At 41.4% G+C, this 72,089-nt stretch overlaps 1 protein-coding gene across 1 annotated transcript; it reads left to right on the top strand.

Annotated features, from left to right (window-relative positions):
• The first annotated feature begins 32,777 nt into the window (after positions 1 to 32,777).
• LOC126235440 (mucin-5AC-like) lies at positions 32,778 to 60,227 on the top strand. Its single transcript, XM_049944166.1, has 3 exons — positions 32,778 to 33,855; positions 46,473 to 46,604; positions 60,066 to 60,227. Exons 1-3 carry the CDS (start codon positions 32,892 to 32,894, stop codon positions 60,113 to 60,115), a joined length of 1,146 nt encoding a protein of 381 aa, XP_049800123.1. The 5' UTR covers positions 32,778 to 32,891; the 3' UTR covers positions 60,116 to 60,227.
• The last annotated feature ends 11,862 nt before the right edge of the window (positions 60,228 to 72,089 follow it).

Below are 72,089 nucleotides of genomic sequence, written 5' to 3'. Positions count from 1 at the left end.
TGCTACGGTCGCAGGTTTGAATCCTGCCTCAGGCATTGATGTGTGTGATGTCCTTAGGTTAGTTAGGTTTAAGTAGTTGTAAGTTCTAGGGGACTGATGACCACAGATGTTAAGTCCCATAGTTCTCAGAGCCATTTCAGCCAATCCAAAACAAAAAGGACGTGAAATTAAAGTCACCTGTTACGATAGCGTGACTCTTAGCTTGCTTGACTCATCTGAAGCGTAGAGCAGGCAGAATCGCAAATGACGACTAGTGAAAGCAACAAATTATCTATTAGGTCATACTCCACAGCAAGTTGGCTAAACGCTGCACAGTGTGCTCAAGAACATTGTAATGACGCGTCTCAGCATGTCGAAAAATTCTTTTCTTACGCATTCCTAACGAACCTGTGTGGCTGTTATGAGAAAACCTCAGTTCTGGACGTGTCAATGATGAAAAACATCTCAACTGGTAGCGTTTATTTACAGACAACTGTCACAATAAGGATAAGCAAAAGAACGTGATTAAAATGGCGTCTGACGTAGGTGTAGCCCGTACAAAATAGATACATGTGATTTTTGATCCGTTTGGAGAAAAATTCTGTAATTCTGTGGAATTTGTTATCCAATGATCTTCCGGTAGCAGCCAAAGGCGAAAACCGGCATCACTTTCTCTTCTTTAAGACAATATGACGGATATTCGATAATGTTTACACTGAGTCAAAGGATGGCTGGAGTTTCTATGGACCTCAATTACGCTTGAACAGACATAAATATGAGTGTTCTGGGGCAATGTCCCCGTGAAAGATGCCGCCCATGTTAGGCAGCACCTTGTAATGTAGCAGAATGGGACAACGTAGTCAATATTTACCGATATCGTGCCAGCTATAAAGTACGATTCCCCCATTGATCATTGTGTATCGATGACCTGTGGTCAAAACTATGACTTTAGACTATAATTAGCTGATTCACACTGTAATTTCATTGTGAAGTAGAAATTAAAGTTCTTAACTGGAACTGGTGTGTAAACAAGCGCAAACATTCACACTTCTAGAATTTTCAGGAAGAAAAGCAATAGTATTTTAGAAGCCTTTAACGTAATATTACCGAAAATATGTTGTAATATTTGAATCAAGTCAATTTAAAAGTGATTAACATTTTTGTGTAACGCATTCTTTAATCAGTGCGAACTGAATGTTTGCGAGATATTATCTTCGTAAATCGACAAAACTATTACTCTGTGTAGAAATTAGAATCAGAAGAAACCTTTATTGATAAACAAACTTCAGTTTTTTAAAACGTTAATTGTAATTCATAAAAATAAGCATCAACAATTTTACGTACTTAATTTCCAGAATTGTCAATTGATATAATGCTCATGGTTGAAGCCACAGATAGTCCAGTCTTGTAATAAGTAATTAAAATCTAACAATGGTGGATCGTCTATGTTACTTGTAATTAGTTTGCCGTACAAATGTCCTGATACTACAAAACTGAACAAAGGCATATTTTATTGGAAACGCTATCGACATGCCAAATTGCACCACCCACACGTTCAACTACAGATTTTATGGATGAAGTGTGTTCAAGACTGGCTCATTTCAACCTATTTGTAACATGATAACCGTTTAAAACGATTACAAAAACTATCGGTAATACATTATACTAAAGACAGGAACAGAATAATGTTACGATACTGTGGCCCAATATATATATATATATATATATATATATATATATATATATATATATATATGTGTGTGTGTGTGTGTGTGTGTACTTTTCGGGATATTTTTGTATTTTCACAAATTTCATGTCTGGTTTGGCATGAAAAAAACCCATTCTAATAGACATTCAGAAATACTTTGTATTATTTCGCATGTTATAAGGGAACGTAAAAATGTTTACTGTAAATCAAATTGCTTAAACGTATCTATAGCATTTGGGCTGAATTGATCTGCCGACAACTTTGGAGTCGTGTGTTGGGCTAAGAAACTTTCATAGGCACTCAGTTTCAACAGTTGCAAGGTACTGTCACTGATCTTTTGTGAAGATCTTACAGCTATGTGGAACGTTTCGAATCAATACACATTTATTTATCCTTGAAGGAGTTTTTGTTAATTCAACACAAAATTTCCTATAAGGTAAATTTTGGCTTAATTTCTCTTCAAGCTATACATAGTTATTTTTCTGCACAGTAGCTTAGATGCTAGCAAGAGAACAGCAGATTTCAAGTAATTAGTTTCCTGGCTATTTTCTGGTTACCTCCATAGGTGTTCCACTGGCCCTCGTTGAGTGTGCGATTTGTGCTTTTACCAGTGGGAGGGATGACTTAGGGGGTTAGTATAATTATATATGTTACTAGCTTGGACCGTGGCGTTACCCATGGTTAAACAGTTATTTATAAATAGATGTTAATGCCGAAGCTCACTATTCAAGCGTATGCACTATCAGAAAAACCACTTTGTGAGACGTTTTAGTAAACCTTCAAATTTAGATCTCTCCTGAGTTGATCAGGAACCATCATGTCTCAGTTTTTCAAAAAGATGGACAAGAGAACTGTGACTTTCAAGAAAAGCTCGAACAGCGTTAAATGAGGAAGCAACCCAACGTACGCGAAAAATACGGCCTAGTTTTAATAGCTGCGAGGATAATTCTTGCGAAACACTTTGTAGTAGTCTCTGATTTTTGGGACTTCGAGAAAACACAGAACATAAGGAATTTAAAAAAACCTGTAAATGGTATACATCTGCTACATCATTCATAACATCGTGGACAGCTAATTCCATTTTGTGGTTCATACAATGAACGACAGTTAAATCCTTATGTAAATGACTATGCAGTGGAACGGCTACGCCTTTGTAAGATGCAAGCATTGTTGAGCCACCATCTGTTGCGATTACTACAAGGTGGTTTTTTAGTTCACCATTTGTAATGCCATACTTTTCAAGAGCTGTTAACAGTGTGCCGAGAATCCATTCTCCTGTTCCACTTTCTAATTCAACAATGTCAAAAAAATAATCGCAAGCAACTCCCTAAAAGGACAAATGTATATATATTATTAAACAAGTTTTATTGGAAACCATTGTACTTTCGTCCATCATGATACTAAAGTTTGTACCCGATTCTACAAGGAAGTGAGCAATATTATTTTTCATTTCTTCTCCTACAAACATAATGATTCGGCATGCATGGTCAGAACGAAGCATATTACTGACTGATAAACCATTAAGCTTTTGTAGTTCGATTACTGCAGGATACGATTTGAATGATAATTTCTGTTTAGCTATTACGTATGCAGATCTGAACAACGAAGCAGTTGCAATTACTTTTTCTTAATGCCGCTTTCCCCACAACTTTGCACTTCAATGACGCATTTTTCTAAACTTTTCTTTTCTTTTATACTCATGATTTCTATGCACTTCATGTGTGATTTGCACTTTGCATGATCCCCAATTTTATCATTTAGTTTTTTGGCGTTATTAGCAGAAACACCAGCTAAAAACGCGTTATCGATACGCGCACGTTCATTGCTTTCCACCTTAAGTTCACGAACTTGTGAACACACTGTGCATATTACTAAGTTTTTGTCATTTACGGACAGCCCAGCTTAGTCTTTTGACAGTTTTGAAAACGTGATAAGGCAACACAATTTCCAACTATAATCGCAAGAGTACTGTTACTCCCATTCCTATCTTGAGACGTGTCACAGTTTTCAGTCACCGGAGATTTAGTCTCTTCCCCTGTATTAGCACCATTATTACCGTTTTCTATTTCACATTCACTGTCTATTTTAACTCTTTTAGCACCACTGTTAGTATACTGAGTGTCAGAGTTTGTACACGTATCAGGTAATGCACTGCTCTTAAGAAAATCAGAAATTTTGCTTTGTTTGAATGACATCCTGAAATTCCATAGTTCTTACAGGCCCGGACGCACTCAACTCACTAACGAAGCTACTGAAGCTGCTGAAGCGGGAACGCGTGAAGATCGCCGTGTGTTTGGCGGACACGAGGCAACGAACGAACAGCACCAATTAATTTACAGTATGCGATGCTGGGGAGCCTGTGTTAAGCTCCACCCACGTGGTTCGCGGCTAGTGAAGTCAGACTGTCCGATCCCGTCTGACCAGTACCGTTGCTCACTTCGCGCTACTTTGTGCTTTCGTCCCAGGAGCGTTAGTCCACGCCATACCGTTGCCAAAAGGTGGCCTAACGGTAAATGTTCGCACGGGTACCGGGCCAGTCACCACCCTGTATCAGAGTCCGGAGTGGGAATTTCAGCCCCCAGCTCACCCAACTCTGCAGTATGGCTGCTGCGGTATGACTGCCACACTACTTCCCTCGCAAGCTCGCATGTAAACAGATGACGAACCTTAGACGAAAGCAACAATGACAACATGATAATGATGATTTAGTTCTAAATGTTTTGAAATGCTTAACTACTACATAACACTTTTTCAAAATTAATAAGCAAACATATTAATTTTATTAATAGTAAGACTGTATTAAAAACTTGCAGTGTTCGGCTCCACAAATTTAAATTATACGTAAAGTTTTACTCCAGTGCATGGGAAATAAACATCCCAGGTTGGGATGCATAAATTAAAACCAGAGGAGGGGATGGTCTGATGCAGAGAGGGGGAAATCACCCCCATCCCCCCCTGCAAATCGCACACTGGTAACAAGAAAGATCGTTTACTACCATAAACGAGAACTGCTACATCTACATCTACATGGATACTCTGCAAATCACATTCAAGTGCCTGGCAGAGGGTTCATCGAATCACCTTCACAGTTCTCTATTATACCAATACAAAACGTGCTGCCTTTCTTTCGATGTACTCCGTCAGTCCTATCTGGTAAGGATCCCACGCCGCGCAGCAGTATTCTAAAAGAGGACGGACAACCGTAGTGTAGGCAGTCTCCTTAGTAGACTTGTTACATTTTCTAAGTGTCCTGCCAATAAAACGCAGCCTTTGGTTAGCCTTCCCCACAACATTTTCTATGTGTTCCTTCCAATTTAAGTTTTTCGTGATTGTAATACCTAGGTATTTAGGTGAATTTACGGCTTTTAGATTAGACTGATTTATCGTGTAACCGAAATTTAACGAGTTCCTTTTAGCACTCATGTGGATGACCTCACACTTCTCGTTATTAAGGGTCAACTGCCACTTTTCGCACCATTCAGATATCTTTTCTAAATCGTTTTTCAGTTTGTTTTGGTCTTCTGATGACATTATTAGTCGATAAACGACAGCGTCATCTGCAAACAACCGAAGACGGCTGCTCAGATTGTCTCCAAAATCGTTAATATAGATAAGGAACAGCAAAGGGCCTTGGGAAACGCCAGAAAACACTTCTGTTTTACTCGATGACTTTCCGTCAATTACTACGAACTGTGACCTCTCTGACAGGAAATCACAAATCCAGTCACATAACTGAGACGATATTCCATAAGCACGCGATTTCACTACAAGCCGCTTGTGTGTTACAGTGTCAAAAGCCTTCCGGAAATCCAGAAATACGGAATCAAAATGGTTCAAATGGCGCTGAGCACTATGGGACTTAACATCTATCTGAAATCCCTTGTCAACAGCACACAACACTTCATGTGAATAAGGAGATAGTTGTGTTTCACAGGAACGATGTTTTCTAAACCCATGTTGACTGTGTGTCAATAGACCATTTTCTTCGAGGTAATTCATAATGTTCGAACACAATATACGTTCCAACATCCTGCTGCATATCGACGTTAACGGTATGGGCCTGTAATTTAGTCTATTACTCCTACTACCTATCTTGAATATTGGTGTGACCTATGCAACTTTTCAGTCTTTGGGTACGGATCTTTCGTCGAGCGAACGGTTGTATATGATTGTTAAGTATGGAGCTAATGCTACAGCATACTCCTAAATGAAGCTAATTGGTATACAGTCTGCACCAGAAGACTTGCTTTATTAAGTGATTTAAGTTGCTTCACTATTATGAGGAGATTTACTTCTACGTTACTCATGTTGGCAGCTATTCTCGATTCGAATTCTGGAATATTTACTTCGTCTCCTTTTATGAAGGCATTTCGGAAGGCTGTGTTTAGTAACTCTCCTTTGGCAGCACTGTCTTCGATAGTATCTCCATTGCTATCGTGCAGAGAAGGCATTGATTGTTTCTTGCCGCTAACACACTTCACATACAAACAGAATCTCTTTGGAATTTCTGTCAGGTTTTTATGCAAAGTTTCGTTGTAGGCATCTCGCATTAAGTCCGCGCTAAATTTCGAACTTATGTGAAAGATCGCCAGTCTTGGGGATTTTGCGTCTGTTTAAATTTGGCATGTTTGTTTCGTTGTTTCTGCAACAGTGTTCTAACCCGTTTTATGTACCAAGGAGGATCTGTTCCGTCGTTTGTTAATTTATTTGGTATAAATCTCTCAATGCTGCCGATACTATTTCTTTGAATGTAAGCCACATGTCGTCTACATTTATATTATTAATTTGGAATGAGTGGAGATTGTTTCTCAGGAAGCCGTCAATTGAATTTTATCTGCTTTTTTGAATAGGTATATTTTTCGCTTATTTTTCGAGGATTTGGGGATTACAGTATTCAATCTACGACAACCCTGTGTTCACTAATCATCATTAGATGAACGAACAAAGAAGACCGGTGCTTGTTGACCCCCATATCCAAGTTCCGAAACGAAATATATTGCGAGGGACATTCATTAAGTAATGCAACGCAAAGAATTTTTTTCTTGGACAGGTTCAGTTCGAAAACTGTGGAACTTGTTGTGGGACTTCGGAGAATTTTCCCGCTTCAGTACGTGTAGTTTCATGAATTTCCCGTAGGTGGCAGCGCTACACATAGCCTTCAAAACGGGATCGGTAAAGGAGGTGCATTCTAAGCAAAGAGCTGTAACTGAGCTTCTTTTGGCGAAAAAACGGAGCATTGTACGTATTCACAGATGCTTGCAGTACATCTACGTAGACCTGTCAGTGAACAAAAGCACGGTGAGTCGTTGGGCGATGCGTCCATCATCATCGCAACGAGGTTCCACAAATGTGTGCGATCTGTCGCGTACCGGCCGGCCGTTCAACAGTGGTGACTCCTCCAGTCTTGGAATGTGAGTACACTCTCACTCGAGGTCATCGACGGATCACAATCAAACACCTCATTACACAACTGGACCTCTGTTGGCGGCGCTGAAACACTCATCGACCAGTTGGGGTACTGTAATGTGTGTCCATTGCGTTCAACGCCGCCGCCTTACAGAGAACCATAAAGAGCAACGAAGGGCCATATGTGCTGGTTAGTTACGATGCTGACGGTGACAATTTTTTTGTCGAACTTCGTCACAGACTATGAAACATGGGTTCATCATTTCGAACGGGAAGAAAAGGGCAATCCATGGAGTGGCACCACACCATCTCTCCTCCTCCGAAGAAAGAGACCGGTTACGTCATGGTGACAGACTTCTGGGATTCTAAATGGGTTATTCTGTTTGATGTCCTCCGTCACGACGCAACTACAGTATCAGTGTAAGTGTATTGCGCTAATCTCAGAAAATTGAAGAAACAACTTCAGCGTGTTTGTCGCCACAAAAGTGCAGAAGAATTTGACATGACAAATCAAGGCCTCACAGGATTCTGTGCACCTGAGAGGAACTCAGAAAACTTCACTGAACTGTTCTTCTTCATCCACCCTACAGCCCGGTTCTCGTAACGTCTGACTTCCATTCGTTTCGCCGAATGATGGATGCACTCTGTGGGATGCAGTATATGTATGATGGGGAGGTTACTGATGCAGCTACACAATGATTCCGACGTCGACCAGTTGAGTGGTGCCATGCGGACATACAAGTTTTCCCGGTAAGGTGGCGTAAAGCCATCGCACTGAACAGAATTATGTTGAATAACAGTATTTTGAAGCTAAAAGAGTGGGGAATAACATAGTTTATTGGAATCCTGAATAAAAGCAACGTGCTTTCAGAAAAAAAATGTGTTGCATTAGGTATTGAGCAGCCGTCGTATTTCCTGCAGTGTAAATTGCGAAATTCTGGCCCATGCTCAGCTGTAGCAACGATGTTTTTCCCATCGCATCATCCGCTACCGAATATAATAACAAGAAGGGAAAATGACACTGCTACGCCGAGTGTACCCTCCGCCACACCCCTTTCCACATGCCCGTGTAGTGCAGGTGAAGAAACTTAACGACATTTCAAACTACTCCAGACAACACGACTTTCTGGGCAATTTTTGCTAAGCAAAAAGAACTGATATACAGGGTGATCAAAAAGTCAGTATAAATTTGAAAAGTGAATAAATCACGGAATAATGTAGATAGAGAGGTGCAAATTGACACACATGCTTGGAATGACATGGGGTTTTATTAGAACCAAAAAAATACAAAAGTTCAAAAAATGTCCGACAGATGGAGCTTCATCTGATCAGAATAGCAATGATTAACATAACAAAGTAAGACAAAGTAAAGATGATGTTCTTTACAGGAAATCCTCAATATGTCCACCATCATTCCTCAACAATAGCTGTAGTCGAGGAATAATGTTGTGAACAGCACTGTAAAGCATGTCCGGAGTTATGGTGAGGCATTGGCGTCGGATGTTGTCTTTCAGCATCCCTCACTTGCGACTTCAGGTAACCTGGGAGGCCAAGCATGACGAAAGTGGCGGCTGAGCACACGATCATCACCAAACGACGCGCGCAAGAGATCTTCCACGCGTCTAGCAATATAGGGTGGAGCGCCATCCTGCATAAACATCGTACGTTCCAGCTGGTGTTTATTAGTCAGGCTGTGCATGATGCGATTCTGTAACATATCGGCGTACCTCTCACCCGTCACGGTAGCAGTTTTGCTGTCCAGCGCCCTCTGTCGGACATTTTGTGAACTTCGTTTTTTTTTTTTTTTTTTTTTTGTTTCTAATAAAATCCCATGTCATTCCAAGCATGTGTGTCAATTTTTACCTCTCTATCTACATTATTCCGTGGTTCATTAAGTTTTCAAATTTATACTGACTTTTTGATCACCCGGTATTACTGGCTAATTCTACATTAAACACAATAGTATTTCCCCCCTGCTTCGTTCCCTGTTCGAGCTTGGAGGGTGATGAATTTTGTGTATGCTTTCAACAGTAAAAGATGGAATACAGATAAACGTAGAACCTATTTTTAGTTACGCGACGACTGTCCTCGACAAGATGTAAACTATGTGGTCTCGTGTGTTGCTGCTACTTCACTCCTGCTGCGTCACAGAAGCTAGCAACGTGTGACGTAGGAGTAGCTCGTGCATACCTGGGGCCGTCCCCCGGCTAACGGTATGGGGCGGCTATCGAAAGTGTTGTCAAAGTCCGCGATCTACCGACTGTTCGCCAGTAGCCGCTGCAGCCTTGCGCCATGAAGCCGTCTATAGTCCTGGCCTTGACCTGCGGTGAGTCTAGTCTACTGCTGACATTGAATTGTTCTTATATTTTTATAAGGTTTAACGAGAAAGCAACATACTGTGTGTGTGTGTGTGTGCGACTCAGTGACTTGGTCCAAACTTTTCTGTTGGACGTCACTTCGGCGACTTGCGTGTCGCTAATCTATCCCAGTTATCCAACCTGGGAAAGGGGACCTGCAGTTTCACGTGGAGTCCAAATCACGTGTTGTTTCTGGCAACTCCTCCATCGGTGAGAGGTGAGGGCTAGTGGTAAAACGAAGACAGACATCAGTGGACCGACCGAGATTAGATACTCCGACCTGTCAGTTTCCAGGCAAGTACTTTACCGCTAAACTATCAGGATCAATATGTATATAGAGAGTTCATCTACAGGTTTTGATCAGTGTGTTTTTGAGTATCACAATATGACTATACGGCCGTATGTTTTGATTGCAATGACTTAGAAAGCTTAATGATTTTTACACCGTCAAGGGACCGTAAACCTTAGGATGCGACACAAATTGCGGCTTGGTACCTCTATCCGTTCTTGAGAAGGAGTGGTCTTAACAGTCGGGCAGGTAGACATACAGACTGACTGACAACGAAGTGATGCTATAAGGCTACCGTTTTTACCGATTGTTGTGAGAAACCTTAAAAAGTAATTAAACTGTTCATTATTTCAAAGGTAATCGCTATAATTTTTCATACATTTATACCACAGTGAGACAAGATGATCAGCGTCTTCATTGAAAAATGATTGCAGTCGCCTACGGAACCATGACTGTGCCGAGGCGTACACCTCTTCGTCCGAAACAAATTGACAATCACGGATATCTTTCTTCAAGGCTCCACGACCCGCCCACATGTTCCCAAGGTTATATCGAGTACGCTGCAGAAGTTTCGCTGGGAACCCCTTACACATCACCCATACATTGGTAACCTCTCCACTATAGGTTTATCTCTGAAATTTAGCCCAACTTTACCTCCCACTCTATACAACTTCTACGTATTACCAAATCTATGTACTTGCAACTGTTATCCAACTTAAAGTCGAAAGCTAACCTTTGAACTGAACTGTAACTGGTCTGAATACAATTTCTCTTTATATTAAATGCATAACTGAAGCAAAAACAATTATCTGGTCCTAATCAAAATTTCCACTTACCTCATCTCTTGATAACAATGTTGCAGAGTGCTCAAAGCACAACAGCGAACAGCAAGCAGACAGCGGCTAAGGTAATTTTCTATTTCTAAGTAAATATTCAAACTGTTGCATACCACAAGGTGTAAATGTGGTAATGCGTAATGATAAACCTTTAAACAGTGGAATGGGCAGAGTAATTATTCCTATCAAATGATGTTCCAAAACAACGATTTTAGAATGAAGTATGTATTCAAAAAGACAGAGTAAAGCTTCCAGTTATCTTCACATATAACGTTGATCTGAACAGTACTATGCTTAACAAAGTGAACAATGATCTGAAAAGGGCACAACGTCAACAGAGAATTTCTATTAAAAACCAAACAGCTTAATTAGCTGATATCTTAGTAAATGACTCAAGGTAGTGGGGTGGTCTTTCTCTCAGCTCTAAGAGAGTAAACTAGTTGACAATACTTGTTCTCACAAATTAGCTGCTCAGTGCCGCAGTCTTACCTGAAACATCTTCTCTTCAGAAATAACAACCATTATTCAAAATTGATATTCTTTTCGCCTTCCAATGTATACATCATGTTCATTCTCGCTGTCCGTTACAATAAATCTGTCTTCATCTAACAGATACAATCGTAAGGCAACACGGCAATGCTGAATATGTTCATCACCTCCCACACTTCAACCAAGAATGTATCAGACTGCTCAGAGACAAAGACTGTGCCACAGCAAGACCAAAGATTGTTTAACATTAACATAACGCTCTCTCTCTCTCTCTCTCTCTCTCTCTCACTTGCACACTGATAATTTAAAAAAATCAAAATGACATGCCCACCTAACATAGTCTCTATATGTCCCTACGAGATTTCTGTAATTCTGGAACCCCGAAGAAACATATTCGTGGCCGTTGATTTGCTTCGGGCGAAGAGGTGCACGCCTGGGCACAATCATGGTTCCGAAGGCAACAGCAAACATTTTTCCATGCAAGACTGACTACATTGTCTCACAGTGGGATAAATGTAAAAAACGGAACCCTTATAGAATCGCTTGTTGTCCATCTGTTATGACGCCTTTTCCCCAAGCATGGGTACACGCAAGTTTAATTTTATGTCACGTACTAAGCTCTATAGTCCCTAGGCTAATAAACATTAGCTTTTAAGTCATTTCAATCAAAAGGTGCGGCCATTTATGTCACATATTTTGATACTCGCAAATTCACTCATCTAAATCTGTAGGGGACTTCACATTGACCTGGAATCATGGAATTAGGTAACAAGCAAGATTTCACAGTAGAAGTAAAGGCAGAAATCCGGAAAATTGTTAATTTGTAATTATATCACACAGAAATACACTGACGAGCCAAAGAAACTGGTACACCTGCCTAATGTCGTGTAGGGGCCCCCGAGCACGCAGGGGTGCCGCAACACGATGTAGCATGGAGTCTACTGATGTCTGAAGTAGTGCTGAAGAAAACTGACACCATGAATCCTACAGGGATGCCCATAAATCCGTAAGAGTACGAGAGGTGGAAATCTCTTCTGAACAGCTCGTTGCAAGGCATCTCAGATATGCTCAATAATGTTCATGTCTGGGGAGTTTGATGGCCGGCGGAAGTGTTTAAACTCAGAAGAGTGTTCCTGGAGCCACTCTGTAGCAATTCTGGACGTGTGGGGTGTCGCATTGTCCTGCTGGAATTGCCCAAGTCCGTCGGAATGTAAATGAATGGATGCAGGTGGTCAGACAGGATTCTTACGTACATGTCACCTGTCAGAGTCGTATCTAGACGTGTCAGGGGTCCCATATCACTCCAACTGCACACACCCCACACCATTACAGAGCCTCCACCAGCTTGAACAGTCCTCTGCTGACACACAGGATCCATGGATTCATGACGTTGTCTCCATACCCGTACAGTCCATCTGCTCGATACAATTTGAAATGAGAGCGTCCGAGCAGGCAACATGTTTCCAGTCATCAACAGTCCAATGTCGGTGTTGACCGTCCCATGCGAGACGTAAAGCTTTGTATCGTGCATCCATAAAGGATACACGAATGGGCCTTCGGCTCCCAGAAGCCCATACCGAGGATGTTTCGTTGAATGGTTCGCAAACTGACACTTGTTGATGCCTCAGAAACGGAAACTGCAGCAATTTGCGGAAGTGTTGCACTTCTGTCACGCTGAACGAGTCTCTTCAGTCGTCATTGGTCCCGTTCTTGCAGGATCTTAATCCGTCGTAGTGATGTTGGAGAACTGATGTTTTACCAGATTCCTGATATTCATAGTACACTCGTGAAATGGTCGTACCCGAAAATCCCCACTTCATCGCTACCTCGGAGGTACTGTCCTGTCGCTCTTGCGCGGAATGTAACACCACGTCCCAATTCACTTAAGTCTTGGTAACCTGCCATTGTACCAGCAGTAACCGATCTAACGACTGCAGCAGGCCGCGCCGGTTATCCGCACAGTCTCGGGCTCCTTGTCGCGGATCGCGCAGCTCCTCTAGTGCCCTTAGTGTAAGTTAGATTAAGTAGTGTGTATGCCTAGGGACCGATGACCTCAGCAGTTTGGTACCATAGGAACTTACCACAGCCGGCCGGAGTGGCCGTACGGTTCTAGCCGCTACAGTGTCGAACCGTGTGACCGCTACGGTCGCAGGTTCGAATCCTGCCTCGGGCATGGATGTGTGTGATGTCCTTAGGTTAGTTAGGTTTAAGTAGTTCTAAGTTCTAGGGGACTGATGACCTCAGAATTTAAGTCCCATAGTGCTCAGAGCCATTTGAACCATTTTTGAACTTAGCACAAATTTCCAAAAACTTCGCTGGACACTTGTCTTATATAGGCGTTGCCGACAGCAGCGCCGTATTCTGCCTGTTTACATATCTCTGTATTTGAATACATATGCTTATACTAGTTTCTTTGGCGCTTGAGTGTATATCTCTTATCATCTGTTGTCCGACGTCAAACCTGAAATTAAAATAAACAGTAGTTATGCTTTCCGGCTAACTAGGTCGCAAAGCTGAAAGTCAAACATCAGCAAGGAATGACTTTATTGCTCATATGACGCGTTTCGAAATTTATCCAACATCTGATATCCAGCAGCGATTACTGCACGTAGATATGGTGCTTCAAGCTGTACATGGAACAAACATTCGCGCTCTAGTCTACGCCCAGCAATCGATCCTCAATATCTTATGAAGGATAAATTCCGAAACACTTCATATGAGCAATAACGTCATTTTGCCTGATGTTTGACTTTTACCACTGCGACCCAGTCATCTTGAATGATTATTATAATAATGCTCGCCTGCGTCCTGCATGACATTATGTCACATTTACATTATTGAAATTAAAGCATTCTCGAAAAGCTTGGATTGCCTGGGTCCGATATCATGCCAGTATCAATGTCGATAACAGGCAAAAATGGTCGAAGTCCTCGATTCCCGGAATGGATGAACTGTCTGTGTACATAATTAAGTTTCAATGGAACCGTTAGTGCACGAGTCATACTCGCACCTGGCCAGTTTTTATTTTCCATCTACTTCCTTTTCATTTCACTACCCGTTGTACATAGTCTTTCGCGACCGGAGTCAGTTCCCGCGAAATTCTAGTGAGCTGATGGCAGCGTCATACAGTAAAATGATGTACCTTTATTCTAAACGGTCTTCACCGGAATATGTAATACATTGTCACATACACTAAAGAAAGCCACCTGAACAGTGGCCGAAAAGTTCATTCATCATATTACTCCGTGGAGCGATCTTCAGCCCAGAAAAATTTACTAGTAATGTCAAATACTGTTGCTATCCCAATGAAGGATATGTCTTTTCCCGTCTAATTAGTCTCTACACAATTCAAGTCGCAGAAGTACATAAATCTGAGTGTATTTTCTAAAATCTTACTAAAAAATACGTTCTGCATTTTTATGTGCGTCCTTTCCTGTTACTCGGTATTACACCGTCATTAACGCTGGGTAGGTCAAGATTCGAGGGCACTTCGAAAAGTAAGATACGCGGTACTATGGCAGACCAAGTAACTTTTACTAAATGCTGCGCTGCACTTCGATTGGACACAGATATATGAAATAGTCACCAAGTCTCTGTAAACAACGGTAAGAACAGAATGAGATTTTCATTCTGCAGCGGAGTGTGTTCTGATATGAAACTTCCTGGCAGATTAAAACTGTGTGCCGAGGTAGGAGACGAGGTACTGGCAGAATTAAAGCTGTGAGGGTGGATGGCTAGTCGTGCTTGGGTAGTCCAGTTGGTAGAGCACTTGCCGGCAAATGCGAAGATCCCGACTTCGAGTCTCGGTCCGGCACACAGTTTTAATCTGCCAGGAAGTTACCATAGCTCTAGCTCCATATTTAGCAATTACACGCAACCGCTCGCTCACAGGAAGATCCGTACCTAATGACTGGAAAATTGTTCAAGTCACGCCAATAACCATATAAGGGAAATACGAGTAATTCGCTGAATTACAGGCCCATATCATCAACGTCCATTTGCAGTAGGGTTTTGGAACATATACTGTATTGAAACATTACGAAGTGCTTCGAAGAAAAGGATTTATTGACACATATTCAGCACGGATTCAGAAAACATCATTCTACTTTATACTCAGGAAGTAATGAATGCTAGCAACAGGGGATGTCAAATTGATTCCATATTTTTAGATTTCCAGAAGGCTTTCGACACAGTTCTTCACAAGCGTCTACTAATCAGACTGCGTGCCTATGCCATATCGCCTCAGACGTGCGACTGGATTCGTGATTTCCTGTCAGAAAGGTCACAGTTCGTAGTAATAAAAGAAAAGTCATCGAGTAAAACAGAAGCAATACCGGCGTTCCCCAAGGAAGTGTTATAGGCCCTCTGTTGTTCCTGATCTATATTAACGACATAGGAGACAATCTGAGTAGCCCTATTAGATTGTTTGCAGATGATGCTGTCATTTACCGTCAAGTAAAGTCATCATATGACCAAAACGAATTCCAAAATGATTTAGATAAGATACTTGTAAAGTGCGAAAAGTGGTAACTGATGCTGAATAAAGAAAAGTGTGAAGTTATTCACATGAGTACTAAAAGAAATACGCTAAATTTCAATTTTTTTAACTCATTGATAGGTGTATTTTCGGCAGTCTGCGCCAGTGACAGAATTAAGCGCCGCAATAATATCTTACGAATACATAATAACAATGAATTCACATGGCTAGAGTATACAGATTTACCAATTGCCCTTTGTGAACAATTCTTGGTGAGCGTATGTTATGCCTTGACCATAAACGAAGCACAAGGTCAAACGCTGCCTGTTACGGTGAAACGTCCCCTTTTAATAATTTTACAGGACTGTGCTTATACTGACACACAATATTTTGTTAGCGCAACGCAATCTGACTTTCAAAATTCCCTACAAAAGAATGGCCCTGACTAACATTAAACTATACCTTTCACAAATCACTTACCTCACAAAAATCTTCGCTGCTCAAGCTACTGCAATACAGCGAGCGCCACTACTGCCAGCTAAATAAAAGATTCAAACTATGGAAGGCACTAACTACTGATAGGGATAGTTAGCAAATGAAAGATATTAATAGAGAACAAAGAATGTATTTACCTTGATACCATCATATATATAGCAGTTCATGACAAATTACAAAACTCCGCCATCTCTCTCCCCACATCCACCACTGCTGGCGGCTCACCTCCAACTGCCCAACGCTATGCGCTGTTCACAGCCAGCTGCCTAACATTACAATGGCGAGTATTACAACAATGCAAAGCAGCCACAGACTGCACACCGCACAGCCAGTGATTTTCTATACAGAGGTGGCGTTACCAATAAAAAAAAACCTAAACAGCCTACTTACATAACCCCCATGCTCCCCACAAAAAATTTTACAAATTGGTTTGGGCAGTGCCCAATACAGATTTGAAAAAATTTTTCATAATTACAATAACAAAGAAATCAAATGCACACACTTATTGATACAATGTTGGTCAAAAGCTAAAATTTTCTCACAGTCCATAAAGACAGTCCTAATCGTTCATCACAGTAAAATACCAGTCTTTTTCTCAAAGTCTGAGCAGTAAAAGAAAATGCACACGGAAGTAGTGGATTTCCATGCAGTATTGAAGAAGTATTGTTGTCCTTCCAACGAAAAGACAGTGCTGACTCTATATGCAGACAGGTAATGGGCCACAACAGAGTAAACCCACAGCGGAGTCAGTCGAAATTTTGAAGAGTATTGGTGGGTAGGTCATCACAGAGCAGACCCACTGTAGTCCTGGTAGAGATTACGGTATTGGTGGGCCACCAGAGGCGCAGACCCACTGCAGTCCTTGTAGAAATAATGGTACTGGTGAGTCAGCAAAGACGCAGACCCACTGTAGTCCTTGTAGAGATTACGGTACTGGTGGGCCACCAGAGGTGCAGACCCACTGCAGTCCTTGTAGAGATGGCCAGCAGCCATCTGTTGTGACTGTGCAGGTGCACAATCACCATTGAAGAGTCTTGCGGATAATATAGCAAGTCCATAACCACCACTTGTGCACTCACAAAGTTTTTGGAATTGTCCTTAGAACCAGCAATGCTGTTATCCAGTCCCTTGCTGAATTATTAACACACGTGCAAACACTATCAGTCCCTACTTCTCACATATTGTCCATATACTATGACCAACAAAAACGTGTGCAGTGAAATGTAACTTACAAGTTGCTTAATTTGATGAACTGGTGTCAATTACAATTTTATAACATAAGAACACAATAACAAAGGTACAAAACACATCAGTAAAGAACATAACAATACAGATAACATTTGTGGTAATAGGGGCTTTACAAAAGAATAGAAATAGACATATACGTCAGTGTTACAGGAATTATGACATGAGTACATACATAAAAGATCAGAATAACTTTCGAAACATCAACTTCACACATGAGCATTAAAACAAACAGAATAAATAATATCTAAGCATATTTACAAGTTAAATAACATATTATTAATACCAATTGTATTTGTGGATAACAGTATTCCTCATCATAGTGAATGTAACTTAGTATTAGAAGAGAAAAAAGTTCTATGAAACAGTACACAGAGACAGGAAGAAAACAAATACACAAGGGTGCACAAACACATAGGGGGATAACACAATGGAAAGGACAGGGTTCGTTTTCATTGTAACTTTTGGTACTGCAGTATTTTGCGAACAAAACCTTTTTTGTTCTTGGAGATCTTCCTTCGTTCATCATTATTCCCAAATGGTCCTATCTGTACCTCTTTTCTGTATTCTAACCATATTTCTTTCAAAATAATTATTTCTCATTGTACAATACTCATTTTGACCCTATCTGTTTCTTGTGGCTTCTCAATGCATTTCTTCCAATTCATCATAGTTAGTTTCTTATATAGTCTACCCCCTCTTAAGCTAACTTAAATCTACTGAGCTCAGATATATATACCAAGGGACGAGGCAATGCAGCATCACATAAAACAATTAATATAAACAGCAATGAAAAAAAACGCAGATTTGCGAAGCAAGCAGCATTAAGAAATTAGCAAAGCAATTGTAATATTACAACTAATCTAAGGCAATGTGCAGCAGACAATAAAAATAAATCATTAGTAAAACTGGCTTAACAGAATAATACAAAGTCAAATTCAATAACACTATGCCTGGCAAACAGCAGCAACTTATACCTAAACATGACATAGCTCAAGCAGAAAAAATATTACAGTAAAAATGGCCATGTTTAAAACTTACGTCACATCTTAACACTAGAGTGATGCATCACAAAAAACTTACTCTACGAAAAAAAATTACCAAGTAGTTGAAAAGAAAATTATGTATGCAGTTCCTGTTATTAGTCCCTTCTTATTGTTCTTTCCATTCCAAGAGCTCCTTTTTCGAAGAATGTGGGTCATAAAGTAATTATTTAATAGATCTGTTGACAGAAAGTGTTCACATTAGCAAATGCATTTAATTTTATTTTATGAAACCAATGCTGCAAGACAGCTGGAAACCAGATATCAAATGAAATAAGCAATTACGCAAACCAAAGCATAAAAATATCATTCAATAGTCATGTGACATTTCATAAGTTAGTAGACATTCTCTCAACTCTCGTAGAAAGACACTTGTCCTAATCAGGTGTGCAGTTGTAAGAATGTTTCCAAGTTATTATTAGCGTGTCGTATTTACGATGCTTTCTACAAAGGAATGTCAATAGCGAGGATAATGGCCTCCCTTTTTTTTTACCACCTAATGGCTTTTTCTCAAGGCGGCTGGCACACCTGGCCTTCACAACGAATTACGTCACAGTCACTTACCTTTCATACCGAAATATTTACGACAGCAGTTTTCGCTACAGTGACAGTCTCATATAAAAATATTTCACAGGTCAAGAATTAGCGTTGCAAATCTGTAGAAACAAAATCCTATAAATATAAGTGTCCAAAAAAATTTTTTGCCGGCATTATGATAAATTCACGCATTTACACACATTTCATAACTCTTAAAGTACGATTCTTGGTTTCCAACATCCTTTTTATTCCTCATATACGGTAGCATCATCTTATTGATCATAAACATATCTCAACAGCATAGTACACATCGTCGTCGTAATAATATCATAACATCTCAGTCAATTCTCAAAATCGTCGTAGCTTCCTCCAATAATTTCAAAACCTAAAAAAAATTCTCAGCTCATTTCAATAGTGTCATCTACCTCAAACGTACTTTAAAAATCATGCTCCCTTACCAAATACATCATTCAAAGCTCTCATAGTATCACAATGGTTCCGAAAAAATATGAACAGTTCACAAAGTACAGACAAAATACAATTTCGTAAGTGTGAAGTTATCCAACTGTGTAATTGCGTAAACATGTGTCACTGATGTATATAAAAAAATGATTATCTCTTAGTTAAATGATCAGATAGCTGTGTAATTTATGTGTTAGAGAAATATGGTACCGATGTGTAAAGTTGCATAAGCAAATACCATATTAGCTAGGGTTCCTTGTGGTTGCCACACACATGGTACACAAAGAAAGCGTGTACCCCCCTGAGGATTAATGTAATTATACCCTCAGGTGTTACAGATTACAGCAATGGAATGAAATGTATCATGGAAAACTTTTGTATCATTGTACTCCAAATATCTTTAAAAATAAATATTTTAAGTACAAAATTAATCACTCAAATACGTGTCCTGTAGCGCTAAATGTGCGTCTTGTTGCAACATAATCTCTGTGGAACTGTCGTAGTTATCGTCCTCCGAAAGCTAAGTTCTGCAGAAGTCAGTGTACTTACCTCAGGATACACAAAAGTGAAATGCTTTGCGTATAGATATCTTAGTTATTACGCTTATTGCCATGATGAGGAAAGTACTGTGCTGTAAAGTATTGTTGTGCTGCGGAAAAGGCAGTCTCATTGTAGCTACACCACAAAAGTTACTACTAACGTGTTTTACTTTCCAGAATAAAACTGAAAACTGTGCAGATATAAAACAGAAACACTGCAAAAGCAACATTGTAAACTGTCACTCATTAGTAGCGTCGTGATAAAAATCGTGTAGCTGTCACATAAACTAACCACTGTGTCCTCTGGTATCTCACAGAAAGTACTTTAAACCCAGAATGTATTTTCAAGTAAACCAAAATGTTGCATTAGAATCTCATTAGCAGTACCAGTATGTGTCCTAAGTATGTAAGCCTGATAGTCGTTACGTAATCGTGTAACTAACAAGCAAGAATGTACAAATACAACACTGTGTCGTCTGTTCACTATAACAATGCATTCGTAACTTCTGTTTAAAAATGTTCCCTAGGTTCTAGACTGGATACTTAACTTCAAACATTGTTGCATGTTAACAGTTTCTTAAGTCTGACAAAGCATACTAGAAATGTGAAGTGAAAAGTTTTATGGCAAAGACAAAGTTAAGAAGCAGATTATCTTTCAATAAACGGTTTTATATGTGAAATGTGGTGCAATCCTTTACTCTTCATAGTACTCAGAGTTTGAACTTGAATGCAATTATCATGCGGTATACGTCGGTAAAGAATACTGGAATTTTTCTCAAGGTTAGCATCTATGTTATTTTTCCCTGAGCCAGCGGCCGCACGCAGCTGCCTGCTGTGCGAGTCATTGTCTGTCTCTTTGTTGGCGCGCGCCGTTATTGGGATTAGGAGACCTAACTTCTACAAATTCACCGTGACGAGAGGGCCCTGCTCTGTTCGAATCACGCCAGTTCTGATGCCATTCAGGTCTGTCGTTACGATCATATCGTCTGTCGTCATGTCGGTAGATGCCATAGTTTCTTTCTTGTCGGTCATGTGGTGGAGAATTTCTCCCTGAATCGTAACTGCGCGCTGAACTGTTGCGTCTGAAGTAATTCTGTCTCCCCTGATAATAATAGTTCTGGTTACCATATTGTCTGTTTCTATGATTGTCTCTGTCATATTCATTACTACGGAAATGCGAACTTTCTCTGTAGTTACTACTCTGCCAGTGGTTGTCATACGGGTGGTGTCTGTTTTGGTCACGATTTGTGTTGTGAGAATAGCCTTGTCGCGTCCAGTTATTATTTATTTCATCGCGGAATTGCGACGGATGTGACCTGTAATTGTTGTGTTCCTGTTTTCGCATCCCGCGACTGTCTGTGTCAATTTCTAATTCTTGTAAGAGTCCCTGAAAAGCTTCAATGTCGTCTTTGCAACGTCCTGCTAAAATAATATTTCTTAAATGTTTAGGCAATTTCATTAAGCAAATGCGAATGAGTTCTGAAGGGCTGTACGGGTTTGAAAGATATTGATTCTTGTGCAACATGTCTTCAAAATATTTGACAAGACTGGAAAATTCAGATTATTCGAAACGTTTCATCATTATGATGCTGTGTTTTACTCGGTCTTGTGTAGCTTGAGACCAATATGCAGAGAGGAAGGCATGATAAAAATCTCCTTCACTGTGACAATCGTGAATGACCGATCGCATTCTTACAGCTGGTTCATTCTCCAAGTAGCCACACATAAATTCTAACCTGTGCTCCAATGACCAGTTGGGGGGAAAACAATGAGAGAATTGATGGAGCCACGCTTGTGGATGAATGTCGTTGCCAGAATTCTTAAACGTTTTGAATTTACGTGTAGTAATGAACAGCTTATAGTCAAAATCATCGTGTCGGCGAGTCGCATGTCGGTCATTGTTACGTCGTGTCGGCGGTTCCATCTCAAAATTCGGTGCACATTGCCAATTTCTTTCATAACTTCCGAAATGCCCTATGTTATTATTTTGTGGCTTTTCCGTATTTCTATGTCCCTCTTCCCGTATTGGGGCGCGAGTGCCCTCTGAAATACGTAATTCTTGTATTACCTGTGTCAGCTGATCTTGTACTTCGCGGATTTCTCTTTTGTACTGTGTATTGATTTGATTTTGATTTTGTTTGAATTTTCTAATTTGTTCATACTCTTCTGTGTCAGTGAAGGCTACAGGTCTTGTGTCATTCAGATCATCATCTACCTTTGTAGATAAGTTAGTGACCTGATCCGAAAGTTCGGCTACTTTCTCCGATAGTGAACACATTTCCTCAGTGTGTTTTCCTGAACCAAGTTTCAGAGTGTCCATTTGTGTTGAAATCGAATCTACTGTGTCCTTCAAGTTTTCCTGAGTTTTTGCAAGTTGCGTAACCGAATCGGTAGATGCAACTGAGTCAAATTTAGCTTGCAAGGTCTCATGATTTTCATGAACAGTAGTTTGCAGTTCTTTTATGGCTGCTTCGTGATTCTGTAGTGCATTTTCATGACGCGAAAAAATAGGTTGGAAATGCTCACAAATTTGTGTTTTTACGTCACTACAGACTTTTTGATATTTCGATTCAATGTGATGTAACTCAGTAGTTAAATCCTCGCGTGTTTGTTCAAGAGTTTGCTCCAATGAGTCTAACTTTTGAAGATTTTGTCCTATTTGTTTCTGATTTTGTTCAAGTGTTGTGTCTAACTTTTGAAGATTTTGTTCCATTATGTCTAACTTTTGAAGCTTTTGTCCCATTTCTTGCATTAATTGTAATAACAGTGCACTGGTGTCTGAAACATGTTCCTCAGTGCTATTCGGCAGTGAAGTTGCACCGGCAACATTCGCATTTTGACAAGCAGAAAATGTGTCTTGACTCATTTGAGAAAACGGTGAGGACCCAAAACCTGAGTCTACAATATTTGCGAGATTGTTTCCTGTCATTTCAGATTCCTGAGGCGAGCTGTTACCGACCGATCGATCGATAATGCTTCCCTGTTCTCTAATTGTTTCACTGTCTACACCATTGTTTGCCGCCCGCTCCATTTCCCTATGCGCAATTACCAAATTACTACTTTGAACATTAGTTAATTCATTACTCTGCGGCGCTAACACACTGCTTTCGTCTTCACTGTCATTTCTCAATTTAGTTTGGAGCCTAGCATTACGTTTTTCACACGCCATTATTGTCACAGTATTTCACACGACAACACAGAAAAACACAATTTGAAGACCAAAAATAAGAAAACACATTAACATAACACTGAAAATAATATCTAGTTAATTGCAGCTGCGAAATACTTGGTGCAAATCTACATGCGTGCCACACCTGTTTTACTGTACAACAATGAAAGACTGCAACTACAAAGGAGATTCTCTCTACAATTACGCGCTAGCAATAAACAAAATCTACACTAATTACACAAACTACAAGAAAAAATCAGAAGATTCCAGTGAGGTATCCTAGGCTAAGGGTCGACATATGAAACGTCCCCTTTTTTGAACAATTTTACAGGACTGTGCTTATACTGACACACAATATTTTGTTAGCGCAACGCAATCTGACTTTCAAAATTCCCTACAAAAGAATGGCCCTGACTAACATTAAACTATACCTTTCACAAATCACTTACCTCACAAAAATCTTCGCTGCTCAAGCTACTGCAATACAGCGAGCGCCACTACTGCCAGCTAAATAAAAGATTCAAACTATGGAAGGTACTAACTACTGATAGGGATAGTTAGCAAATGAAAGATATTAATAGAGAACAAAGAATGTATTTACCTTGATATCATCATATATATAGCAGTTCATGACAAATTACAAAACTCCGCCATCTCTCTCCCCACATCCACCACTGCTGGCGGCTCACCTCCAACTGCCCAACGCTATGCGCTGTTCACAGCCAGCTGCCTAACACTACAATGGCGAGTATTACAACAATGCAAAGCAGCCACAGACTGCACACCGCACAGCCAGTGATTTTCTATACAGAGGTGGCGTTACCAATAAAAAAAAACCTAAACAGCCTACTTACAACGGGCGTGGACCTTAAGTGTCAGTTGTTTTTCTCACGGCCAACTCAACATAGACCTCCCTGTCTTAGTGATGGAAACAAGCTCTTCGTTCATTTCTCCAATCATACTACTTCAAATGTTGTCTGCAAAGAAGGTTTATAAGTCAAAACAACTCCTTCACAGCTATAAATAAATATCCGAACAATGCAGGGTTTCTCAACTGGTGCGTAAGTAATAATGTATATCTCGGATTATTCATTTCCTATCTTTGGCTAAATTTGCTTTAATTGCTGCAGATTATTTGACTGTTCATGTATATTTACGTGAAATACACTATACAGAGATATTCATTAATAGTCTTCTAACCTTTTTTTTTTATAAATATCCAATCTGTCAAACATTTCTTTAACTCTTCCTATGTAGCACAATAACTCTCTGTCGTAGTAAAATGTACAGCTAACAATGCACTTAATAATTCGGCAGATAAAGGCAGACTGTTCAGTTCGGTATTTGAATACATAGTAACCGACTTGAAACCTCAAAATATTCCAAATGGTTCAAATGGCTCTCAGCACTATGGTACTTAACTTCTGAGGTCATCAGTCCCCTAGAACGTAGAACTAATTAAACCTACCTAACCTAAGGACATCACACAAACCCATGCCCGAGGCAGGATTCGAACCTGCGACCGTAGTGGTACCGCGGTTCCAGACTGTAGCGCCTAGAACCGCTCGGCCACTCCGGCCGGCAAAATATTCCATCTATCTAATATAGTACTCATCCACACCCGCGCATTAGTTATAGTTTTTGAATTAATTATTCACTGAGACATGAGTACAGTTTATGCTAGGGAACAAAAATTAGGCGATTATTATAGCAAAATCAGATTTTTACGACACAGTTCAATCACTATTTATGGCGTTGTCCTTTTCTTTCACACAATGAACTTAGCACTGGTGAGACGGTTTACAGTTTTACTTTAATATTAATTTGACTCCGAGCCCCCAATAGCAGTAATGTAGGCTGCTATAAACGAAAATTACTCAATCAATTCGAACAGAACCACACGTCCCACTGCCCTATTTGTTCTAACAGTTTTGGCGCGAAATCGCAGTTCGCCACATGTTCACTTACGACGATGTATACCTCGTAAATCGTACTCACACAAATAATCGTAGCACTTCCAGTTCACCAAATATATGCTTGCACACTTGCACTATTAAACAATACTCTTTGACGAAATAAATCGTCACGAAAAAGAATTCTCAAACAAGCACATGGGCCACCCTCAAGTGGGGCTTGCTCGCTACCCACCCTCCAAAACGACTGACCAACGACTGACCCCTGGTCAAGATGGCCGCTCGCTTATATAGGCTCGGACGTCAGCCGCACTGGTTATTTAAGTACCATTCTCATCAGTTAAGGTTACAAATTTTGATACATACATCCCTCGACAGAAACAAATACACCATCGGAACCACGCTAAAAAGTACATCTTATTTACTATGTTACATTAATTTCTAGGATTATTCTATCGCCCGTAAATCAAGTTTTAGTTTTTGCAAAATTTCGCCACTTAGCGCAAATTTGTTTGTTTACATCTGTGCTGCAAAGTTTTAAAATGGAACTGCATATAGCACCGTTTTTAGACGTAATCTATAGCGATCTACACATTGCGCTGCTCAAAATCTTCATATCTATAATAATTAATTAATTATGGACGATAAATGTTAATAATAATTTGCAAACAATGAAAACTATTGCAAGTTAAATGTATAGTGTAACTTAACTAGTTTAAAATACGTGTGATGCCACCCAAAATATTATATAGTGCCATTCTTTACGTCACGAATTTTCTATTGAATTTTATGAATAATTTTCCCTCAGACTTTGTTGATTGCTCTTTATGGGCTTAATTATTTATGAATCTTAACATATGACTCGATCCGCTATGACGAAACGTTTTTAATGAGTGTTCGCTCATCCCTGTAAGTTGTTATTTACTATTTTTATTAATCTTTCAGTAGTCGTGATATTAACCGATTTTGAGGTTACTATAAATTTTGCGTGACTTGAAATAAGGACCGATCTTTCAGAAGGTGCATATTGCTGCCCACAATCCACTGCCGCATCGCTCTTCACCGTAAGCTACATAGTTTTCGCGTAATGCGCGAAAAACCAAACAATACCCTAAGCTGCGGGCCACGTGGCCGCCCGGCGGCGGATACCATCCCACCAACCGTTGCAAATATCGCGCGGGAGCGCCAAGCGCTTCCGCAAATTGCGAGTCATGTAGCGCGCTCGCTCTCCACAAAGCAATCCTTGCATACTAGAAATATTCATCTAGTAACGGGGGTTTGTACCGTCACAGTGGCATGGATACCACTACTAGGTGGTATGTTTTCAGAGGTCTGTGTCACCAGACGTCTGCACTCAGGGCACACAATTCCCGTAAATTAGGAACATGTGGCCGATGACATCCCATGTCTGTTCCATCACGCTCACATCAGACAATTTTGATGGCCAAGACGTCAACGTGAGTTCATTACCATGCTCCTCAAACCAATGTAGCACGATTCTGGTCTTATGACAGGAATAGTTATCCTGCTCGATGATGCCATCACTGTCGGTCATTAACGTAGGTCCCGTGGAAGCCCAGGTGAATATTCTCAGAAGCATTACATTGCTCCAACCGGCTTGTAACTTTAGCGTGGAGCATGTATCGAGCAGCCGCTCGCCTGAACACTGGCGTATCTAAACACCACCATCCGCCTGGTGTAGGAGGAAACTCGATTTATCCGACCAAGCGACACGTTTCGATTGACCCACGTTCCAGTCCACTGCAATAGTAATTGACGATTTCGTTCGTAACCACAGTGTCCAACAATGTGCGCCCAACGGTGTGATCCGAAATATTTGTGCCTGCACCAACACTGACCTCTGTAACTAGATCTACGACAGTTCAACGCCTGTCCTTATAATCAGAACGGTCAAGCTTGCGACCTTCATATCCTGTGATGATGGGTGGACGTCCAACACCTTGCCGTCTACTCGTGGTTTCATGGTCCTTCAACCACTTTCCATAGGCACTCACTACAGTAGCACGAAAAGCCATTTCCGAGGTACTCATTCCCAGGTGCCAGACCATAACAATATCCCCTATAATAAAGTTGCTTATGTTAGTGGAATTCCCCGTCTGCGGTTCGTATCGTCGCTGGAATGATACCCCCTTTCACTTCTGCTTCGCTTATATGCTATCATCGCCGCACCTGAGTCACCAAACGTTAGTCAATCTCACGATGGACAGTGGCCACAATACGCTCTAAGACAAAGGAAAAAACAAATGATACGACGCACCATGAAGCAATCGGACGGAAATCGGTAGATGTGATACACATGTACAGACAAGCAAATTATTACAATTTCAGAAAAAATACATGATTTATTCAAGGGAAAGAGCTTCAAAAAATCGAGCAAGTCAGTAACACGTTGGTGCACCTTTGGTCCTTACGCAAGCAGATGTTCGGCTTGGCATTGATTGATAGAAAGTGCCGACCGCGGTGGTCTAGCGGTTCTAGGCGCGCTGTCAGGAACCGCGCGACTGCTACCGTCGCAGGTTCGAATCCTGCCTCGAGCATGGATGTGTGTGATGTCCTTAGGTTAGTTAGGTTTAAGTAATTCTAAGTTATAGGGGACTGATGACCACAGATGTTAAGTCCCATAGTGCTCAGAACCATTTGAACTTGATAGAAAGTTTGGATGTCATCCTCAGGGATGTCGTGCCAAATTATGTTCAATTTGCGCCTTACGTCGTCTAAATCCCGAGCTGGTTGGAAGGCCCTGCCTATAATGCTCCAAACGTTCTCAATTGGGCTGACATTTGGCCACCGTACTGGCCAAGGTAGGGTTTGGCAAGAGAGAATACAAGCAACAGAAACTCACCGTGTTCAAGCGGGCTCTATCTTGCCGAACGCTAAGTCCAGGATGGCTTGCCATGAAAGGCAACAAAACGGTGCGTGAATATCGCCGACATACCACTGTGCTGTCATGGTGCCTCGGATGACAACCAAAGCGGACCTGCTATGAAATGAAATGGCATAGCGGACCACCAAACCTAGCTGTTGGGCCGTAAGGCGGGCGACAGTCAGATTGATATCTCATCGCTGCCCGAGGCGTCTCTTCTCTGATCATCGCTCAGTTCGAAGCGAGACTCGTTACTGCAGACAATATTCTTCAGTCAATGTGATTCCAGGCCGAAGATATGTCTGGAGATGCAAGGACAGCTGTGCGGTATCGACCTGACTGTCACCCGCCATATGGCGCGACAACCAGGACTGGTGGTCTGGGGTGCCATTTCATTTCACAGCAGGTCCGCTTTGGTTGTCATCCACTGGACACTTACAACAGAGCAGTGCCCCGACGATGTTCTATACGCCGTTTTGTTGCCATTCATGGCAAGCTATCCTGGACTTGCCTTTCAACAAGACAATGTAAGCCCAAATACGCTGAAAGTTTCTATCGCTTTTCTTTGTGCTCATGAAACCCTACTTTGGCTAGCAAGGTCCCCGGATCCCTCCACAATTGTGACCGTCTGGAACATTATGTGCAGCGCCGTTCAATTACCTGGGGATTTTGACGATCTAATGCACGAGTTGGACAGAATTTGGCACGATATTCCCCAAGAGGACAACCAACAACTCTATCACTAACCCCAAGCCAAATAACTGCTTGCTTAAGGGCCAGAGGGGGACCAACGCATTATACACTTGCTCAATTTGTTAAGCTCTTTCTCTTGAATAAATCGCCAAATTCTTCTGAAACAGTACCCAGTTGTTTGTCTGTACATATACATCACAAATACCAATTTCCATCCCGTTCGAATAATTCCTTCGCGGTGTGTCTTTTTTTGTCATAATGTGTACATTGGTTCATGAGTGTAAATTGGTTCTTATTACAAATTTAAGTTTGCTTTAAATGGAATTTTGTCTGGCCAGCCAATATACTAGCTTCATCTTTGTCTGGTACCATGTTAAGTTAAAGGAAAATCGAGGAATGTCAGTGTTCCCAGCAGCGATAAAATAAGGGTACTGTATGGCGGTACTACGAATGTGGTGCAGCTTGGCCCAAGTGCTGCAGGCAGTCGCTTCTGCAAATGTTGATTATTCTTCGTGTTTTACAGTCTCTGTTGACAAATGTTGTTTAAGTTGAAACATACCCTTAGAAAAAATTAAAATGACAGTGCTGGAAAACCTCTTACGTTATTTGATTTTCAAACAGCTGAGCAAAACTGAACGTACTCAGACATTTCTCTCTTTATTATTCTGATCATCACTAAACTGACACACAATATTTTTAGCGCAACGCAATGTTACTTTCAATAATCCCTACATAATTGTCACAATATTTCACGCGATAACACAGAAAAGGAAAATTTGAAGAGTAAAATAAAAAAAAATAAAAAATACACATTAACATAGCACTGAAAATAACATCTACTTAACTGGAATCGCGGCTGCGAAATACTTGGTGCAAATCTACATCTATGTCACAACTGTTTTACAGTACAACAATGAAAAACTACAACTACAAAGGAAATTCTCTCTACAATTATTCGCTAGCAATAAACAATAACTACATTAATTACTCAAACCACAAGAAAAAATCAGAAGATTCCAGTGAGGTATCTTCCGCGAAGGGTCGACATATGAAACGGCCCCTTAGAAAAATTATGAATGACTGTGCTGGTAAACTTTTACATTATTTGATTTTCAAACAGCTGAGCAAAACTGAACGTACACAGACATTTCTCTCTTTAGTTATTCTGTTCATCACTAAACTGACACACAATATTTTTAGCGCAACGCAATCTGACTTTCAATAATCCCTATAAAAAAATGGCCCTAACTAACAATAACCTATACCTTTCATGAATCACTTACCTCACAAAAATCTTCGTTACTCGAACTACTGCAATACAACGAGCGCCAATACTGCCAGCTAAATAAAAGATTCTGACTACTGAAGGCACGAACTACTGATAGGCATAGTTAGCGAATGAAGATTTTGATAGAGAACAAACAATGCATTTACCTTAATAATGTTCAAAACTCATCATATATATAAGGTGTTACAAAAAGGTACGGCCAAACTTTCAGGAAACATTCATCACACACAAAGAAAGAAAATATGTTATGTGGACATGTGTCCGGAAACGCTTACTTTCCATGTTAGAGCTCATTTTATTACTTCTCTTCAAATCACATTAATCGTGGAATGGAAACACACAGCAACAGAACGTACCAGCGTGACTTCAAACACTTTGTTACAGGAAATGTTCAAAATGTCCTCCGTTAGCGAGGATACATGCATCCACCCTCCGTCGCATGGAATCCCTGATGCGCTGATGCAGCCCTGGAGAATGGCGTATTGTATCACAGCCGTCCACAATACGAGCACGAAGAGTCTCTACATTTGGTACCGGGGTTGCGTAGACATGAGCTTTCAAATGCCCCCATAAATGAAAGTCAAGAGCGTTGAGGTCAGGAGAGCGTGGAGGCCATGGAATTGGTCCGCCTCTACCAATCCATCGGTCACCGAATCTGTTGTTGAGAACCGTACGAACACTTCGACTGAAATGTGCAGGAGCTCCATCGTGCATGAACCACATGTTGTGTCGTACTTGTAAAAGCACATGTTCTAGCAGCACAGGTAGAGTATCCCGTATGAAATCATGATAACGTGCTTCATTGAGCGTAGATGGAAGAACATGGGGCCCAATCAAGACATCACCAACAATGCCTGCCCAAACGTTCACAGAAAATCTGTGTTGATGACGTGATTGCACAATTGCGTGCGGATTCTCGTCAGCCCACACATGTTGATTGTCAAAATTTACAATTTGATCACGTGGGAATGAAGCTTCATCCGTAAAGAGAACATTTGCATTGAAATGAGGATTGACTCATTGTTGGATGAACCATTCGCAGAAGTGTACCCGTGGAGGCCAATCAGCTGCTGGTAGTGCCTGCACACGCTGTACATGGTACGGAAACAACTGGTTCTCCCGTAGCACTCTCCATACAGTGACGTGGTCAACGTTACCTTGTACAGCAGCAACTTCTCTGACGCTGACATTAGGGTTATCGTCAACTGCACGAAGAATTGCCTCGTCCATTGCAGGTGTCCTCGTCGTTCTAGGTCTTCCCCAGTCGCGAGTCATAGGCTGGAATGTTCCGTGCTCCGTAAGACGCCGATCAATTGCTTCGAACGTCTTCCTGTCGGGACACCTTCGTTCTGGAAATCTGTCTCGATACAAACGTACCGCGCCACGGCTATTGCACCGTGCTAATCCATACATCAAATGGGCACCTGCCAACTCCGCATTTGTAAACATTGCACTGACTGCAAAACCACGTTCGTGATGAACACTAACCTGTTGATGCTACGTACTGATGTGCTCGATGCTAGTACTGTAGAGCAATGAGTCGCATGTCAACTCAAGCACCGAAGTCAACGTTACCTTCCTTCAATTGGGCCAACTGGCGGTGAATCGTGGATGTACAGTACATACTGAAGAAACTAAAATGAGCTCTAACATGGAAATTAAGCGTTTCCGGACACATGCCCACATAACATCTTTTCTTTATTTGTTTGTGAGGAATGTTTCCTGAAAGTTTGGCCGTACCTTTTTGTAGCACCATATATATATATATATATATATATATATATATATATATATATATATATATATATATAAATTCATGACCTCCGTCTTTACAAATTTCCTTTTTCTGGCGGACACACGTCCAGATGGTCCGCTTATAGAAACCTCTCAAAACTCGGGCATTTCTCTGTCCACATCCACCACTGCTGGCGGCTCACCTCCAACTGCTACGTGCTGTTCACGTCAACTGCGCAACACTATAATATCGAATATTACAACAATGAGTTCAACCAGCCACAGACTGCACACAGCACAGTCAATGATTTTCATACAGAGCGCTACGTGACGTTACCAACATAAAAACCTAAACAGCCTACTTACAAAGTGAATGGAATACTAGACAAATTTGAGACCACTTTATTGCCTAATATATAAAATTACACTTAACAATTTTGTTCTCAACGAGAGCCAAAGCAAATATTTCCGTTGTCACTGAAAGTCGCAATGTACACCGAACGATCAGCCGTCATTAGGCTGTTCTACAGCCACCTCAGCTTCTACCGCCCAAACGGCTAATACAATGGCGACACCATCCGCGACAAAGGGCACAACGACCATGGACAATGTAGTGATGCCTTTATGCTCACGGATGGTAGGTGGCCTGGCATCACCAACTAGACTAGGGATAACATACCTACAGGCACTATACCAACAGCGACAATGAAATAACAGAACTGAAAATATCTTTAAAAAAACCACAGAAAAGGCAGTCTTTATTTTGGTCGACTTTGCCTACATATCAGGCAGAAGTGGAAATATCTTTCGAAGATGCAAAGAAATCGTGAATTACCAACAATTATAGGAACGTGATGATATGGTATAGTAATTTTCAGACAACTTTCAGATGATTAGATTAGCTTAGATATACTTTCTGTTCCGTAGATCTATAACGAGGAGATTCTTAAAGATAGAGAACATATTGTAAAACGAGAATAAGTAATACACAAACGTATTTAAAAGAAAATATCTACAGTGTACTAATGTTGCTTCCCAAAATCCTAAGTTAAATGACGCTTTCGTTGAATTGATGATAATACTTCTTCAATGTCGGAAAATGCAGAAGGTATCCGAAATGTTTAGTGACAATGTCTGATTTTCTGGTGGCTGTAAATGACTAAATTAACTTGCTCTTCTTACAGTCTTGGTGACCACAACTGTGGATGGAGGGATCCTCGCAGCGATCAGGAAAGCATTCCAATCACTGAAGCATAAAAAGGAGAAAGATGCAACAGCAACAACATCGACACTAACGGTAACCCAGTCGAATGATACCTTAACGATACTCAATACACTAAGAAATACAATGCAACCTGACAACATACTGACAGCCAGCACGCCGACGCACGCTACGTTGTCTGGCACCACGGCCACCCCTACCATGCCGACAGATGCGATACCTAGTAGCACGACAGTGACAGCCACTGCGCCAACGCAGTCCACACTGGTGGTCTCCAGAGAGGGAGTCTCAGCGGAAACGCCTGCCACAGCAGTGGGTACCACAACGACGGGTACTACGACGACTGGTACCAAGATGACGGGCACTACAACAATGCGTGCCACGGTGACGGACAGCACGAGAACAGGCACTACGACTGCTGGTACCGTGACAAGGAGTATCACAACAACGGGTATCCTGGCGACAGATACCACGAAGACGGATATCACGAGTACGAATACCACAATTTCAGCTACCACCGGCACTGGTACCATGACAAAGGATACCACAACTGCAGATAACATGACGATGGGTACCACGACTGCAGGTACCTCGACGACGGGTACCAGGAGAATGGATACCTCCATGACAGGTACTATGACGACAAGTACAAGGGTGGCTGATGTCGTAACAGTGGATACCACAGCCACAGGTACCACGGTGACTGATACCACACCTATGGCCATCACACAGACGATCTTCATCGAAACAGGGACCACAGAAATAGGTACGACAGCATCGGTCCCTACACTTTCGGTTACCGCAGTGGCAGACACCACGGTGACGAACACCGCGGCTGCAGCTGCCATGATGACGGACACCATGATGAGAGTCACGACACCATCACTCATTACACCGACGGCCACCACGGTGACACCCATTACGCCCACAGCCATCACGCCGACGACCGTCGCTGTGACAATCATATCAGCGGCAAACGGAACACTCACAACTGGCACTGCCGGCGTCTCTAACACAACGGCAACAGAACAGCCCATCCCAGCCTTCATCACAGCGAGTTCGTATACACCAGTGGCAGGTGCGACTAATGGTAAGTTACACGTCACGTCTCTTGTTGTGTACCTTTTCGCTCTATTTCTTCATTGATAATTTAAATTTCTCATTACAGCAGAACGGGGAAACCCGTGCGAAATTTTCGCACTTTTGTAGTTGTAAATAACGACAGTATTTGGAGTAAATGTTGTCGTTGGGATGATGCTAGTTGTGGGAATGAAAACACCTTTAAAAATGAGCCGAACTACGTGAAATAATGATCATAAATTTATGATACATCATAGTATATACATTTCTATGTACATAATTTTGAACAAAATTCTTTACAGAGCATTACAGTAACTGGGTGTAAACGATATTTGACATAAGAATGTAATCTTCGTCTACTTTTTGTTTTTCATTTTGTTAAACGGATACAAAAATATTACTGCGACAGTATTTGGAGTAAATGTTGTCGTTGGGATGATGCTAGTAGTGGGAATGAAAACACCTTTAAAAATGAGCCGAACTACGTGAAATAATGATCATAAATTTATGATACATCATAGTATATACATGTTTATGTACATAATTTGAACAAAATTCTTTACAGAGCATTACAATAGCTGGGTGTAAACGATATTTGACATAAGAATGTAATCTTCGTCTACTTTTTGTTTTTCATTTTGTTAAACGGATACAAAAATATTACTTCATTTAGTTACCATTGGGAAGGCTATACACAATTGTCTGTGAGTAAGGACGGGATACGGTAAATAGAATCCTGCGGCTTGTTTATAGTGATCGCAAATGCAGTTTTAACAGCAACTGTCTTCTTGTAAGTAGGTGGTGGTAGGTTTATCTGTGCTATTACAACAGTTTTCCCGGTGTCAGTCAGCTGAGCATTAATTGTAAATAGGGGACCCATGCGCAAATATCGCACTCCTGTAGTTGTAAATCGTAATATCAGTATTTGCAATAAGTGTAGCGATTGATATGAGGGTAGTTGTGGGAATGAAAAGCAAACGCGTTAAAAATGAATTGGACGACGTGAAGTAAGTAGTAGCAATAGGTAAATCGCCATTCAAAGCGACAATGACAAATAAACCAAGTGAAATGAAATGATCGTATGGCATTGTTGGCCAGGAGGTCCCACTCGGGTTCGGCGGCCTAGGTGCAAGTCTTATTTTAGTCGGCACCACATTGGGCGACTTGAGACCGATGATGAGGATGAAATGATGATGAGGACAACACAACACCAAGTCCTCGAGCGGAGAAAAATCTCCAACCCAGCCGGGAATCGTAGCCAAGCCCAGTGCAGGGGAGGCAAGCACGTTACCACACAGCTAAGCACTCAAAGTATAAAAAGGAAATGGATTGGCGGAGCAGTCATTTGTACTCAGATGATTCACGTGAAAAGGATTCCGACGTGCTTATGACCGCACGACAGGAATTAACAAACTTTGAATGCAGATTCGTAGTTACAGCTAGACGCATGGGTATTTCCATTTCGAAAATCATTAGGTAATTCAATATTCCGAGATCGAGAGTGTCAAGAGTATACCGAGCGTACCAAATTTCTGGCATTACCTCTCACTACAGTCAACGCAGTGGCCGAGGGCCTTCACTTAACGACCGAAAGTAGCGACGTTTGCTTAGAGTTGTCAATGCTAACAAGCAAGCAACGCGGCGTTAAAATAAACGTGAAAAACAATGTGGGACGTATGGCGAATGTATAAGTTAGGACTGTGCGGCGAAGTTTGGCATTAATGGGCTATGGCAACAGACGACTCACCAGACCCTAGATGGCTGGAAAAGCGTGAACTGGTCAGATGAGTCCCGATTTCAGTTAGTAAGAGCTGATAGTAGGGTTCCAGTGTGTTGTAGACGCCACGAAGCAATGGACCCAACTTGTCAGCAAGACTCTGTGCAAGCTGGTGGTGGTTCCATAATGGTGAGGGCTGTGTTTACATTGAATGGACTGGTTCCTCTGGTCCAACTGAATCGATCAATGATTGCAAATGGTTATGTTCAGCTACTGGGAGACCAGTTGCAGCCTTTCATGGACTTCATGTTTCCAAACCAGAAATGAATTTTTATGGACGAAAATGCGGCATATCACCAGTCCACAATTGTTCGCGACTGGTTAGAAGAACTTTTAGTCACCCATCGAACATTTATGGGACATAATCAAGAGGTCAGTTCGTGCACATAATCCCGCACCTTCAATACTTTCGCAATTATGGGAGGCTGTAGAGGCTTGTGGAGTCCATGCCACGTCGAGTTGCTGCACTATGCCGCGCAATAGAACGTCCGACTCGGTTTTAAAAGGCGTCCCATAAATTTGTCACCTCAATGTGTGTTTGTCATTTCGGAAAGTACATTCGTTTAGAAAAGTTAACTTGTACGACGGGGTGAGGTAATAGACTACTGCAGCGGACACAGTTATTACTTATGACCCCGCCGGATACAAATTATCCAGTCAGCAAGTACCTTAAAACAAAGAAAATGGTACCTTTAATACGATAATATGAAAAGGAGAGGCGGAGATACACACTCGTTCGGCTCCACGTAGTGTACGGAACTGACGCGAGATGGCAAGAGCTGTCGGCCTCTCGTAATACTGACTGCCACCGACAGAGGGAAGCTGCGAACTGCGTTTGTCTATGATAGATAAAAGACTCTTTTTATGTTATAATTTTCCACAAATAATAAGTTTTAGCGTGCAATCGGCATGCAATGTCAGAAGTCGGTAAAAAAATTTTCTATCGCTGCCTCATTCATCTTTATGCGATTAGTACGTGTTGAGAAAAAGGGATGTTGACTTGAGAAATAATTTATAAAATAATATGTATGAATGATTGTTAGAAGTTTCATAGGCCTTTATTTAGTGTATAATAGGGAGGACATTGAAAAATGTTACTGCTAGAAAGTCTGAGAAGTCTGAATTTTTCCTTCGTTAATTCAGACCAAGAGGTCGCTCACTGTCGTTAAGGAAAATTATTCCTTCGGTAATCTCCCGCGCAATTTGCTTTGGATTGACTTTCGGAGTTTCCTGACAGGAAGATAGTAAACCTGTGATATTCTCAGGCTTTAATCTCATGAAATCTCTTGTCAAAATTCCTTTACGTTACCAAACAACTGTAATCATCGTTTTTTGGACTTGTTAGCGGAATGACTGTGCATTAGTTTCAGAGTCCACTTACTGCCTCGTCCCCAGTCAAGATTCCATTCAGAAATTCCTCCATTTCTTCATGGTAGCAACGGAGGAATATCAAGACCGAATCCATTCTTCTAGTTGAGTGAACATCAGTCAAGACAATCTTCGCTGGTTTACACAAAGCCACTTCAGAGATGTATGCATCCGTGTGGCATTATCTTGAGTCCCCAAAGCACGCTGACAAAACAACTATTTCAAGTCAGCTAAACACAGAAAACGAAATACCAACAGGTCGTTTTGGAACATTTTTTACATATCAGCCCTTCTCATCCCGATTCCCCTCCATGCGGGCAGTACACGGTATATGTTACTTTCACAGCCTGTAACACAAATAATGAATCAGCGGTTTACCAAATGTGGAAGGTATAGCTCTAGGCGTCCCTCAGTTACTGTTTCCATTTCACCCGTTTCGTTACACCTTCAGCCACAGGGATACTACGGATGTCTTACAGTAACAGTAATGTTTTTCCCAGTATCAAATGATATGTGTCCCAAGTTTTGTAGAAAGTGCCTTAGGCGTTACATAGAAATGCTGATAAGTCATTTCATCCATTTACATCTAAATACATACTCCGCAAGCCATCGCATGGTGCGTGGCGGAGTGTACTTTGTACCACAACTAATAATTTTTCTTTCCTCTTCCACTCGCAAATGGAGCGAGAGAAAAACGATTGCCTATATGCCTCCGTATGAACCCTAATTTCTCTTACCTTATCTTCGAGGTCATTACGCAAAATGTCAGTGACAGTTGAATCTTTCTGTAGCCAGCTTCAAGAGCCTGTTGGCTAAATATTGTCATCAGCGCCTTGTAAATAGAATGTCGTCTTCCCTCCACGGATTCCCATTTCAGTCCAGGAAGCGTGTCCACAACACTAGCTTGCTGATCGAATTTACCCGTAACAAATCCAGTAGCCCGCCTCTGAATATTTTGCTGTTTCTTCCTAATCGAACCTTTTGGGGATCCCAACCACTGGAGCAATGCTCAAGAACGAGTCGCCCTGCTGTTCGATAACCGGTCTCCTTGATAGTTGAGCTACACTTCCCTAAAAGTCTCCCAGTAAACCGAAGTCAACCATTCACCTTCTGTACTACCTTCTGTACATGCTAGTTCCATTTCATATCGCTTTGCAACGTTAAACCTAGATATTTAATCGACATGACTGTGTCAAGCAACACGGTACTAATGCTGTATCCCAACGTTACAGAATTGTTTTTCCTATTCATCTGCATTAACTTACACTTTTGTAAATTAGGGAAAGCTGCTGTTAATCACACCAACTAGAAAACATCCGTCTTGTATTCTCCTGCAGTCAACGATGAAACACTCCAGTACACCGTAGTATCTTCGGCAAACTCGGAGACTGCTGATCACACTATCCGTCAAATAATTTGTGTGTACAGAGATTAAGAGCGTTCCTGTCACACTTCGCTGGGGCATTACTGACGATACCTTTGTCTCTGATGAACACTAGCTGTCGAGGACAACGTACCGGCCGGCCTTTATGGCCGAGCGATTCTAGGCGCTTCAGTCTGGAACCGCGCTACCGCTACGGTCGCAGGTTAGAATTCTGCCTCGGGCATGGATGTGTGTGATGTCCTTAGGTTAGTTAGGTTTAAGTAGTTCTAAGTTCTGGGAGACTGATGACCTCAGATGTTAAGTCCCATAGTGCCCAGAGCCATTTTTGAACAACGTACCGGGTTCTATTTCGCACGAAGTCTTCGAGCCACTCACATATCAGGGAACGTCATCTATATGCTCGGACTTCTGTCAGCGGTCTGCAGTGGGGCACCATGATAAATGCTTTCCGGAAATTAAGGAATGTGGACTACCTTTCACCCCCGCCTACTACGGTGCCCTAGGCCAGAAACGCCATCGGAGCTGTCATCAATGAGACTAGAGACCAGGAAAACTATGGATTCGATACTAACATCAGTCGCTATCGAACAGCTGTATATGTCACGTCTTCTCACCGCCACGTCTAGGAATAGTACGGGAATATCTTTCACACAGTAATGTTATACAAATAAAGAGATTCCTACATAACGCTTCTATGTTACCCCAGATCGCCCCACCCCCACCTCCAGCATTAAGGAGGCATTTGGTTCTTATCCCCACGGTGCTTCTTTCAAAATGTTTACCAAGTTTGATTGAAACCAGTCTACTGGTTTAGGAGGAGGTGTGATACACACATACATACAATATTTTTTTATAATTACGAGGGTAATCCCAAAAGTAAGGTCTCCTGTTTTTTTGTAAGTACAGGACTCTGCTTGTGTGGCAGTTGGTCACACTGTTATGAAGAGTGCTTCACGCGCTGTGTGTAAACATGCGCACGCCGCGCTGAGGCGCTCAGTCCTGGCTGGCTTGGCAGCCGTTGAGAATGGAGCTCCCGTTGGATGTTACCGCCAAGTGTGAGTTGCTTGCAGTTATTCGGTTTTTGAATGCAAAGGGCTCTGCGCTGATTGAAATCCATCGCCAATTGACGGAAGTGTACGGTGAGTGAGCTGGTCGGACCGAAATTCACGACGAACAAAGGAGCGGGAGACCGTCAATTTCTGAGGAGACAGTGTTGAAGGTTGAGCAAAGCATGCGTGAAGATTGGCGGATCACCCCGGATCATCTCTGCACGTTGGTTCCTGAGATTTCCCGAAGTACCGCTCACAGAATTTTAACGGAAACATTGAACTACCGTAAGGTTGCCCAAGATGGGTTCCACGCATGCTGACTGAGGGCCACATGCGGCAACGAGTTGATGCTTCCCACGCATTTCTTCACCACCTTGCAGCCGAACAGGACAACTTTCTGGATTCAGTTGTCACAGGTGACGAAACCTGGGCATACCACTTTACACCTGAGACCAAGCAACGATCACGCCAGTGGCTGCATCCTTCTTCGCCAAAGCCGCGGAAATTCAAACAAACACAGTCTGCCGATAAAGTTATGACAACCGTTTTTTGGGATCGGAAAGGGGTATTTTTGGTCGACTTTACGCCCACTGGGACCACAGTTAACGCTGACAGTTACTGTGAGACTCTGAAAAAAATCAAACGGGCAATTCAGGACAGGAGAAGAGGAATGTTGAGCAAGAGCGTACACATTCTCCATGACAACGCTCGCCCACACATCGCTCGGCAAACCGTTGCTCTCCTGCAACAGTACCAGAGGAACATAATCACCCACCCACCCTGTAGTTCTGATTTGGCGCCCAGTGGCTGTCACCTGTTCCCTAGGTTAAAAGAACATTTGGCCGGGAAGCGATTCAGCTCCGACGACGAGGTGAAAGAAGCATGGCGGCGAGTTGGTATGATACGGGAATACAAAAACTGCCACGGCGTCTACAAAAATGCATCGACAGAAATAGTGATTATGTCGAAAAATAGCTAAACGACGGTTATCCACAAAGTACATTACGTTTTCGTTTGTGTCCGTTAGGGCATCTTGGTGTCATGGCATTCCGCCGCTCAGTCGTCATCCTGCCGTGTTAGTGGGAGATTCGTGCTGTACTCCGTTGAGATACTGTGACAGTTTGAAATGTCAGCGTTAATTGAAAATGCCGCGAAGTGTGAAGTGCGTGCTGTAATAAGGCTTCTGAATGCAAAAAACTGTACACTGATAGAAATCTATCGGCAGCTTTGTGAAGTGTATGGGGACAACATAATCACTGAAGGTGGAGTGCGTCAGTGGGTCATAAAATTTAAAAATGGTCGAACTAACGTTCACGACAAAGAACGAAGTGGAAGACCCCGCATAGTGACTGCCGAACTTGTCGAAAAAGTCGATGCCGCGGTCCGTGAAAACCGTAATTTCACAATAACGGAACTCTCTATGAGTTTTCCACAAATTTCACGAAGTTTGTTGCACGAAATCATTACCGAAAAGCTTGGTTACCACAAGTTTTGTGCAAGATGGATACCAAAAATCTTGACAGAGATTCACAGAAATCAGCGAATGGCTGCAGCGTTCAAGTTTTTGGACGCTTACGAGAAAGATGGCGACTCATTACTCGATCGCATCGTTACTGGTGACGAAACATGGGTTAAGCATGTGAACTGCGAGACAAAATTGCAGTCAATGCAGTGGGGGCCCACAAATTACCCCCAAAAACCCAAGAAATGCATGCAGACAATGTCGGCAAGGAAGGTGATGGCGACTGTCTTTTGGGACAGAAAAGGTGTGATTTTTGTTGGCTGGCTCTGAGCACTATGGGACTCAACTTCTGAGGTCATAAGTCCCCTAGAACTTAGAACTAACTAACCTAAGGACATCACACACATCCATGCCCGAGGCAGGATTCGAACCCGCGACCGTAGCGGTCTTGCGGTTCCAGACTGCAGCGCCTTTAACCGCACGGCCACTTCGGCCGGCTTGTGATTTTTGTGGATTTCCTGGAAAGAGGCACTACAATAAACTCTCAAAGGTATTGCCAAACTCTGCACAACTTCAGAAGAGCAATACAAAACAAGCGCAGGGGAAAGTTGGGCTCAAAGATCTTGCTGATCCACGACAACGCCCGGGCCCAAACGGCAAATGCCACTCGTGAAGTTCTCGAATCTTTTAAGTGGGAGTTGTTTCCTCATCCGCCGTACAGTCCCGACCTGGCACCGAGTGACTTCCACTTATCCCCAGCAATGAAGAAGTGGTTGGCTATGCAGCGTTTTGATGACAACGCACAGCTTCAAGAAGAGGTAACCACGTGGTTGAAGGCGCAGGCGGCCGAATTTTACGACGAAGGAATTTCCAAGCTCGTCCATCGCTACGATAAGTGCCTTAATTTAAATGGCAACTATGTAGAAAAGTAGTATTTAAGTGTGGCTTTCATCTGTATATAATAAAAAAAAATTCCAATACTTTATTTATTTTTAATTCCAAAACGTAATGTACTTTATGGATAGCCCTCGTATAAACAAATAGAGACCTTACTTTTGGGATTACCCTCGTATAAGGGGCGATCGAATAGTTTCCGTTCTGCGGCCGTACAACTCAGAATCGGTATGCCAAACAGGCAAAATCGCCGTGAGCATTGAGAGAATCACACCACCGATGCACCATGTCGAAGATATCCGTTTGGTGAAACGCCGTGTTCTGCTGCCGTGAAGAAGTCCGTAACCGCCTGCTGCTCATCCTCGTCCCACAGGAATCGTCGACCCTTCAAGGCCTTTTCTAAGGGACCGAAGGCGTGATAATCGCATGGGGAGAGATCAGGACTATAGGGCGGGTGCCCGAGCGTCTCGTACTTGATTTTGCGTAACATCTGCGTTACGGCATTTTCGATACAGGGACGTGCGTTATCATGTAGGAACAGCATCCCTTGGCGCAAGCTGGCCGCTGTGCACGAGCGCTTGTAGGCGCTTCAGTCCGGAACCGCGCTGCTGCTACGGTCGCAGGTTCGAATCCTGCCTCGGGCATGAATGTGTGTGATGTCCTTAGGTTGGTTAGGTTTAAGTAGTTCTAAGTTCTGGGAGACTGATGACCTCAGGTTTAAGTAATTCTAAGTTCTAGGGGACTGATGACCTCAGATGTTATGTCCCATAGTGGTCAGAGCCATTTGAATCATTTTAAACTTGGTGCAACATTCCATAACGGTGTTTTTCGACAGACATGGTGTCAAACGCGCATATACATCTACCAGTGTTTGTCCTTTGGCAGGCAAGAAAAGAATAACAAGCACGTTGGGTCCAATTGGCTAAATTCAATGTTACTTAACTCGTAAACGGCGCAACGTATCTAATTTTTTTCTTAACAGTTATTTCTCGGCATAACCTACCTCGCAACACCCTTAAAAGCTTTTCAGACTGTTTCTGACTCCTGTATACCCGCAACGGAGCCACTCTACGTTGCTTATATTCTGCAGATGGTTGGTTGGTATATTTGGTGGGAGGAGATGAAACAGCGAATCCACCGGTCCGATCGAATTACGGAAGGAAGTCGGCTGTGCCCTTTCAAAGGAACCATCCGGGCATTTGCCTGAAACGATTTGGTGAAATCACGGAAAACGTGAATCAGGATGGCTGGATGCGGGTTTTGAACCGTCGTCTTCCCGAATGTCAGTCCACCCTGCTAACCACTACGCCACCTGACTCGTTACGCTGCAGAAACGCCCTCAAACGGAAACTCTTTGATCGATCCTTATCTATTGATATTGAGAAACGTTCGTGGGCGCGCCCACAACTCACAGAAATTTCATCATAATCGGCTGAACTGTACAGGACGCTTAGAAGACGAACAAATAAACAAATATTCATTTTTAGAGTACCGCACCTCACTCGGTAAAAACGGAATCATTGTCACTTTGTTGTCCGTCCGTCAGTCCTACATCTACATCTACATACATACTCCGCAATCCACCATACGGTGCGTGGCGGAGGGTACCTCGTACCACAACTAGCATCTTCTCTCCCTGTTCCACTCCCAAACAGAACGAGGGAAAAATGACTGCCTATATGCCTCAGTCCGGCTGTGCGTGAAGTCGGGTGGAGGTATCAAGTTGAAATTTATGTCAAATAGTTAGGTCTACGGTCTATTATAAGTCAATGCAATCAAAACATATCAGCCATTTCTGTCACGTATTTTGATACTCGCAAGCTCACTCACCAAAACGTGCAGATGAACTATCAATATACATAACGAAGTTTTTGCGAAATTTTCAGAGCTCCATTCCTACTCGGACTTGTCTAGTTTTTTTATATATTAGATGTCTCGTTTACAATATATGTACGAGTATAAAACCAGCCGGAAAGTCCTCACCGCCTTCAATTGTACTTGGCCACATTCTGTACCCTTTTAAACTTTTCTTCATTATTCTTATATAAATGAAACTATTCCTCAGAGCACAGTATATTTTCGACTTTTGTGTGTGGGTTTACCTTCTATCGTACAAATTTTACTCTGTTGTTCTCTATCTACACAGCAGTGGTACGGATAGCTCCGCTGCTGTAAAGGGTAGAGGATAAGGAAGAGAAGATTGAGTGAGTGCTGGATGGGGATTGTGGCCCTGAAATGGTTCGAGTACTTCTGTGTCCTTCACATCGTTCGTTCCCTCTTCATGAGGGCAGGGCGAGCTGGTTTGAAACTTATTCTTTTCCGCGAAATCCCGGCAAGATGGAAATGGGGCAAAGGAGTTTTTAGCTAGGAATTTACAGAAGGAGATTTCTAGTTCCGGCATTTTTCTCGTAATCAAGAGTAACCTCCTAAAAACCTTGCCAGCGGAGGATTGAAAATATTTTCAAATTATTTCAGGGAAAAAATTTTCCATTGTCCCAGACAAATATTAATAACCTATGTGTATGTCAATTGCCTCTATCTGAAACCAAGTCCTACGTTTGGCAAGAGAAGTAAATTTAGATTCAAAGCGTTTTAGTCTACGAGAGTGAGGGAACTTAGTTGTTACGAAGTGTGCAGTCTGTGAAAAAGGAGGGACCTCTCGGGATGTGCGCACCTGGAATCGCGAGTTGCTGGCTGTGTGAGAAACGGCACGATACGTACACTGACGTGACAAAAGTCAAGGGATACTTCCTAGTGTCGGGTCGGACCTCCTTTTGCCCAGTGTAGTGCAGCAGCTCGAGACGGCATGTACTCAACAAACCGTTGGAAGTCGCCTGTAGAAATACTGATCAATGCTGCATCTATAGACGTCCATAAAGCGAAAGTGTTGTCGGTGCAAGATTTTGTGCACGAACTGACCTCTCGATTACACCGCATAAATGTTCGATTTGGCCACCCGGGCGATCCAGGTGGCAAAATCCGACTGAAAATGGTCTTCAAGTAGCTGAACGTAACCATTTCCAGCCAATGATCCAGTCCATCCCATGGAAAAACAGCCTACACAATTATGGAGCCCCTCTCCTCCTTCCCAGCATGTACAGTGCCTTGTTGACAACTTAGGTCCATGGCTTCATGGGGTCTGCGCCACACTCGAACCCTACCATTAGGTGTTACCAACTGAAATCACGACTCATCTGACCAGGCCATGTCTAGGGTCCAACCGATATGGTTACGTGGCCAGGAGAGGCACTGCAGGCTATGTCGTGCTTTTATCAAAGGCACTCGCGTCGATCGTCTGCTGCCATAGCCCATTAACGCAAAAATTCGCCCCACTGTCCTAATGGGTACGTTATGGGGCTCTGTGGACTAAAGTGAGATTGTGTCGAATCAGGGTCTTTTGTCGCTAGTCTGTAGTGAATTTCCTCTTAGATACATGAGGTTTCCAGGCTAAGTTTATGTGATTTTTAAGTATTAGGAGTTGACAGCAATAGGTGGAGTAACGATGGTAGTATACTGATAAAAAATATGAAATGGATTTGATTGAACGCCTTTCTTATGGACAGGAATCAAATAAGTCGGCTTTAATTTATCAGGAAAAATATGGCTGGTGTGGTTGTTATGCAGGATTCGATACTACTGTGCAAAGCTGAAACCAGCGTTACACCAGGTAGTCTTTCTGAACTTGAGTTGCCTAATATGTGCGCTTTAGTTCAGATTTAGTAGATTTCAGACTTTTGCTTGTGGAATATTCCCTTAAGTAGGGTTTAATGTGTGCTCAGGCACGGGGGAAAATCAACAAGATCATTAAGACAAGAATATAAGTAGTTGTTGCATCAGGGATTGTATAGAAAGGCAGCAGAGAGACACCAATGATCAGAATATTTTGAAATAAGGCTGAGTGGCTACCTGTATGGATACTGATTGAATGATACCTTATGAGGGAGTGATGTAGAAGAGGTCGGCTTCTAATTGTATCAGAGTGGCAACCAAAGACATTAATGATACAACGGCACTGTAAGCCATAGATTTTGGTTTGGACCTGTTACGTGCAGGAGTGGAACGAGGGTTTTCAACGAACTGTTGTGTATGTTGAAATAGTGAAGAGTAGCAGTAATCAAGCCATTGGTAATAATGCAGGTGTCGAAAGTTTTGTTTGAAGTGAGGGGGGAAATTTTATGGAGGTAAAATAGCGATTTCAGATGTCGGTGGATTCGTAGTGACATAGGAGAATAAGATGCTCAGTGACGACTGGAAATGATTTTCAGTTGGCAAATATAACTCAACATTAAGCCAAATGGAGATTTTCAGGCAGTATCATTCGATTAGTTTTCCTTAATTAAATATCTTGGACAGTGTGTTAATCTGGGTTTCACTGTTGAGATTACAAGGAATCCCAGGAAGGCAAACACACCCATATCGAAAAGACCAATATAATAGCTAAATAAATGGTAATGTTACAAAACACAAAATGTATGTAATTTTTGCAACAAATAAAAATGGCGTAAAGGTACTAGGGAAATAAATGACGGTTACAGGCTAAATGATACCGTAGGCTGAAAGCTTTTAAGCACTGAAGTTGGATATCCATGGGACACACAAACTCTTGCAGCTTTAGCTATAGAATACATACTAAGTGTGCCCTGCTATCTGCCGGCCATCTCCTGACTCTGCTGACTCTTTGGCTCTCCAACAGATGGTGCTGGCGCGGCCACGTGCACCTGCAGCGCGCCGCCAGTGTCCGACCCAGTGTGTGACAGCGAGGGCAACACACACCACAACGCTGAAGCCCTGAGCTGCGCCATCCAATGCCTCCTCGTGGGGTCAGGTGTGTTATCGCTCACGCGCGTACACCATTCACTAAGAGAGCTGAAACATCAAATCTTATATACAACTGTAATGAGAGAGTCACGTTTTCTTTACTGCCTTGGCATGAACTCAGTCATTAACATCGAGAACTCATTTTTTGTTGCGATACTCGGGCCGAAGACTGGTTTGATGCAGCATTCCACGCTAGTCTATACACTGTGAGCCTCTTCATTGCCGGTCGTCGTGGCCGAGCGGTTCTAGGCAGCTACGGTCGCAGGTTCGAATCCTGCCTCGGGCATAGATGTGTGTGATGTCCTTATGTTAGTTAGGTTTAAGTAGTTCTAAGTTCTAGGGGACTGATGACCTCCGATGTTAAGTCCCATCGTGCTCAGAGCCATTTGAACCATTTTGAACCTCTTAATCCCTCAATAACCACTGCAACGTATTCCACTGGAACTTGCTCTACAGTTTTTACCCTCACGCAATCCTCCATTTTCAAATTGAATATCGGTATGCATGGGACGGCATGCTGACACCTCGTGTTCTAATGTTGATAAAAAGGTAGCGTCAAGTATTCTGGATAGCCCTTGGGCTAGGAATCCATTGGTGTACCCAACAGACGGATCGTCTTAGTGTCACTACCTTCCAGTACAGGGTCAAAGCACGATTATTACGCTAGAGCAAATCGGTTGGTTATTTTTGATGTGGTGTTCGGCGAGCCTGATGGGACTTACGGAGGCATCATTAGTTCATGGGCTTTTCCCCGGAAAACCCCCCAAAAGGGTTTTTGCTATATTTTCGCAGTCACCAACTGACCAAAACACTGCCGAGGATTCCAAGATGGCTATGCACAAAAAATGGCTGACATTTTTACCATATACTCCTAAGACCCCGATCTCGAACAGAACAACCTTGTAAATTTTCTTGATATCTTCATCCGTTTCCCAGACACAGAGGTTGAAAGTTACTCTATTTGTATACGTAAAATACTCACGTAAAATCCGATGTGCGGCGAAAACGTAACTTATAAAGTGAACTACCACGGAGAAATTTGCTCCAAAGTATCTCCGTTATCATCTTGGAACCCTATATTGTAGTACTGAAGCACATGCAAATTATTTTGATAGTAAAATCCGGTGTGAGGTGTAAAATTGGTTTTGCGTTATTTCAATTCCACATAATTAAACTACCAAAATTTTTCTGACTAATACATGTCTCTTACATGAGTTAAATGCACTGCTGCAGCAGGGGAAATAAGGAAACCAGCGGAAAAATGCTCCCATCGGAGAATAAAAACGCCAGTAGCTCTATACTTAAAAGATTGACTGAAAAGTAGAGCACTACCTGCCTCATTCTACCTCCCTCAGCACCTTCAAAAGTGTTCCCAAAAATTTAGGCACGGTTTATCACTCTAATAATCGGCAGTACTGAAACGAAAACCAGTTTATTATCAAGCTGTGATATCAGATTATAATAAGCTAAGAAAATCTATTTTTTAATTTTTTTTTAATTTTACACAACAGTTTCCTCAAAATCGTATGAGAGAGAGTGCACCGTGGGAAACATGTACGAATTCCATAACAGTGATCTTTAATTTGCACACTAAAACTGAAAGTTTTACTGATAAACTAACTACCAAGACAGATGCGGCTTTACTTCGTCTACATAAAACCATTATTTTTGAGGCACATCAGAGGGCTTTAAGTTTCCCTCCCCATGTATCGTATGATACAGTTGCGTGGAGCAACCAGCACCCTGTGTTGCGGCGGGGGGTGCGACAGAGAACCGTATCGCTGTTGTAGCGCTGTCGTCACAGTCTGAATCAATTAAGTCGCTTCAGTTATGTTTCTACGTGCTCCAGCAAAGCAGGTTTCTTCTGCGTTGTATCATGAGTCATACTGCTTATTGCGTCGCATATCGTATCGCCCCTCAATGGGAACCATGACTTAGTCTCTTCCAAGGGCGATGGTAGACAGGTAGTATTGAGTAAACGCGGCTTAACTGGTGACATGACAAAAATGTGACTGTCATCCATCAGTATACCTCATAACAACGAAACTGTTACATAACCTATTTGTAGCTTTACTGTTATGGCATGCAATTCCGCTCATTCCAAAATCTATCGCTCCTCGCTAATCCTTGAACGTTATGCTCCCAGTCCCGCCGTCAGCTTATGATTACCTCCAGTCACATGCTCCCTTTACAGGTAAATATGTCCCTTATTTCTCAAAATTCCTGGAACACCTGTGGAAGTCCGAGTCATTCTTCAAACTTGAGCAGCAATGTCCTATGATATCTTCACTCGTTACTGAACATGTGTGGCTGCCACACTCAACATCTTACACACCCTGAACCCAAATACACACATATTCCTCATCTAGTTCAAGAAACCTAATCCTGCAATATGTGCAAAATTGTATTCTTATTACCATCTACTGTCCCTAATAGTCCCATCCTCTTTGTGGATTACTCGTACTCTCATCGTTTTCTCGTACTCTCATCTCCAAACTCCTAAAACTCAATCCTCAGAGCATCCACACTAAAACTCCTATATCGATCCTGGCACAAGATTAACATCATGCACATAAAACCCTCACCCCCACATGGCCCACCTTCTTGTCCACCTACCGATCTGCATCTAATAGTAAGATGCATCTCCAATGAATCACAAACAGTGTGGTTCCTTTCTATGTGTCGTACAGATGTGCACTTATGTTCCAGAAGCCACATTATGGTGAGCAGCAGAGAGTACTTGTGTACTACCGTCACTTTCCCCCTTTCCAGGTCCCGTTGCGATTGATCCGAGAAGAGAACGACTGTCAGTAAGCCTCCAATTGACCCTGAATCCTAATTTTACCTTCATGATCTTTTCGTGAGATATGCGTAGGAGGAGACAATGTACTGATCGCATCTCAAGAAAATGACAACAAAATCCTCAACAGCGACCGCTGAGTCGGCCGAAGGCCCCTCCCGCCGGAGGTTCGAGTCCTCCCTCGGGCATGGGTGTGTGTGTTCTTAGCATTAAGTTAGTTTAAGTAGTGTGTAAGCCTAGGGATCGATGACCTTAACAGTTTGGTCTCTTAGGAATTTACACACATTTGAAAATTTGAGTCAGCCGAATGAAGACTGATAAGTGAGCCAAGTGAAGGCCGGTAAGACAGCACTGATAGCGGTTGTTCAAGAATTTGAATATATGGACAAGTGTAGAGCATCCCAGGAAACGGTTTTTCAACAATTGAAGGAGAAATCATCGTGATCCTTTCAGCACAATTCATGTTTACGAACTTCCAGCATGCTCCAGGTAAAAAATAGGGCCGCAAATTGTTTTATGATTGAAGTAAATGGTGTTGGTTCCGTCATAAGCTGCATTTAGAAGAACCTTTTTCATTTCTTGATGGTGATTAGTTTCGCACATCTATGTCCATTTTAAAACCATCCGTATCGTGTGACAATACAGGCCTATGTACAAAAACTGCCCCGGAAGAGACAATCAGATCGGCACTGTGGTCGGTTCAACAACAGTAAGCAGATCACATAAGAAATACATCCAATGCAATGTCTGTCCTACGCGATCCATTTGCAGTTGTTGAATCGACCATAGTACCGGGGCAATTTTTATACATAGGATTTCGCCTGTTTTGTCACACTACACGGATGGTTTGAAAATGGACTTAGGTGTCCGAAACTAGTCACCATCAGGAAATTAAAAAAGGTATTCCTTAATGCAAATTATGACTGAGCTACAACCATTTATTTCAATGCCTGTTGTTATTACTCGTAATTAACCGAAGGAAACGTCATGGGACTATTTTCCAATAACATTCGAACACATGCAACAATAATTCAGTTACGGTTTTGAGGCCCTGTGTCTTGGTTAATTAAAAGTGGTAATACTGTTTACAAACTAAGAGTAAGCAATGGTCATCCAGCGAACATATTTCGCAGGATAGCTAAGAGGAAACTAAGTTAAGTAAGTTGCAAAGGGCAGCTGACATGTAATGAACTAAGATGAGACACCTGAGGAATGAAATGGTTCACAGTAAGAAAAAGAACTGAAAGTCATTGACCTTCCAATGAATTCCGTGACAATGTGATCCCGCAGCGTCCTCTGAAGTGTAGCTTGCAGTGTTACAAAAAATATAGTGTTGAAGATATAATGAGATTGATTGCATTGTCTTATCGTAACAAGTCACTGTAATGATTATTTCACCTGATAAATATTTTTTAAATACCTGACATTCCTTGGACATAGAGCAGCAGATTAATTTATTTGAGATTGTTAGGAAGCAACATTATCATTTCCGCGCTTTTTCATGACCGCGATGCAGTCATACCCACATCGACACTAAGGGACCAAAAGATTTACTGACTTTAAAAGAAAAACAATACTTTTATTTTTTAATCGTATGGCTAGAGCCCCTCGTCGGGCAGACCATTCACCGTGTGCCGGTCTTTCAATTTGACGCCACTTCGGCGACCTGCAGTCGATGAGGATGATAGGACTTTGATGAGGACAGCACAACACTCAGTTCCTGGGCGGAGAAAATTCCCCGATTCAGCCGGGAATCGAACCCGGGCACAGAGGATTGACAATCCGTCACGCTGACCATTTTTTTGTTGTTGTTGTTGTTGATCGTTGTGTTTGGCCGTTGCGGACGTCACATGACATCCATTCAAGTTCGTTTGTTGATCCTTCCACTCAGTTTTTTATTACTGAGGCCAACCGGCCCTCTGGCCGAACACGCTGAGCTACCGTGCCGGCGCCCGTCAGCTACCGGGGGCGGACAAAACATTACTACACAATACTACACAATTAAAACGGATTGATTCGGAAATGATAGGAAAACGATTATGTTCCTCCTGCCTCAATGCTGCGTTCGGTCCATCAGCATGATCGTAAGTTCTGGAGATAAACTGATACAAAATGATTAATATTCAAGAAATGAGGAGATGGAGACAATTAAGGATAATTTGTCTGAATAAGCTCACTTCATATATAACACACGTTTTTTAATGCAACGTACCTTCTTATATTACTGTTAAAGTAGCTGGTGCGTATTAACAAAAGCTTTGTACACGACAGGAAATACTTGAGATTAATGTCCTCTTGATGGTCCCTGCTCGTAATTAATTACATAAACAGATATGTTCTCTGATTAAGAAGACAATTAGCACATTTACAGAATACTTTCCACAAATTATAAAACACAAATTGCTGAAGGCAGCAAGTCCGCGTCCGCCTCTCATGGAATAGAAACAGTAAAAGGTGAAGCGCTCAAGGCCTCGTTTATCTTGAAACAGCATAATTCTCTTTATATCATTAATCGATACGTGTACACAGAGATTTACAACCGCCGCACAGGAGCAGCAAAGATAAAGAATAATAGATTCTGTCGCTGCTATGCGACGGTTCATTTCTTTTACATTACAATTGTTTGATAGCTACAGGCCATCAAGCGTTTACTACTGAGCGTGTACTAATGTTTGTGAGGCGAAAATTACCAATATTACAAGTTCACATATTGCTTAGTCTGACTACCAAACGACTAGTCAAAGACGGAACGGAAATCTGTTAAGTACCTAGGAAGCCATTATGAAAAGTCGTTTCAGTATACAGTTTTGACTGCCAAAGATAGTGTTACTGATGTTCTTCAACATATCAATTGTCTCCCGATAATGTGCAGTTTTTATTTGATTCTCGCAGAGACGGGGCATGGATGTGTCCACGTTTCTTACGTCGGTCCAAACTTTGAATAACGCAGCTCAACTAATTAGAAGTAAGATTACTTAACTATCCTGAAGTACTGAAAGTAAAATATTGATTCTAAGGTTAGTCGATGGAGATACCACTGACGTCATTTTCCTTTGAAGTAGTTAACAAAGTAAAATGTTTCATGTGTCTTCAGCGTTTTTCAATACGATTCTATTGGTCGACAGATATGATGTCCTCCATCTTTACTGGATACTAATGACAGTCATTACTTTACAAAATCAGTTTAATGTATTCAGATCTTGTTCTGCCCCTATAATTCGTCTAGATTTCACTTCCATACAATGATATTGCTCCATTGATTGAATTTCTAAAACTTCTTTATATTTTCTATTTCGACACTCATTACCAGCAAAGCACTTTTGTTGAAAGCTTTTTCCGCTGTTGCTGAGGATGATAATATCTAACTGACCGATCAATACGTTTCACATATATCTACCCGCTCCTTCTTTGGTAGTTCAGTAGGACTTCTATTTTGAAACTCCAAGCGAAAGTCTTTTATTTTAAAACTGTTACACATGTTCAAATAAGTCTTGAAACACGTAAAAAATTCCTAACACATCTTATACTGGAAACAGCCTTGAAATTACAATGTCATGTTCATATAGCAAAGGAGTTACGATGTGCATATTTAATTTTACTTCCTAACCTTGTGTTTAGAATCTCAAAAAGTTATCTGATTAGGAATTACACACTTGTGCTGTGATACATCTAAAAACTGTCCATGTAAACTGTCCATAAGATAGAACTTTCGCCGATCGCACCAAAAGATAAAATATGTTGAGTGCCCCAAAGCGTAATCCACGACTGTAGACTCAAATCTGAACGTCATAAGAGTCAACCTATGGACTGCTGCGAGGAAACTGAAAAAAATCTAGAGCGAGGTAAGATGTGGAAGAGAGAGAGGAAACATAATCTGCTATCTATAGAAAATAGTGTGTTATGAATATGACAGTGGATAAAAGGGTGAGCTGCTAAGTGGAACTAAGTAATGCGCAAGTAACAACCACATCAAAAGTCTCTATGCTCCTGTAAATGAAAGAAAATTAACGACTAAACTGAAAAATTAGGAAATATTTGAAAGACCGCAAAAATATGACAGTCATGAGGCACGTGAATGTCATTACTGGGGAGGAAAGGAAGATTTTTTTGGTGAATGTAGAGTGCCTTGGAGACATATACCTTTCCTTCAGAAATTTGGAAATTTGTGCTAAGGTGTTTTAAATATAAGGAAATATTGCGTGATCATGAACTGGCATTCATTAACATACGTTCGTAGTCCATATTAGTGATTTATATCCAGAGTGTTGTTCTGGTGTTAGTTTTCCTCTATTTTTCCATTATTTCATTCCATTTTTCTTCTTCTTCTTCTTCTTCTTCTTCCTCTCCCTTCATGGAGTGTGCTTACAGCCTATTCTGTCTTCACCGCAGCCATCTCTTCCTCAGTCATTTCACATCTAAATTTTGTATTGGTTTATAATTTGTCACCTTGTTTAACTAATACATCTTCTATCATTCTGTTGATATACTGTTTCCATTCTATGCACCCTTATTCTGTTTTTGCATTTATGCGGCATACTTTAAGTTCGTCTCCTATAATCTTGTTCAGTATTAATTGATCCCTGAGATTACATTCTTCAACTTCCCTTAAAATCTTCTTTTTATTCGATTGCATTCTTTTATTGTCTATCTTAGTTAATGTAAATGATTTGCACCCACATATTAGAACTGTATTAGTCATTGCTTTGTATTCGTAAAATTCTAGCTTTGTATCCTCCCTTGTCTTATCACACAGTGTTCTGTGTTTTGTGCCACATATCGTTTGAAACTAATTAATGAGTGGCGTTTTCATATTCATAGCTAATAACGTAGCCTAACAGCTGAAAAAATAACACCTGTTTTATTGATGGGTTACTTTGTGCTGTTTTGGAGCATACTGAAAATTTCCTTTGGAGGCCATTTCTTCAGTTATTTTTACTTAAAATTTTTACGTTACAGTACTTACCAATTTGATTTAGGTGGAGGTCATGTCCTCTTTTTTTGAATAATTATTTAGTCATCGACAAAGAGCACAGTATTTATGTGTCGTGGTATTAATCTGACATCTTGTTTACTACGAAACAGTGTCACGTGTGTCTATATTGAATATGGAAGGTGAAAGGCTACAGCCTTGTCGCACTCCTCTGATCTCTATTGGTCCTGTCTTCTGTTCCCCAGCATTTATTGCAGTTTCTGTGTACTGATAAAACTCTTTGCTACTTGTATTAAATGTGTAGGATACCATCATTTTCTCATAATGTTCCAGCTCCTGTTTACACTTCGAATGCCTTTCCATATGAATACAATGTAAGTCTCTAGGTTGTATTCGCCTCGTTTTTCGATTGGCTGACGTGCAATAGCAACATTGTCACTACAAGATTCTCCCTTTGTAAAACGATTCTGTCCTTCCATTAGGAGGGCGCCAACTATCTTTCTCACTCTGCTACGGATAATTCTTGGGTAAAGTTTGTAAAAAGCACTTAGTAGGGTTGTTCCTGTATGGTTCTCACACATATTTCGTCCTCCTTCTTCGTAGCGCGGTGTCACCTCAGCTGTCTTCCACGATTCAGCTGTCACCCTCGTTCTCCAGCATCCATTTAAGAGGTGTAAGAGCCTTAGTGGCGACATTAATCATCCATTTTGAAGGAGTTCTATGTTAAGATCACCAGCCCTGCAACTTTCTTGTTGTTCATCTGTTTCAGTGCCTCTGGTGTGGTGTCATCTCCTTGAAACACAAGATGGCCCGTTTCTCTCTCTGAGGTTGCAATTTTTTCCTGTTTTTCATCTTTTTCAATCAATAGTTCTTAGTAATGTTTTATCCGAGCCTCTTTATGTGCGACATTTCAGGGACATTTGAGAATACTGTTTGAAGCCGATCACCTTATACTATTGTTTATAGTTGTTAAGGAGTGACTAATGAACTTGATTTAAGTGTTTATAAATAATACTTTTCCTTCATTGTACCAAGTCTGATAATTAGACCTAGTATGTTGAACTTACATGCCACGGCTCGAGCTCGCAAAGCTGTTCTGAAGAATCATTCCACAGTTTCCCTTTTTAATATAATTTTGTCGCAGCCTTTGCTTTTATGATCAGATTCTTGGAAGGCACAACAATCCATACATGTCACGAATATGGAAAGCAGTGATTAGCAGTAAGAACACACCTAGCTTAACGTTTGTGAGGTAACGGGCGAATTGTGGCACCCTGAAAATATCCCAAGTTCGGAGTTGGCGTGGCTGCACAGGCCGCTCGGCGGGCGCAGGCCGCTCCGCAGGCCCACCACGTGGTTCCCGACATTGGCCGAAGCAAAAAGGGTCCAGCCCGAGCGCGTGGCTGGGAATTCCATGCTGACTCTGTGTCTTTTTTCACAGTTCGTATAGAAATTAATAGTAGCCAGATGAATCGTGATACCTCAAAAATAAACATGTGTACTACTATTATTTGCCCTACGATTTTGATGGTGTAATCAGATTTTCAATATCTTTATTAGTTTAAAGTTTAATATCCGACAGTAGATTATACAAGCAGCACACAGCAACGAATTTCCAAAATCTAAACGATTCGTCCGATTTCGTCGATCGACATGTCTTTTGAAAGCTATTAGTGTAAACCTAAATTGGTATGAATTACAGGCATGTAACTTCAATAGTACATGCGTTATTGGAGGTCAAAGTGGCCGATTACTACTCCATGTTACACGAAAAAACGGTAGCAGCATGCTTATAAATATATTTATTCGTTTATGTCTTTGTTTATATCCGATATGTACTCTTCATGAAGAAATTTGGTCAAATATTTACTGTGTTTTAGAAAGCACAGAGACATTAGGCTACTGGCCTACCTTTTGTTCACTCCTCTGATATATGTTTATTTATTTTGTATACGTATTTAATAATGTATGTTAGAGCGTGTTTATGGTTGAGCCATAGGAATATTTATTTAATTTCAAGTTATTTAAATGTAAATCCAGTATTTCGAATGTGTTTCAAAATGTTTGTGAGTGTGCATTGGCTTGGAGACAATGCGCTCGTTACTAAGGGAGGCGACTACCGAGGTGAATGGAGGAAAGTTCTGAAGAGAGCAGCGCGGGGGGCAGTATGGCACAGGACACGGGGAGTGCTGGACGCGACGGCGCGACAGACGCACAGTCGCGGCAGAGACTTTGGAGAGTGTGGCGCGGTTTGCGCGTGGTTGCGGCAGATAGAAATACTTCGTAGTGCCGACTAGTGCACTTGTGAGATTTCCGTGGCTTCTACAGTGAAGACATAGTGTGCGTTTAGAAGTGAATATCTCGCAGGCTATGTTGTTGTTCATAACTAATTACGTGCAGTAGGAATCTATTGTTTCCCTGTTATTCAACTTAGATTTTATTTAATTGGTGGACCATCGACACCAATAAGTGTTTTGCAGAAATATACCACATTCTCAAAAGTACTTCTACTATCGTACTCATCATTTAAAGTCGTTAAGATAGTACCTGCAGATTTTATTTAATTGCAATCTTTCATTTATAAATTTCTACGTTACATTCGCAATTGCCGAGTGATAGCAACCTTCGACCATTCGATTCATGTGTATATTCATATTGTATACCGTAGACTCAGCAGTATTTGGCTTGTAATGCGGCAACTACGTATCCCAGCCCCTAGACAACGAAACCAGCCAGAATTTTCAATATTTGAACTCTGAGTCTGTGGGTGCGTAGTTGAGGGCCACCACCACTGATACCATTTCATTTTAATGTATTTGAAAAGCCCGCACGTTTCTTACTTCATTGCTGATACTAAAATTAAGCATTAAGACGGACAATTTTTCGAGATTCTGAAGGCCATCGTAAATTGGGACATCACCACACTGGGAGGATTTTTTGGATAGCGAACGTAACAACACATTCTGATGGAATTGTAGCACTACTAATTATTTTCCAGAGGTGTAAACGAAGTAAAGTGGTTCTGTGGAAGTGCTGTCCATTAGTTTTCCCGTCATGTTTGCAACAATAATGTAATTTTTGATCACAAATTTCTCGTTAGCCTTATTTTTTTTTTGTGAGACGCTGTCCATATACATCTACACTCACACATAAACTCCGCTAGCCGCAGTGCATGGCGGGGGAAAATTAAATGTTACAATTATCCAGAAATATTTGGAAGGGATTAAAAAATAATGGCATACCAGCCTCCATGGAAGGAATGATATCCACCATGAAGATAACGCCAGTTATTCTGCGACGTCAATCAACGAGAAATTTTAATTCATATGCTTTGTCGGTAGTATACCAAGCCGATGGCAAAGCTCATTGCAATGGACATAGATTCTCAAGCTAATCAAACGACAGTTCAGTTCACTAAAAGCTGATACGGCAAATGAGGCGGCAAGGCAAATTATGCAAGAAAGTATTAAATTACATGAAATTTTGCGGAAAAAATAAACATATTACGGGTGACAGAAAGTACTTTTTCTACGTTAATCTAAGTTGTTAAAAATCTAGTACATCGAAGTTTTGAGTTAATGAACATTTCCATGTTTTGATGAATCAGAAACAAGAGAATGTTGTGAAAGTACTGCAATCAATGCTTTTACCCAATGACGGTCTTCTCATACACACTGCCTGTATATAATTTTGACGTAGCCCACACTAATTGTTATGAACATTTGTCTGATCGTGAGAAGATACAAAGTTTGTCCTAAAAACCTACTCATTTTCGAAAGTTAAAATGTAAACGAAGGATATAACTGCGGCTGTTTAGTGTGGTGATGTTGTCTATACGCTTCCACCTACTTTCGTGATGGGCATCAGGTACGTAATCAGTTCATTCATTCGTAGCTACGTATGTCACTTACGAGTACATTAAAAAAAAAAAAAATAGAAAGAGCCACACAATAGGCGATTATGCATTTAGAAATTTTATTGTGTCATTCATACTATTTAAGCTAATTTTGTCACGTTTACGGTTACACTACTACATCTACCTCTACATGATTACTCTGCAGTTCACGCGTAAGTATTCGGCAGAGGGTCCAGTCAACGCTTTCAGACTATTTCTCTACCGCTCCACTCTCGAACAGCACGAAGGGAAAATTAACTCACAGATTTTTTGTTAAGTGCTCTGATTTTACTTTTTTTAACACGATTTTGGAATTTGGAGGAGGAAGTGATTCCGTGGTAACGAAAAACGCCATTCTTTTAATAAATGCTGCTCGTGTATCATGTCCGTGTCATTTTCTCCCTTTGTTTCGCCTCGAGTCCTATTTTTATGACAGGCTGTAAAGGACTTATGGTTTCAACGGTACATATAAAAATATTAAAAGATGTTTGTAGTAACATACCAGAAGTTCCGAAAGCTTTCCTGCAGTCACAGAATAATGTGCACTTCATACTGCGCCTACAGAGAATAATTGTCCTAGCTTAACACCAAATAGTTCCCAACTTTTAAACATTCATTTACAAAATGTAATTGTAATATTACAAAAATACAAATTTTTAATAGTGCTAAATGAAATATTAAATTACATAAAAGTTTAATACTCTTTCAGCTGTGGCAGGTGTTCTTACTTTCCATGCTTGCTAAGAAAAATTGCAGAGAAATTACGTCTTATACAAGACAACGTTTGATTACTTTCACTTTACCCAAACATGTTGCGGCACTTAATGTGCTATCTTTAGTGCGTTTTACTTATTATTCTTCCTCACATGATATTATCAGTTATTTACGTTAGTATTTTTATGTTTATAATAGATTCTACAGCTTATCAAGGTTTCTATTTTTACGATAAAATGTAGGAAATGCGTGTGCAAAAGTTATAAATAGCAACAACGGAAGAAGCAAGTGTTCTAACATGTCTGAAACAAGGGAAGCAAGTCTACAGCATCGGAAATCATGACAAGCTTTAGAATGCATGGCAGATATAAAAATATCAAAGGTGATAAATGATAGTGTCATATGAGAAAGAATAAAAAGTAAAACCCTCTGAAGATAACAGAAAATTCAGAAACACGTGTGGATAAAACAGATGAAATCAACCGGTGTGATGCATAAGATGGAATTTATCCCCAATTTTGCATAAAACTATTTCATTCTCTATATATACTGTCAAAAAGAAAAAATAGCGATTAATTTCCCGTACAATCACAAGTGTGAAAGTGAAATATACTACTGCATCAACCACAGTATAGATTTAAGTGTCAGGAAGTCGTTTCTGAAAGTATTTGTATGGAGTGTAGCCATGTATGGAAGTGAAACATGGACAATAAATAGTTTGCACAAGAAGAGAATAGAAGCTTTCGAAATGTGGTGCTACAGAAGAATGTTAAAGATTAGGTGGGTAGATCACGTAACTAATGAGGAGGTATTGAATAGGATTGGGGAGAAGGGATCGGTTGGTAGGACATGTCCTGAGGCATCAAGGGATCAAAAATTTACCATTGGAGGGCAGCGTGGAGGGTAAAAATCGTAGAGGGAGACCAAGAGATGAATACACTAAGCAGATTCAGAAGGATGTAGGTTGCAGTAGGTACTGGGAGATGAAGGAGCTTGCGCAGGATAGATTAGCATGGAGAGCTGCATCAAACCAGTCTCAGGACTGAAGACCACAACAACAACAACATCCACCACAGTAGTAGCTACCTGGAGTGCTCTAGAAATTGAAACCTGCCTGTGTGTGTTTCAGACGCGAAGCTGCTTCGCAGGGGGCCCTGCGACTCTCAGCCTACCGTGTGACAGCGGGACTCCCTGAGGACATCATGTGACGTGTCCTTGTTCAGTCTACTCGTCAGCACTGTAGAAGCTGGAGCCAATGAGACCGATGGAAGAGGACTCATCGAACTGAAAGAGATGCGTAAAGAAGGCGTACAGTCTTAGATCAACTGCCCATAATTTTGATGCTTCATTCGATTGACCACAAATAAATGAAAATAATAAATTCTGAAAGTGACTTATTGTTACTGAAATTTATCTGTGTTGTATGTCACCGATTGAGGTCAACAACTGTATTATAAAATTATGAATTAATTATTCCTGCTTCAGTCACTTTTTACTAATACTCGCCGAGTCCTGGCACAGGTCCTATCACCAGCTCGGACATAAGTTACGACCTGTGTGTCGCAATCAGGAAGTCGACGACAATGTAGGCTGAGGTCTACTAAGTCACTCTTTAACGCAGTGAGAGAGAGGAGGTCTCTTAGGATGCTTAGCACAGGTAATTTTGGAACACAGAGGGGAAATTTGTGGCCTTGACAGCCATAACACCTTCCTCTTCAAAGAATTCATGATCATTTATGCAGCGTGTCATTAATTCATTTAAATCTACAAATGAATTAGTTTTTACTTGATGTTTCTTATAATCTAGTTACATGATATCCATATATTTTTTATACCTTCTACTATTTAAGTATATTTTATCTTTTTCTTCATGAGGATGCCTCTCACAGATGACATCATTTGTACTTCTCAGCTGAGTAAACGCAGGTGTATTAACTACAGTACTATTACACACATTGACGGACAACAACTTTTACTGCCAAAACGGTCTGGAACAAACCTATATATGTATTTACAACACGAGAAATGCAAGGAACAGCAACCTATAACTAATACTATGGTCAACATTAACCATCTATATGTAGTTACAGAACTGGACACTGCTCTTCTGAAACTTCCTGGAAGATTAAAACTGTGTGCCGGATCGAGACTCGAACTCGGGACCTTTGCCATCTGAGCTACACAAGCACGACTCACGCCCCGTTCTCACAGCCAGAGACGAGGTACTGGCGGAAGTAAAGCTATGAGGGCGGGTCATGAGTCGTGCTTGGGTAGCTAAGATGTTGTAGCACTTGCCCGTGGAAGGCAAAGGTCCTGAGTTAGAGTTTTGATCCGGCACGCAGTTTTAATATGCCAGGAAGTTTCATATCAGTTCACACTCTGCTGCAGAGTGAAAATCTCATTCTGGAAACTTCTCTTCTGCTCCATTTCCTTTTACTCTTTATCAGTTAGCTGGTTTTCAAAGCAAAGAATCCACTCAGATCGAAAATAATAACAAATGAGAAAATTTTAGAACAAATATCCCACTTCAGTTAAGAAGGTGTGACATTAGTTTTCACTATGACAAAGACATTGAGAGAAAGGTTAATAAATATCAAGCTGTCTGTCAAACAACTGGAAAAACTTTGGGAAGAGAAACAAGAAAAGGAACAAAAATGAAATTCTATAAATTTATGGCTGTACCTACTTTTATGTGTTTCCGAATTATGGGCAGTAACAAAAAAAGTCGTGTGTATAAGCAGCAGAGATGAAGTTCATGAGATATGTAAGAGGCTGTAATAAAATGGATAAAATAAGGAATGAAACAATAAGATAAGATTTAAAAATCTTTTCTGTTAATATCAAGACAGAAGAGAATAGAATGAAATGGAAGGATCATCTTGAGAGAATGACCGAAAATAGATCGCCAAAAAAGATAATGGCTTATCGGCCGACTGGAAAGACAGAACTAGGTAGACCTCGTAAGGGATGGATGGATGATAGAGACCGGAAGAGGTGATTACAACATTTAATCCTTGGAAGGAGATGATGATGATCATCGATCAGCTGGTCCATATCCTCCGATCTTTTACCTGCCACCCTTATGTCATCTAACCTAGTTGTTACACGTCTTCATGGCAATTCTAATGGTACCATTGATATACTTACTTCTTCTCTAGTTCTTCACAACAATCGATTTCCATTGCGATACTAGGGACAATGTCCCTTTCTAGTGACACTGGTCTATTATTCTGTATGAGTGGACGTATGCCAGGGATCTATAATCTTTCCAGTTTGTATGAGGTTTTAATAATCCCAAACCGTGTAAGTGAATGTCCCGGGAAGCTTGTTCCTCAAACAAAATGGTCACGTCCATGTTCCTGTGGGCTAATGTTTTGCCATTCATTATCACTAACCCATTTCCTGAAATAGTTGATTTTCTGATACAGATTCTTGGAATTTTCTTATTTTGCAACAACTGAAATTCAGCTCGCCTTGTTCGGACATGGACCACATTACAAAGGTATGTTTACATATTTGTTCCCTTAGCAATGGATTGTAATAGATCTGCTGTGAGTTTAGCAAAGTTCTTAAAATCACGTAATAGTAAATATTCTTTCTCTTGCTATATATAAATCTATTTCCCTGTATCATCTTTTGCTGCTGTTATGAGTACAACATTCTATATAAATTGATCATCGCCACTATGAACTGCTAACGAATCCACATCGATTAATTTAGAAGCATGTATCCATATTTGTCTGACAAGGATATGGCGAATCGTACTTTTCTAAGATCGTCTTCAGTTAATCTTAAATATTTTAAGTTTTGTATAGGGTTCATGATGTGTTGCACTAGAATCTCATTGTGTGTGTGCACGATGACGGTTACCAACTGCTTATACTCAGTACTTAACTCTTTAAATGAAGAGGCTAATTGTTTCATTTTTTTCTTGATGGTAACGAACACAGCCTTTCTCTTTAGTCCTGCATCCGTCGCATTTAGTGAATATGCAATGAATTGTTCCAGCTCATTCATACAGTTTTTTAATATTTGCTCACTGGTAGCTACGTTTCGTTAACTGATGAATTAAGTATTTATTTTGTTCTAATCTGGCTACATTACTATCCAATTCATTACTTCAAAGAATTGCATTCTGTTCTACTGATATATACGTTGCTTAATCTTTCGCTGCACTGTTGGACGAGCCGGCCTCTGTAGCCGAGCGGTTCTAGGCGCTTCAGTCCGGAACCGCGTGACTGCTACGGTCGCAGGTTCGAATCCTGCCTGGGGCATGGATGTGTGTGATGTCCTTAGGTTAGTTAGGTTTAAGTAGTTCTAAGTTCTAGGGGACTGATGACCTCCGATGTTAAGTCCCATAGTGCTCAGAGCCATTTGAATTTTGTTGGACGAGCTTGGTTCCTATTCGGGCTACTGTATAGAAATTTTCGTCAAGCGTTCTCAGATTCACATACATGACAATTATCCGCGGTAATCGTGATCTCTACCTTGAACTGATGATGGTAATAAATCACAGATGAATTTTCGTGTGATTTGGTGTTCAAATATCCGCTAGTGGAATCAACACCCATGAGATCAGTTTTGTTTGGATCGCGGCTCATAGGTTCTGTAAAATAAAAACAGTCCCTCCTGCTACTGTCTCCTATCGACTCTTCTTGTCGTTAATAAAAAGGCTTCAACCGGTTTGCATTTATTTTCGTCTGCTTATATCTAACCATCTTAAGTGACACATTGGGTGGGCCCACTGCAACCACTTCATATGGAATTGTGCATCTAGATATCGCTGAACAACCTCTTTTTACCGTCTTGTCATATAAAAGAACTTGTCGTTCTAAAGGAAGGAAGGAAGATTGGGTTTAACGTCCCGTCGACATCGAGGTCGTTATAGACGGAGCAGAAGATCGGATTGTGTCAAGATGGCGAAGGAAATTGGCCGTGTCCTTTCAAAGGAACCTTCCCGGCATTGGCCTGTAGCGATCTAGGAAAATCACGGAAAACTTAACTCTGGATGGCCGGACGTCAGTTAGAACGTCTACCAGCTGGAAAAAGTTTAATGCTGAGAGGAAGAACATTTTCATAAAATCCCAAAACACACACGTGGGTGTAAGCTGTTGCCTGAAGGCTTCTACACTCCTGGAAATGGAAAAAAGAACACATTGACACCGGTGTGTCAGACCCAACATACTTGCTCCGGACACTGCGAGAGGGCTGTAGAAGCAATGATCACACGCACGGCACAGCGGACACACCAGGAACCGCGGTGTTGGCCGTCGAATGGCGCTAGCTGCGCAGCATTTGTGCACCGCCGCCGTCAGTGGCAGCCAGTTTGCCGTGGCATACGGAGCTCCATCGCAGTCTTTAACACTGGTAGCATGCCGCGACAGCGTGGACGTGAACCGTATGTGCAGTTGACGGACTTTGAGCGAGGGCGTATAGCGGGCATGCGGGAGGCCGGGTGGACGTACCGCCGAATTGCTCAACACGTGGGGCGTGAGGTCTCCACAGTACATCGATGTTGTCGCCAGTGGTCGGCGGAAGGTGCACGTGCCCGTCGACCTGGGACCGGACCGCAGCGACGCACGGATGCACGCCAAGACCGTAGGATCCTACGCAGTGCCGTAGGGGACCGCACCGCCACTTCCCAGCAAATTAGGGACACTGTTGCTCCTGGGGTATCGGTGAGGACCATTCGCAACCGTCTCCATGAAGCTGGGCTACGGTCCCGCACACCGTTAGGCCGTCTTCCGCTCACGCCCCAACATCGTGCAGCCCGCCTCCAGTGGTGTCGCGACAGGCGTGAATGGAGGGACGAATGGAGACGTGTCGTCTTCAGCGATGAGAGTCGCTTCTGCCTTGGTGCCAATGATGGTCGTATGCGTGTTTGGCGCCGTGCAGGTGAGCGCGACAATCAGGACTGCATACGACCGAGGCACACAGGGCCAACACCCGGCATCATGGTGTGGGGAGCGATCTCCTACACTGGCCGTACACCACTGGTGATCGTCGAGGGGACACTGAATAGTGCACGGTACATCCAAACCGTCGTCGAACCCATCGTTCTACCATTCCTAGACCGGCAAGGGAACTTGCTGTTCCAACAGGACAATGCACGTCCGCATGTATCCCGTGCCACCCAACGTGCTCTAGAAGGTGTAAGTCAACTACCCTGGCCAGCAAGATCTCCGGATCTGTCCCCCATTGAGCATGTTTGGGATTGGATGAAGCGTCGTCTCACGCGGTCTGCATGTCCAGCACGAACGCTGGTCCAACTGAGGCGCCAGGTGGAAATGGCATGGCAAGCCGTTCCACAGGACTACATCCAGCATCTCTACGATCGTCTCCATGGGAGAATAGCAGCCTGCATTGCTGCGAAAGGTGGATATACACTGTACTAGTGCCGACATTGTGCATGCTCTGTTGCCTGTGTCTATGTGCCTGTGGTTCTGTCAGTGTGATCATGTGATGTATCTGACCCCAGGAATGTGTCAATAAAGTTTCCCCTTCCTGGGACAATGAATTCACGGTGTTCTTATTTCAATTTCCAGGAGTGTATTTGGGCAATCATGGCACATGAATATCACTTGGCTGTAATTCGATAGGCGGACGGCTGCCGCCGACGTGGTTGCCATTGGCTTCAACAGATGGCGCCAAAGACATTTGCGTACGCGAGCCGATCACAGGGTTTTAGTTTATGAGGGATAATGTTGGTTATATTTAACTTGGTTGTATTCTTTTAGAGATATGGTAGGTTGAAAGGTCTATTCATGAAGGAACTCCCCCGCCCCCCCCCCCCCCTATTATTTATTTTATATTGACATATGGTTTGACTTGTGCTTAGTGCCACTACTGGCTATAGGTATGTATGGCAATGTAAAAATTTTGAACTTTCTAAAAAAAATTTTAAAAAAAACCTTTAGTGTTAACGTGTACGGAAGTACCATTCCGGTTGCTAGTCGTAATTACACCCTGCTAGATGTTATATGTTGAGTATGTTATTATTAAATTACATGTGAACGTATGGAGCACATGACCATGCAGCGCCCCGTACCGTGGGCGCTTCGCTGCTAGTTGACTTGTTTAGCGTCAGTATACGCTCTGCTTCAAAACTGCTTGTGTCGCAGTTATAGTCATATGTTATTGGACACTTTGTTTGAGTTTTCAAGGTTGTACGCCTAGTTGGTTAGGATAGAGTTGAAGTTTGTGGTATGTAACGCGTATGATCCGACTTATTTTCTGTAACGTTGAGACGTGTTGAGTGTGCTGTTCACTTATGCTTTGTACTTTCTTGTAACAGATGTCTGAAGATGGGTGTAATCCCGAAACGCGTAACACGTTCTAATAAAAGAATCAATTGAACATCTCAGGACTTTATTGCGATTGTACAGCATTGGTTGCCAATTATTAACATAGAAATGATTGCAGGCTTCAGACGGGATTTTATGTCCTGTATATCATAATCAACATATTCATACCCAACAGTTCTTTCCACTTTCTATAGGATCCTCGGAACGTTTACTTTTTTCCCAAACGGTGTGTACCCAGTCCTACTATGGGACGTTATATTAAATACAAAAATACTTTTTATGAAGTGTCGCAAATGTTCCACTAACATCCCGTGTGCTCTCTCAAGTATCCCATTTGCCAGTTGGTGAAATACTGCGATATAAATCTTCCAGAACCTTAATAAGTTGCATACCGTCTTTAACACTGGTCGGTCAATAGCACTGACGGAATTCCGTACCTTAACAACGTTTGTTCTGCAAATTTCTGTGCTGCTCTCTCGGCGTCCTGCCTCTTGTTTGGCATTGATACTGTTAACTTGCTCAGCTCGTCTTGGAGTGTCAACATGTATCAATGGCCAGCTGTAGTATCTAAAGGACTTACAATGTGACAGTTTTTCCATAAACTGCTCTATAACTTAATCAATAATCCACTATTCAAATTAGACTGTGTGATTGAACGTCACATAAATTGACATTTCGAGAAAAATTAAAAAGGTTTTTTGTGTGTTAAAAAATAGTGACGATTGAACTATAAATTATTGAAAGACTGCATCCGGGTGCGTGATGAATATGAAATATTAAAAAATATAGTTTATTATCTGTAAAGCTCGCAAACAGAGTTGCGTTTAACAAATAGCCTTTTGTTTATAGTATCTGTATACTGTAGATGAAGAACAGCGATAATTTGTTTGGGTTACATTTTTTTTCCTAGCTTGTTTCGTCTAGCGGAAGGCCGCCATTGTGTCACAGTCTTATATTAATGTAAGTCTGTAAGTTATCAGAATATATGTTCAATTGTTATTAAAATGTGTTGGTTATTGAGTAGTGAGCACCTCCCATAATAGCCATAATTAATTATAATTAATAATTCTATTTCAGAACTTCGTGTTGCGGGGAGCTGTCTTTCCCTAGCGGCATTTGGTCGGCGATTACGCTGACGATATTTTTTAGTTAGAAATTCAGTCTGAAATACTAAATGCAAATGCAGGAGGCTTCTCTATTTTGATATTGTAATAGTTTCAAAGCTAGTAAAGTAAAGGCAAATTCCATTCATTAATGTTTTCGTACTGAATGAGTTGAGTATGTTCAAGACGGGCCGCATAACGGCAGATATTCTCCTCAGTTTTTGCCTTGAAGATAACGAATAGTAAATACAGAAAAAATATTCCGTTAATAAGCATAAAATATATCTGTTTCTTTGTGAAAGTTGGTACATAAATGACTAAAAGCCCCTCAGAACCAAATTAATCATTACAGTTTGCGTAAAAAAAACACGTATTTTCTCTCCATAATAGCAGCGCTCACGCGAACTATCTGTTAGAAGGCGGTGAGTCGCGCGCTGTGTATAAAATACGGGGTGTTCAAAAAGCCTCTCCGCAGTGCCTTATGATTGTTAGCCGCGTGTGCCGTGTGGCGCAGTTAATATACCGAAATGAAACTCGGTGAAATGCAAGTTATTAAGTTATTGAATATTCATTTTTACTGAAATAAACAAAACAGCGGACTGTTGGGAGAGTCCTCTTGAAGGGAAATAGCCCAGGCAGGCGAACAATCATACGACACGCGCGGCTAACAATCATACGGCACTGCGAAGAGACTTTTTGAACATCCCATATTATTTCGTGCTTAGTTAGGAATAGCCGATGTCCGTACGTATGTTATCGCGGTATTGGTTTATTTCAGAGTCTCACGCTAGCCCACAATATTTAACAGAGTAAATAATATTGCAGTATTCAGTATTTATTTTTTTGATTAATCACTGCATATATACAATTTAACAAAACTACCAATCCCGAGTACCGCGGTAACTACCAAAACAATTCAAATTACTAGTAATGCATGAAATTACGGATGTAGCTGAAACAAACGCCAGTGACTGCGAATAAGTATTTATTAATTTCATTTCTATACGGTGAAGAATATGTGTAATATTTCCAACAAGCTGGATCCGCTGGCTGGCCCTAGAAGTGAGGACCGCAGGGGTACAGATGCAACCGAGTTTTAGAACTGTTCCTCGCAGAAAGGCAGAGCCCCAGCCAAGTACACACTGAAAGGAGAGACGGTGTCACATGTCGTGACAACAGTTTCACAAAGGGAGGAGGCGGCATTCGACAGGTTATGAACTTCCATTGTAAGAGGCAACGTAAGGAATTCTTTCTAAATAAGATAGAGCTCTGCAGGGAGATGGAAAAACACAAGTCACTCAGAGCAAGAAGAATCTGTTGGGACCAAAGGAAGGCTAGCAGTAACAGATGTTTGAATTTTATAAGGGAGCCCTGGATCGGTGCACCAAAGACGACACATGAGTGCATACATGCAGCCACTATCATTGGCCACAACTTGAAACCACCAGCACAGTGGGAGAGAATATTTGTTTTCTGGTCACTCTAAGAGAGAAATGTGTATTGCTGGCTAAACGCAGAAGGTGCTTTAGGAGAAGGGAGATTGCTGCTGTTATAAATTTTTCATCGGTTGGAACTCAAAAGTCCTACAATGATTGCGTAATGAGTATCCGGTGCTGCCACAACCAGCAAGATTTTGAGAAGGAGAGCAGATAGATATTTCATCTCGGATCGTCACAGGGAGAGATGGCTTTGTTTTAGAACTGCAGAGAGGGAGGCCTTCGTCCCTGCCGTCACTGCAGCCATCCTCTGCAAACTGAGTTTTAGGACGATGGTAAGCATGAGGACATTTATGTACGTTGAGACGAGAGGACAGCCAAGTCATACGCTTCATATTGGTGTTTTGCTTTTCTGAATTAAGTCACGCAGTCAGATAGCTGAACTCAAGATGTGCTTAGGCAATGGAACTGATGCTTGTACTCACGTTTGTGTCTTTTCTTTAATCTGTTGACTACTTCAGCAGTAGTTGTGAGTTTACTTAGATATAGCCAATTGTATCATTTCATTTCGTTTTGCATTCACCTGTGCCAAGACATTATCATTTATTTTTACTGATTCATTTAAACTTTTGTGCATTTCGTAATTATTTGTATTGCCTATTCAGTGATTGAAATCAAGTTAATGCATCTTAGGAATAAACGAGATTTTATCGTGACCTTAAGTTTCATTCCATATTTTTCACTTTCTGGTTATATCTGTCTGGGCTATGGTATCCATATTTCAAGCTCAGTTGGGCCACATCCGTTTAAATTTAGATGGTCATTAGTTTCTGTTGTGTGACTTTGTCATAACATTTCAAATCATCTTATGCCGAGCAGTATGTTCACTGTACAATACATGCCACAGAGTTCAGATCTTGTTAGTATCTTAGAGAAATGTTAATACTGAACGATAATCTCACAGATGTCCTAGCAACATTTCGCAAATACTGTTATCACTGTATCTGTAGTTACTAGAGGCATCTTTGTCTTCCTCTGTGAGAACGTATTCCTTTGATATTTCTCTCATCTCCTACTATACTCTTCTACATCTCTTTTCATGCCTCTCTAACGCTTACAATTCTTTATTCGGTCTGGAGTTCTGTGAATCCTTTGATGTCTAAGTGTTATCAAGCATTTCCTTCACAATTTCGGCTCTTTTCCACTGCGATAATTTCCTTATTTTCTTCCTCCTGTTCTTCGTTTTCCCTAACCACTCTTACGTATCCTGTATGTTCAGTTATATACTCCACAGCATCAGATGAAACGTCCCCTTTGATCAATTATACATGACTGTGCTTAAACTGACACACAATATTTTTAGCGCAACGCAATCTGACTTTCAATAATCCCTACAAAAGAATGGCCCTGACTAACATTAACCTATACCTTTCACAAATCACTTACCTCACAAAAATCTTCGTTACTCGAACTACTGCAACACAGTGAGCGCCACTACTGCCAGCTAAATAAAAGATTCAAACTACGGAAGGCACTAACTACTGATAGGCATAGTTAGCAAATGAAAGATTTTAATAGAGAACAAACAATGTATTTACCTTAATAGTGTTGAAAACTCATAATATACATAGCAGTTCATGACATCCAGTCTTACAAATTTCAAAACTTCGCCATCTCTCTCCCCACATCCACCACTGCTGGCGGCTCACCTCCAACTGCGCAACGCTAAGCACTGTTCACATCCAGCTGCCCAACACTACAATGGCAGACAACAATGCAAACTAGCCACAGACTGCACACAGCACAGCCAGTGATTTTCATACAGAGCGCTACGTGGCGTTACCAATAAGAAAACATAAACAGCCTACTTACATAGCCCCCATTCTCCCCACAAAAAATTTTACAAATTGTTTTGGGCGGTGGCCAATAATGATTTGATAAAATTTTTCATAATTACAATAACAAAGATATCAAATGAGCACACTTATTGATACAATGTTGGTCAAAAGATAAAATTTTCTCACAGTCCATAAAGACAGTCCTGATCGTTCATCACAGTAAAACAGCAGTGTTTTTCTCAAAGTCTGAGCAGTAGAAGAAAATGCACACAGAAGTAGTGGATTTCCATGCAGTCTTGAAGAAGTGGTGTTGTACTTCCAACGGAAAGACAGTGCTGACTCTTGACATGCAGACAGGTAATGGGCCACAACAGAGCAAACCCACAGCAGAGTCATTCGAAGTTTTGAAGAATACTGGTAGGTAGGTCATCACAGAACAGACCCACTGTAGTCCTGATAGAGATTATGGTATTGGTGGGCCACCAGAGGTGCAGACCCACTGCAGTCCTTGTAGAAATAATGGTATTGGTGGGCCATCGAAGGTGCAGACCCACTGTAGTCCATGTAGAGACGGCCAGCAGCCATGTGTTGCGACTGTGCAGGTGCACAATCACCATCGAAGAATCTTGTGGAGAATATAGCAAGTCCATAACCACCACTTGTGCACTCACAAAGTTTTTGGAATTGTCCTTAGAACCAGCAATGCCGTTATCCAGTCCCTTGCTGCATTATTAACACACGTGCAAACACTAACAGTTCCTACTTCTCACATATTGTGCATTACTATGACCAACAGAAACGTGTGCAGTGAAATGTAACTTACAAGTTAATAATATGATGAACTGGTATCAATTACAATTTTATAACATAAGAATACAATAACAACGGTACAAAATACATCATTAAAGAACATAACAATACGGATAACATTTGTAGTAATACAGGCTTTACAAAAGAATAGAAATAAACATATACATCAGTGTTACAGGAATTATGACATAAGTAAAGGCATAAAAGATCAGAATAACTTTGGAAACATCAACACGAGCATTAAAACAAAACAGAATAAATAATGTCTAAACATCTTTACAAAGTATATAACATAGTATTAGAAAAATTCTACAACGTAACTCATATCAGCTAAACACACAAAGACAGGAAAAACACAAATATACAAGAGTACACAAACACATAGCAGAATAACACAAGAGGAAAGGGCAGGGTATGTTTTCAGTGTAACATTTGGTACTGCAGTCCAACCTAAAACTTCATTCCATTGATCTTTCATCTTATTTCAACATTTGTTTCCACCAAAAAAATCCTATCCAAGTATGCTTTCTGTATTTATATGTTCACATATTTCTTACCTCATTATTTATTTTCCATTATCTTACCTCATCATTTATTTCCAAGAAAATCCTACGTAAACCTATTGTCCCTAAACCATACTTTTTTGCTCATATCCTCTTTCA

Source organism: Schistocerca nitens, chromosome 1 (assembly GCF_023898315.1).
Source record: "Schistocerca nitens isolate TAMUIC-IGC-003100 chromosome 1, iqSchNite1.1, whole genome shotgun sequence".
Taxonomy (NCBI): Eukaryota; Metazoa; Arthropoda; class Insecta; order Orthoptera; family Acrididae; genus Schistocerca; species Schistocerca nitens.
The sequence above is the reverse complement of the archived record's forward strand: the minus strand, read 5'-3'. Positions and strand labels throughout refer to the sequence as shown.

Bases quoted from the DNA above. Each gene is read 5' to 3' on its own strand.
- LOC126235440 (XM_049944166.1), top strand. From the start codon at position 32,892: ATGCAACCTGACAACATACTGACAGCCAGCACGCCGACGCACGCTACG. The intron at 33,856-46,472 runs GTAAGTTACACG...GCTCTCCAACAG, and splicing joins AGTGGCAGGTGCGACTAATG to ATGGTGCTGGCGCGGCCACG. The intron at 46,605-60,065 runs GTGTGTTATCGC...TGTGTGTTTCAG, and splicing joins ATGCCTCCTCGTGGGGTCAG to ACGCGAAGCTGCTTCGCAGG.